Source organism: Mirounga angustirostris, unplaced genomic scaffold (genome assembly GCF_029215605.1).
Source record: "Mirounga angustirostris isolate CCGP_5_RB_7025 unplaced genomic scaffold, mMirAng1.0.hap1 SCAF_3, whole genome shotgun sequence".
In the NCBI taxonomy this organism is placed as follows: domain Eukaryota; kingdom Metazoa; phylum Chordata; class Mammalia; order Carnivora; family Phocidae; genus Mirounga; species Mirounga angustirostris.
This window is the reverse complement of record NW_026991711.1, coordinates 73,334,995-73,405,762: the sequence shown is the minus strand read 5'-3', so window position 1 is coordinate 73,405,762 and position 70,768 is coordinate 73,334,995. Positions and strand designations below refer to the sequence as shown.

The 70,768-nt window shown below is 43.5% G+C and overlaps 2 protein-coding genes, 2 non-coding genes and 1 pseudogene across 8 annotated transcripts; all 5 read left to right on the top strand.

The window, feature by feature from the left end:
- The first annotated feature begins 14,552 nt into the window (after positions 1-14,552).
- Positions 14,553-15,279, top strand: LOC123839186 (protein FAM162A-like; annotated as a pseudogene).
- A 15,968-nt stretch (positions 15,280-31,247) lies between these two features.
- On the top strand, positions 31,248-36,550 carry RPL21 (ribosomal protein L21). Of its 3 annotated transcripts, none has more exons than XM_045869231.3 (6): positions 31,248-31,393; positions 34,040-34,118; positions 34,382-34,443; positions 35,001-35,113; positions 36,032-36,182; positions 36,348-36,550. In XM_045869231.3, the coding sequence occupies exons 2-6, from the start codon at positions 34,052-34,054 to the stop codon at positions 36,435-36,437; spliced, it is 483 nt and encodes a 160-aa protein (XP_045725187.1). In that variant the 5' UTR covers positions 31,248-31,393; positions 34,040-34,051; the 3' UTR covers positions 36,438-36,550. The 3 variants fall into 3 exon arrangements, with proteins under 3 accessions (XP_045725187.1, XP_045725188.1, XP_064442344.1); XM_045869232.3 differs by lacking the exon at positions 31,248-31,393 and adding an exon at positions 31,414-31,645; XM_064586274.1 differs by lacking the exon at positions 31,248-31,393 and adding an exon at positions 31,414-31,659.
- On the top strand, positions 34,818-34,888 carry LOC123840082 (small nucleolar RNA SNORD102). The gene has a single exon (XR_006789895.1). It is a non-coding gene; the product is annotated as a small nucleolar RNA SNORD102 (small nucleolar RNA).
- Positions 35,181-35,307, top strand: LOC123840098 (small nucleolar RNA SNORA27). The gene has a single exon (XR_006789909.1). It is a non-coding gene; the product is annotated as a small nucleolar RNA SNORA27 (small nucleolar RNA).
- Positions 36,551-39,696: 3,146 nt separating the features above from the next.
- RASL11A (RAS like family 11 member A) lies at positions 39,697-47,241 on the top strand. Of its 3 annotated transcripts, none has more exons than XM_064586272.1 (5): positions 39,697-40,755; positions 41,585-44,933; positions 45,347-45,403; positions 45,510-45,589; positions 46,519-47,241. In XM_064586272.1, the coding sequence occupies exons 2-5, from the start codon at positions 44,810-44,812 to the stop codon at positions 46,984-46,986; spliced, it is 729 nt and encodes a 242-aa protein (XP_064442342.1). In that variant the 5' UTR covers positions 39,697-40,755; positions 41,585-44,809; the 3' UTR covers positions 46,987-47,241. The 3 variants fall into 3 exon arrangements, with proteins under 3 accessions (XP_064442342.1, XP_045723474.1, XP_064442343.1); XM_064586273.1 differs by lacking the exon at positions 39,697-40,755 and having other exon boundaries at positions 44,158-44,933; positions 46,519-46,539; positions 46,645-47,241; XM_045867518.2 differs by having other exon boundaries at positions 39,697-44,933.
- Positions 47,242-70,768: the final 23,527 nt, after the last annotated feature.

The following is a 70,768-nucleotide window of genomic DNA, read 5'->3' as shown; positions in this document are numbered from 1 at the left end:
CTGGGGCACCAAATCGCTTTCCTCCCCCTTTCCCTTTCTCTTCTGCAAACCCCACTCCCCAGGGGGTGACTACTTTCCCTTTTGAGCTTCCTGGTGGCCCCTCGGTACAGGATGACACACAGGCACCTGCAGGCCTGCCTGCCTCTCTTCCCCTCCCCCTCCTTCCGGTCAAATCTGCGGTTGCTCTTCCATTTTCATTCTCTTCTAGAACTCTGGTGAAGTCTTTTGTGCTCTGGATTCAGGTTTGTTGCAAAAACAAGTAATGTGACTGAATCCATAGAAAAGGGAAAGTACCCTATGTCATTCAGCCCGTGTCATGGTTAAATAGAAGATTTTTCTGAATCCTATGTATAGCTCAGATCCTGTCGAGTTTTAGTTAGCTTCCTGTTTGGCTCATGATTTCCTTATAGAGCATTTGTTTTCCCCAATGGAAGTTTCTCATTTCCTTCTCTCTCTCTCTCTCTCTCTCTCTGTGTGTGTGTTTATATGTGGTTGTTGAAATGTCTTTGCTTTATCGTTAAGTACTTGCAGGTTCTTCAATATTCAGCATGTGCAACGAAATCTATTTTGTTCTTCAAGTTCTCCTTCGTGGAGCCTTTTCACTTCCGGCATTAATTTGAACTGACAGCTTCCCAGGCCTGTTGCCCAAATGACTCCCTGCAGTTTCTTTTCAATGATTTCCTGAGCTACTTCCCCTGATTCTCAGCTTCTCGGCTCTCTCTTCTTGGATTCCTTCTCAGCTTGAGAGGAGTACATCCTCAATGAATTTTGTTCTTCAGAAAGGGTATATGTAGAGATAACTTTTGTGGGTGCTTACCATTTTTATTTTATCCTCACCTTACTTGTTTGACCGGATATAGGATTCTTGGTGGAAATAATTTTTCCTTAAAAATTCTGAGTCATTGTTTTACTGTCTTTTTTTTTTAAGATTTTATTTATTTATTTGATGGAGAGAGATAGGGGGAGAGAGAGAGAAAGCACAAGCAGGGGGAGCGGCACAGGCAGAGGGAGAAGCAGGCTCCCCACTGAGCAGGGAGCCCAACTCAGGACTCGATCCCAGGACCCCAGGATCATGACCTGAGCCGAAGGCAGACGCTTAACCGACTGAGCCACCCAGGCGCCCTTTTGGTTTCACTGCCTTCTAGCAGGTGACGTTGCTTTAGATATACCCGGGGCCAATGTATTCCTCGTATTCCTCATTTCCACCTGAGAAACTTGTTTTCTTTCCTTTCTGCAAAACATTAGTATTTTTCTTTCCCCGGAACACATCTAAATGTTGATACAGACCGCCCTCCACCCTTACCAGAATGGGAGGTGGGCAAGAAGTTTCTTTCCATCCAGACACATGGATGTCTTCAGTTTCAGGGAATTCTGTACTGCTATTTCTTTATAAATACTTGCTCTTCATCCACTGGTCTCTCTGCCTGGACTCCTCACGGATAGATATTAGATCCATGTTTCTTAGCCTTCCCTCATTGTTGCTCCGTACTTTGGAACCCCTCTCTGTCCATCTCTTCCAGATCACTATTTGACCGTTTGCTTCGTTCAATTCTTTTATTTGGAGTTTTCATTTTAGTAATCATGCTTTTAATTTTTGAGAGTTTTTCACTTTCTGAGTGTTCTTTTTCATGGCCATCTGCTTCTATTCTTTTCTTCAATAGATAGTATGTCTTTTGGAGCTTAGATTAGAAAGTGTTTTCAAGTTCTATTTCTTGCCATTATCTGTCTCCCACTCTCTGAAACGATGTGTTCTGTTTGCGCAAATTGGTCTTTCACAGCGTGAGTTTTTTCTAAATGCCTCATGATTTTGGTTGACATGGATGATGGATGATGGGCTATATTGACTTTCCTGGGTGACTCACCTGAGCTGCCTTTGCAAATGGGCGGGCCTGTTTAGCCAAAGGGCTTTTCCTTCACCCCACTCCCAACCTCCACCCCCATCAGCATGAGAGGCAAGCAGGAAGACTCTGGGTAAATGGGTGTGTCCTCCCCACAGGCAGGCTTCTCAGACTCTCCAGAATAAGGAAGAATCCCCTCTGAGAGTGGTGTCTCCTGCCTGTGGCTTTTTGTAGGGGCCCTGTGTCTCTTAGCACCTGCTCTGCCTCAGTCCACAGCTCCTCCCCTTCCCTCATTTTCATAGCTTTTACTCTGTTGGAGGAGGGGTGCACAGGGCTGTACCTGGGGCAAATGGTGCTGCTCCAGATATTTAATGGAGGGGAGGGACTGACTGACTGAGCCATTCTGTAGATGGTCCTTTGATCCATCACCTCTTCTCTCCCAACCTGCTGACTCCACGTCTTGGAATTTCTCCAGAGTTCTGCCAGGAAAAATAGCCCCTATTGCCACGGTGGCCTGGGATTGCCGTTTTATTCTGCTATGACCCCATGTACTTTCTATCCTCTATAAACTTTTCAAAATGTCTTGTCCACGGATGGTGCTTTCTTATTTTCAAGGCTCCCATGGTCATTCCACTGTTTTTCTATATCCTTTTCCATTTCGGTGGGACCTGCTCAGCTCTGGGGTTACAACTGGGAAAAAGACAGACACAGGCCCTTCTCATGTGGAGTTGATGTTCTTGAGCAGTGAAGAAGCAATTACAGTTGAACAGACAACTCTGGTATTCTCACAGTAAGTGTTGCGGGAGGGATTCCCTAATCAGATTTATGGGTAAGAAAAGGCCTGGAGGGGGAAAGGTTGTCTCAGCTGAGAGTTGACGAATAAACAGGTATGATGGCAAGGGAATCAGCATCTATAAACAGCTTCTGCTGGAGATGCTTATGCACCATATCTCCCTAATTCTCTCAGTAATCCGGTGAGATAGGCATTATCAATACCAGTTTAGAAGTAAGGAAATTGAGGATCCGAGAGGTTGAGTAACTTGCCCAAATCACGCAGCTGGTAAGTGGTAATGCTGGGATTTTAATCAATTGGGGCATCTCTACAATCTACACGTGTTTCTGCATTAGGTGCCAATTTCTCTTTTTTTTCCTTCAAATTTAAAAAACTGTGGTAAAATACACATAACATGAAATTCACCATCTTAACCATTCTTTTTTTTTTTTTTTAAGATTTTATTCATTCATTTGTCAGAGAGAGAGAGAGAGACAAAGAGAGCACAAGCAGTGGGAGAGGGAGAAGCAGGCTCCCTGCTGAGCAACAAGCCCGATGTGGGACTCGATCCCAGGACCCTGGGACCATGACCTGAGCTGAAGGCAGATGCTTAACCGACTGAGGCCCCCAGGCATCCCCATTTTAACCATTCTTAAATGTACAGCTCGGTGGCATTAAGGATGTTCACACTCTGGTGCGGGTACTACAACCATTCATCTGCAGAACCCTTCCCATCTTGCAAAACTGAAACTCTCTATCCATCACACAACAACCCCGCACTGCCCCTCCTTCCAAACCTGACAACCACCCTTCTAACTTCTGCCTCTAGGAGTCTGACTACTCTAGGGACCTCATAGCATTGGAATTGTGCAGTATTTGTCTTTTTGTGACTGGCTTATTTCACCCAGCATAATACCCTCAAGGTTCATCCACAGAGGCCAATATCTTTTTCATACCCTGTACTGCCTGATAATCTCTACAAGGAAGAATGTGTCCCGGCCTGAGCTGCAAAGGGGAGGATGAGGTTGTGATAAAACTTGATATTATTAAGAAAACTACTGAAACTATGATGAATCAGCAGAGAACCCTAGACTTTGCCCAACCTCGAATCCTGCAGTAACTAGTGTATACAATCTGTCTCCATTGTATATTAAATAGTCAGAGAGTACATCATGTGCTGGCAGCATAACTTTAATCAACGTGATCCAGAGAGCTTCCTGCTCAATGACGTGACTCTTAAATTCTATGTCTGAGAAAGGAACCCTCCTTTAACATTGGATTAGGGTCCATTTATTCATTCATTCATATACGAAGGTACCAGTATGGTGGCCCCATACCAGGGCACTGTACTGTATCATGTACCAGCATGGTGGGTGGTGGCCATCTGCCACTCCAGACGCCATCTCCACCTTCTCCTCTCTGCCTGTGTCCTCCAGGCTGACCCGTGGGTTGGCTTTCAGGGGGATTCGGCTAATTGGAGGCACTAGCAGGAGACTGGAGAGTGGTTGGCATATTTATTATCCTGGCTTCCTCTCAGCAGGGTTGCTGTGGGTTGGCTGCTCCAAAGGCAACACTTTCTGGCACCTGGTATGCAGCTAATGACCTAGAAAATGCTTTCACTACTCCCCTTCTCTATCAGCAAAAATAATTAAAAGTGGTGGGCCTTCCTGTGTCAGGGACAGCGCTGTAGCTTAACGGTCTTGCCTCAGGGCTAAATCAAATCCTGCTGTCATAATATAATCTGGAGGGACTTGTTTGTCTTGATATCCTACAGAACATCACACCGGTCCATTACACTGATGGCATTACACGAATTGGATCCAGGGAGCAGGAGGTGGGAAGCACCTTAGACACACCGGTAAGACACATGGGGTGCCAAGGAGTTGGGAGATAACCCCCCAGAAGCGCAGGGGCTGCTATATCAATGGGGTCTGTGGGGGTCCAGCGGTGTGGAGCATGTTGGGGTACCTCCTTCTACAAGTGAGGCACAGTTGTTGCGCCTTGCCCCAAATGCCTAGGAGATACAACACTTCACGGCTTTCCTTGGGTTTTAGAGGCAACTTAAACCATAGTTTGATGTGCCGCTCTGACCTAATTATTGGGGCCTGAAACAAGTCCAGGCTGCATTACAAGCAGTCTGACCGGCAGACCCAATAGAGAGGAAGAATCTGTGGCCAACAGAGATGCTATAAGGAGCCCCTGTCCAGACCCACTAAGGCCCAAGTAAAATCAACTGCTGACTATTTTCACTTGAAAAGCAGCTCCTGGACTGCCTGAGATTCCCAACAGAGACTGAACATCTAACCCTGGGTCACAAATGACTATGTGACTTGAACTGGCCATCATGACCTGGGTGTGCTCAGTGGGATTCATTGTGAAGAGTACATGATATATATGAGAGCAATCTCTGGCAGACCTGGAAACCACAAACTTCAGGATCAGGTGGTTTAGGCTCCCGTGGTGCCTCTTCCCACTGCCTCACTGCCCCTCTCTCATCACACACTGATGGCTTTAAGAGGAGCTCCCCATAGCCACTCACAGAGGAAGAAAAAGTGGAGGCCAAATTTATTAATGGATGTACATGGTATGATGGACCCAGACTGAAGTTATAAGCCCCCCAACTATAGCCCCACTCAGGGATGGCTTCTAGAAAAAAGTGAAGGTAATCCACCCCAGTGGGCAGAGCTTCAGCTACTACAGCTGGTTTACTTTGTATGGAAGGGAAGGTGGCCTGAGGAATGACCATCTGATTCATGGGCAGTGGCTAACAGGGGCACCAGGTTGTTAGGGACCTGGAAAAAACAAATTGCACGTTTGGTGATATGGCTGGGGCAAAGGTATGTGGATGGACTTCCGGAATGTGCATGGAACGTATAAATATGTATCTCCCATGTAAATGCCCACCAGAGCATCTACTGTGGAGGAGGTGCTCAGTAATTGTATTAGTCATCTCAGGCCACCATAATAAAATTCCACAGACTGGGTGGCTTAGACAACAGACATTTACTTTTTCACGGTTGTGAAAGTTTTAAGTCCAAGATCAAGTTGCCATCTGGGTTGGTTGCTGGTGAGACTTTTCTTCCTGTAGAAGGGCTTCCTTCTCTCTGTGTCCTCACATGGCTTTTTCTTCTGTGCATGCAAGTAGAAAGAGCTCTCGGATGTCTCCTGTTTTTTGATGTTTCTTTGTTTCTTTATTTCTATATTTCTGTATTTCTTTATAACTTCCCCCCAGCTTTATTAAAATATAATTGACATAGAATCTTCCTCTTCCTATAAGGACAACAGTCCTACTGGTTCAGGGCCCCACTCTTATGGCTTCATTTAACCTTCTTTCCTCCTTATGACTATATCTCCAAATACAGAAACACTGAGGGTTAGGGTTTCAACATATGAAAAAAATGATAAGACAATGGGGGAAATGTGATCAGTAACTGGATATTGATGGTATTAAAGGGTTGTTGTTCATTTCTTAAAGTGTCATAATGGTATTTAGGTTATGTCCTCTAGAGATGCACATTGAAATATTTATAGATGAATGAGCTAATGATTGGATTTGCTTCAGCATAATTTAGAAGAGGAGGAAGTGGGTGCTGGCATGAATGAAAGGGGATTAGCCATGAGTTGGTAATTATTGATGCTGGGTCAATAGTACAAGATGGTTCATTATACTAGACAATTTTATACATGTTTGAAGTTTTCTATAATAACATTTTTTTCTTAATCTTTAGCAATCTGTATACTAATATAAAGCATTGAGGCTTAAAGTGGGATTGAAAGGAAAGTCATCCTGGGATGGAGGTAAGAATGTTGGAGCAGTTGGACAGGACGATTGTTACTTCACACTTTTGCTCATGGTTGGATTGGAGATACTGACTTTTCCCACTGGGAAGTGGACAGGATGATTGTTACTTTGCACTTTTGCTCATGGTTAGATTGGAGATACTGACTTTTCCCACTGGGAGGTAGAATGTAAATTATTTCTTTATTTTTTAAAAGTGAGACATAGGGGTGCCTGGGTGGCTCAGTCAGTTAAGCGCCCAACTCTTGATTTCGGCTCAGTTCATGATCTCAAGATAGTGAGATTGAGCCCTGTGTTGGGCTCCGCACTCAGCGTGGAGTCTGATTGAGATTTTCTCCTCTGCCCTCACCCCCGCTCTCTCTCTCTCTCTCCCAAATAAATAAAATCTTTTAAAAAATGATAAAATTGTGATATAATTGACATATAACATTATATTATTCTTAGGTTTACAACATAAGGATTTGATATAGGTATATATTGCAAAATGATTGCCACAAGAAATCTAGTTAATGCTATCACCACACGTAGTTAAAATTTTGTGTGTGTGTGATGAACACTTTTAAGATTTACTCTTTAGGAACTTTTAAATACACAATACAGTACTGTTAACTATAGTCACCATGCTGTACATTACATCCTAGGACTTACTTACTTTATAACTCGAAGATTGTACCTTTTGACCCCCTACACTCATTTCTCCCATCCCCTACCCGCTTCCTCTGGCAACCACCAATCTCCTCTTAGTGAGTTTTGTTTTGTTTTTATTTTTTTAGATTCTACATATAAATGAGGTCATATACTATTTATCGTTCTGTTTGGCTTATTTCACTTAGCATAATGCCCCTTCCATCCATGTTGTCACAAATGGCAGGATTTTCTTGTGTTTCGGCTGAATTTTATACATATTTTTTCTTTATCCACTCATCCATCGATGGACACTTAGGTTGTTTCCATGTCTTGGCTATTGTAAATAATGTTGCAATGATCATAGGGGTGCACATATTTTTCAAGTTAGTGTTTCATTTCCTTCAAATAAATACCCAGAAGTGAAATTGCTGCATCATATGGTAGTTCTACTTTTTTTTTTTTTTTGAGGAACCTCCATACTGTTTTCCACAGTGGCTGCACCAATTTATATCTCCACCAACAGTGCATGAGGGTTCCCTTTTCTCCACATCCTTGTCAATACTTGTTATTTCTTGTCTTTTTGATACTAGCTATTCTAAGTGGTGTAAGGTGATATTTCATTGTGGGTTTTTTTTTTTAAGATTTTATTTATTTATTTGACAGAGAGACACAGCCAGAGAGGGAACACAAGCAGGGGGAGCAGGAGAGGGAGAAGCAGGCTTCCCGCCGAGCAGGGAGCCTGATGCAGGGCTCGATCCCAGGACCTGGGATCGTGACCTGAGCTGAAGGTAGACGCTTAACGACTGAGCCACCCAGGTGCCCCTTTCACTGCGGTTTGGATTGCGTTTCTCTGATGAGTGATGTTGAGCCTTTTTCATGTACATGTTTATTCGATTATTTCTTTATGATCAGAGTTACCAAAATGGTAATTTGAGCTGCTTCCGGATTCAAGCGGGAACAAGAGTCTTAAAAAGAAAGACCTTTCCCCAATCTCCTGATCGAAGATGTGGCAAAATGGCATGCAGGAAGGAAAGCAATTCTGACCACCCAGAGCTTCTCAAACTTTATGTTACACATCACCTGGGGACTTGGTCAAACTGTAGATTCTGATTCAATATGTCTAGATCAGGGCCAAGATTCTAAATTCTAACCACATCCCAGGTGATGTTGTCTTTGGACCCCACTTGCAGCACAGGCCATGGCTCTGGTTCACAAGGCTGTTACGTTTAGAATTACCTGGGGCTTTTAAGAAATACTAATGGCTAAGTCCTTCTAGAGATTCTGATTCAATTTAACTAGAGCTTGGGTATTATTTTTTAAAAGTCTCCCATATATTCTTAACAATTCCTTAGAGGAATATTTTTAGGACCAAGTGACATAGTCTATTATTTCCAATGCACTAATGATGCATTTTGAATCAACCATTCATTCAATCATCCATTCATTTATTCAATTTCCAACTTTAATGATTGAATGTTCTATTTTAGAAAAATTATGTCTATGAATTCTTCACTTTGAATAGTTTTTAGCATCTTCTAGAAATATCTACGTTCTTTTTGCTGGATTTTCACTGGCTTACTTACTACATAATGAAGTCAAACTCTGAATAGCATCCTTCCCACAAATTTCACACTAAGCTGCTGCTTTTGGAACTAGACAATAGCACAGGAGAACCAAATGAAATAGTCTAGACAAGGAAGAAGAAACATCTATTTTCAGTTTATATTTTATTGGAGGTGACTTGCCAGTTGGATGATATTTAAAATCATCCAGAATAAAAAAAGAATGGGTAGTTGTAGGAACATCTTCTTTGTTCATTCTTTTTTTTTTTTTAAGTTTTTTTAAATTTATTTAACTGATAGAGAGAAAGAGAGAGACACAGCGAGAGAGGGAACACAAGCAGGGGGAGCGGGAGAGGGAGAAGCAGGCTTCCCGCCGAGCAGGGAGCCCGATGCCGGGCTCGATCCCAGGACCCTGGGATCATGACCTGAGCTGAAGGCAGACGCCTAACCGACTGAGCCACCCAGGTTCCCCCTTCTTTGTTCATTCTTAAGCACTTCCCTGAGGTATTACACAGAAGGAACCTTCTAGGTGACTTCAGCACTGGGGCAGAGATGCAGACCTCTGCATCCATCCAATGCTTTCAGAAAGGAAGGTAGAAATACAACATTTTACTCTTGCCATGAATGTCCTTATGGATGTCTCCCTATGCACACGTGCAAAAGTCATGTGTACTGCTGGAACTGCTGGATTACAGGGTATGTGAGTGTTCAACTACCAAGATATTACCAAGTTCTGTCCAAAGTGGGTGTGTACATTTATCATCCCATCAGCAGTGTGTAAGAGCTTCTATTCGTCTTTGAGACCTGTGATTATACGACTTCTTAACTTTTAGCTCCTTTAGTGGGTTTTATGCGCTATATCATTACAGTCTGGATTTGTGTTTCCTTCATTACTAAAGAAGTTGAGCAATTTTTCATGTTTATTCACCTTTTGTGTTTCTTCTTCCTATGAAATCTCTGTTGCAGTTTTTCCATTGGTTGTCTTGTTCTGTTTGGATTAATCCGAATACTACCTTCATCAGGTACAGGTGTTGCAAATATCTTCTCCCAGTTTGTAGACAGTTTTTGCCCTTCCTTGTTGGTGTCTGTTGATGAACAGAAGTTCTTATTTTTAATAAGGGCAGAGGTGTTGATCTTTCTGATTAGAGCTTTTTATGTCTTAAGTATTTTTCCTTACACAAAGATAAAAAAAAAGATAGTCTTCTATTTCTAGAAGACTTTATACATTTAAATGTTTAATCCTTCTGGAATTAAGTATCAAAAGCCCACTCTTAAGGGCTGATTCACATGTGGAAAAGATATCCACAAATTCCTCCCAGGAAAACTTGCCTGGTGTCTGCTCTGTGGCTTCTGAGATCCTCCCCTTACACATATTTTGAGCCTCACTTCCTTCAGGCCCAAAACAGTAACCAACAGGGGGACCCTTACAATCATAGTTACATCAGCTTGACCTGGTAGAGTGAATTAGTTCCTCAGTTCTCAATCCCAACAGATCTGATGAGGGCAATAAAATACTGCTGAACATAAACCCTAAGGGCTAAATAAAATGCCCCCAAAAGGTGTACTTTTAGGCCTCCATGTTATATGACTCCAGTTTTGATAACCGTTAAAAGGACTTTCTATGAAAACTAACTGCATAATATAATATATAAAAACATCAAATAACATAAAACAGCCAATTAATGATACTGAACTTAAAAACAGCAACTAGAAGCCAACTCTTCTGTCAAATCCACATCTTAATGGCAGGAACTCAACCAAAGGAGGGATGCAAGAAGCCAGCACTGACACATTATGCTATTTCCAACATAACTGAGCACTTCATAGACAGCAATTGGGAAAAAAGTAAGGCACTTTGCATTCTGAAATAAAAATAACAGGGCCATCCTAACTGGCTTGGGCCACCAAGCTATTAAAATATTGAATATCCTATAAACCTGGTTTCTAAACAAAAGCAACTCTGCTCCTGATTTTGCTATGTTGCTATCTGAGAATATGTCTTGGTCTTTATGACTATAATCATGTAAGGAAGTTGTCTATTGCCAACATTAGCACACTAATATAAACTTGCAAACCTTCGTAATTTTGTGGTTTATTTGATCAAATACTTACCAGGTTCTCTATTTGGGGAGGGAATCCTTCTGAAATCTGACTTCTTTGTCTTCTTTGCAAGTACTTTCCCTTTTAAAATCTGTCTCTGAGCCCTCCTTTGTTGTTCAGTCGGATGCTTCATTTGCTTATTGGTCATCTTTCTTGCTTGGTACTTCCAGCTTTCAATGTGATGACGTTTTCTTTGTTCACAGCTCACCCACACACCTCATGTTTTGACTGGGAGTATTTTCATTGGCATTTTACACAGATTCATCCTGGATACTGTCCACAAATGAGTTCTTGGTTTCCTCCTAAAGCAGCAATTCATGGTTATGTCCTCTCAGAAACATGTAAGAGGAAACAAAACCGCACTTGTAATGCTCTTTGGTTTGTTCTGTCTCAACCTAAGCAAAACCTCACTGTTAGAATTAAGTCAGTCATGGGCGCCTGGGTGGCTCAGTCATTAAGTGTCTGCCTTCGGCTCAGGGCATGGTCCCAGGGTCCTGGAATCAAGCCCCACATTGGGCCCCCTGCTCGGTGGGAAGCCTGCTTCTCCCTCTCACGCCCCCTGCTTGTGTTCCCTCTCTCGCTGTGTCTCTCTCTGTCAAATAAATAAATAAGATCTTAAAAAAAAAAAGAATTAAATTAATGACTTATTTTAGCAATTTTTTTTAATCTGAAAGCTTCCTTATCAGTAGGAAAAAAACCAGTATTTTCAACCTTATAAAAACCTGTAATGATGAAAGTTCTTGGGCATATATGAGTCAGCAGTTTTCTCCCATTTGTTTTTTATTTTGGGCAGAGTTTACATGTCTTCTTAGGGTGACTATGGCCAAACTGCAATATTTGTGGCTCCCTTGGGACAGATCTTCACATTCTCACCCTTGCCTGGGGTCCTAGGACACAAGGTTGATGCAAAGGCCCGGAGGTAGACATATTTGTAAATGTGTAGAGGTGGAAACCATCAGAGGCATCACAAAATGAGTTGGCTTTTAGGTCAAACCTGGAACATGTCCACCTTCTGCAAGTTATTCTATTCTATAGAGAATAGAAAAACAACAGGAAGAATCAAGGAAACCAAAAGCTAGTTCTCTGAAAACAGTTACACAAAATTGACAAATTTTAAAACCAGAAGATCAAGAAAAAATGAGAGCAGGCTCAGATTACTAAATTCAGAAATGAAAATGGAAACATAACTGCTGACACTGCCGAAATAAAAAAGGATTATAAAATACTATGAACAGCCACTCTGGGAAACAGTATGGAGGTTCCTCAAAAAGTTAAAAATAGTGCTACCCTAGGACTCAGGAATTGAACTACTTGGTATTTATCCATGGGATACCAACATAGTGATTCAAAGGGGCACATGCACCACAATGTTCACAGCAGCAAGGTCCACAATAGCTGAACTATGGAAAGAGCCCAGATGTCCATCAACAGACGGATGGATAAAGAAGATGTGGCATATATGTCTACAAAGGAATATTACTTAATCATCATAAAGAATGAAATCTTGCCATTTGCAACAATGTGGATGGAACTAGAGGGTATTATGCTAAGCAAAATAAGTCAGTCAGAGAAAAACAAACCATATGACTTCACTCATATGTGGAATTTAAGAAACAAAACAAATGAACATAGGAGAAGGGAAGGAAAAGTAAAATGAAAATTGAGAGGGAGGCAAACCATAAGGGATGCTGAACTCTAGGAAGCAAACTGAGGGTTGCTGGAGGGGCAGTGGGTGGGAGGAAGGGATGACTGGGTGACGGGCATTAAGGAGGGCACTTGATGTAATGAGTATTGGGTGTTATATGCAACTGATGAATCACTAAATTCTACCTTTGAAACTAATAAAAAAAATACTATGAACAATCAGACTCCAGCAAAGTAGAGAACCTAGATGAAACCACCAAAACTGACTCAAGAAGAAATAGAAAATCTTAACAAATTTATAACAAGTGAAAAGATCTGATCAGCATTTAAGAGGTTTCCCAAAAAGAAAAGGCCAGGAACAGATGGCTTGCTTCACTGGCAAATTCTACCAAATATTTAAAGAAGAATTAACACCAATCCTTCTCAAAGTATTCCAAAAAAATAGTACAGAACATAACACTTGCTTATCCTTTTTATCAGGTAGCATTGCCCTAATACTAAAGCCACACAGGGATATCACAAGAAAAAAAAAACTACAGACCAGGACCCCTTATGAATATAGATATAAAAACTCAACAAACTACTAGAAAACAGAATCCAAACAGAGTCCTGGATTTCATTCATCCCAGGATTGCAAGAGTGTTTCAACTTTTAAAAATCAATCTATAAAATACAGCACCTAAATAGAATAAAGGGGAAAAAAAACTTAATGATTATTTCAATTGACAAAGAAAAAGTATTCAACACTCTTCAGCATATGTTCATGATAAAAGCACTTATGAAAGTAGGAATAGAAGACAACTTTCTCATCACAATAAAGGGCATTTTTGAAAACCCTCAGCTAACATTACACACAATGGTGAAAGTCTGAAAAGACTCCCCCTATGATCAGGAGCAAGACAAAATTGCCCACTTTCCCCATCTTCTACTCAACATTGCACTAGAAGTCCTAGCCAGAGAAATGGGGGAAGAAAAGGAAATAAAGGCATCCAAATGGGAAAGGAGCAAGTAAAACTATTCATAGATGACATGATCTTTTATATAGTATCTCATAAAGAATCCACACAAAAACATTTAGAGCTAATGAATGACTTCAACAAAGTTACAGAATTCCATATCAAAATACAAAAAGAAAAAAATACTTAGAAATAAATTTAATCAAGGGGGTTCAAGACTTGCATGCTACAAAACTACAAAACACTCTTGAAAGAAATAAAAGCAGACCTAAATAAATAGAAAGCCACCTTGTGTTCATGGATTGGAAGATTTGATATTGTTAATATGGCAATAATTCCCAAAGGGATCTACAAATGCAGTATAATCCTTATCAAAATTCCAACTGCCTTTTTTTTTCCAGAAACAGACAAGTTGATCCTAAAATCTTTAGGAAATTTCAAGGGATGCTACATAACCAAAACAATCATAAAAAATAAGATCAAAGTTGAAAGACTCAGATTTTCCTACTTCAAAACTTAATGCAAAGCCACAGTGATTGAAACAGTGTGGTATTGGTGTAAGGATAAACATATAGATCAATGGAATAGAACTGAGCATCCAAAAATAAACCCATACATCTTTGTCAACTGACTTTAGACATGAATGCCAAGATCATGTAGTAGGAAAAAAAATCTCTCTTCAACAAACAGTGCTTGGACAGTTAGATAGCTACATGTAAAAAAATGAAATTGGACTCTTACCTTACACCATATGCAAAAATTATCACAGGGGCGCCTGGGTGGCTCAGTTGTTAAGCATCTGCCTTCAGCTCAGGTCATGATCCCAGGGTACTGGGATCGAGCCAAGCATCAGGCTCCCTGCTCGGTGGGAAGCCTGCTTCTCCCTCTCCCACTCCCCCTGCTTGTGTTCCCTCTCTCTCTGTGTCTCTCTCTGTCAAATAAATAAATAAAATCTTTAAAAAAAATTATCACAAAATGCATTGAAATCCTCAGTGTAAGAGCTAAAACTATACAACTCTTAGAAAACATAAAGGCAGATCTTTGTGACCTTGGATTTGGCAATGGTTTCTTAGATATAAAAAAAAAAAAGCACAAGCAACAAAAGAAAAAATAGATAAATTGGACTGCATCAAAATTAAACTTCTGTACATCTAAAAATAAGAAAATGAAAAGACAGGTGGTGTTTGGTGACATTGAACATGCCCGCACTGTCACCACCCATGAGGCACTGGCAGGTCGGCAGAGTAGGCGGCCATGGGGAGTCTGTACGGCCTGCACAGGCCGGTGGGAAGTTATTTTAGGTTATATGAAAGAGATGTTTGCTCATCTCTAAGACTTACCAGAAATCTTGATTTGAAGACAATAAATGGATTTTGCACCAAACCACAAGAAAGTCTAAAAGCTCCACCCTACACTTACAGCCGCAGAGTGCCATTACACAAACCTACACATTGGGAGAGGAAGATCCTGATATGGTGAGGTCGCTTCAAAAAGGAAGATGAGATCCCAGAGACTCTCTTGCTCGAGATGCTTGATGCTGCAACAACAAGATCTGGGGGAAGATCAGCTATGTAATGATGGCCCTGACAGTGGCAGGATGCATCTCGATGGTTATTGAGGGCAAGAAGGCTGTCAGAAGAAACGAGTCTTGGGGTGCCTGGGTGGCTCAGTCATTAAGCGTCTGCCTTCGGCTCAGGTCATGATCCCAGGGTCCTGGGATCGAGCCCCACATCGGGCTCCCTGCTCAGCGGGAAGCCTGCTTCTCCCTCTCCCACTCCCCCTGCTTCTGTTCCCTCTCTCTCTGTGTCTCTCTCTGTCAAATAAATAAACAAAATCTTAAAAAAAAAAAAAAAAAAAAGAAAGAAAGAAAAGAAACGAGTATTTAACAAGCCTGAACTTGGATAAGAAAGCTCGCCTAAGAGAGGAAGGAGCTATGAAGGCCAAAAGAGTAGCAGAGGTATCCATTTTGGCTGGATTTTGAAAATGCAGGAATAATGTGGCAGCAGTTAGCCAGTATTTAAAAGCATATGGAATGGGGATCCATTTCAGAAAAGCATGCTTTGCACAAACTTATAATTTCCCCATTTCTGCTGTAGGGGTACATATAAATTTCCTTAAAGAAAAAAAAAAGTTGAAAGGACAACCCATGGGTGGAATGGGAGAAAATATTTGCAAATCATATATATCCAGAGTATATGAACACTTACCACACAACAACAAAAAGACTAACAACCCAAATTGAAAATACACAAAAGACTTGAATAGATATTTCTCCAACTAAGATATATCAGTGGCCGATAAACACATGGGAAGATCCTCCATATCATCAGTCATCAGGGAAATGTAAACCAAAACCACAATGAGATACCATTTTATACCTTTAGCATGGATATACCAAGAAAAAAAATGGCAAATGATTGTTGGTAAGGATATAAAAATACATTGCTGGTGAGAGCGTAAAATGATGCAGCTGCTGTGGAAAACAGTTTGGTGGTTCCCCAAAAAGTTAAGCAAAGAATTAACAAATGTTCCAGCAGTTCCACTCTTATGTGGCATTCCAAAAGAGCTGAAAACAGGAACTTGAACAGATCCTAGCATGCCAGTGTGAATTGCCACAATACTCACAAGAGCCAAAAGGTGGGAGCAACCCAGATGTCCATCTGCTAATGAATGGATAAACAAAAATGGTATATCCATACAATGGGATATTATTCAGCCATAAAAAGAATTGAAATCCTTGCATATGTAGCAGCAGGCATAGACCTTGAAAACATCATGCTAAGTGAAATAAGCCAGACACAAAAGGACAAATACTGTCTGATCCTTTTGTACCAGGTCCCTGAAGGAGTTAAATTCACAGAGACAGAGAGCAGAGTGGTGGATGTCAGGGGCTGGGGAGAGGGAGGAGATGGGGAATCATTGTTCAATGGGGACAGAGTTTCAGTTTTGCAGGATGACAACGTTCTGGAGATGGATGATGGTGATGATTGCACAACAATGTAAATGTAGGGTGCCTGGGTGGCTTAGATGGTTAAGTGTCTGCCTTCGGCTCAGGTCATGATCCCGGGATCCTGGGATCAAGTCCCACACTGGGCTCCCTGCTCCTTGGGGAGCCTGCTTCCCCCTCTGCCTCCCTCTCTCTCTCTGTCTCTCATGAATAAATAAATAAAATCTTTAAAAAAACAAACAATGTAAATGTACTTAATGCTACTGAACTCTGCTCCTACAAATGGTTAAAATGGTAAATTTTATGTTGTGCATATTTCACCACAATAAAAATATACCTTAGAATCTTCTTGAAAAATGGGCGCCTGGGTGTCTCAGTTGGTTAAGCAACTGCCTTCAGCTCAGGTCATGATCCCAGAGTCCTGGGATCGAGTTCCGCATCGGGCTCCCTGCTCTGTGGGGAGCCTGCTTCTCCCTCTCCCACTCCCCCTGCTTGTGTTCCCTCTCTCGCTGTGTCTCTCTCTGTCAAATAAATAAAATCTTTAAAAAAAAAGAATCTTCTTGAAAAATACTTCAAAAAATATTTCAAGAATGGCAATGCTGTTAGACTGAATATAACAATATTAGTTATAAATAATATATAATAATAATATAATAATAACATAAAGTATTTATATTTAGAGAGTAACAACTTTTAAGAATACAATATTTATTTAAATGTAGGATTCAGCTGCATTTCGTGATTCACGGTGTTGCATCACTGTGCCTACTTCCAGTATCACCACTGTCTACTTCCAGAGCACTGCATCACCCCAAAAGGAAACCCTGTACTCATTAAGTGGCCCCTGAAAATCCTTTTTATGCTTTCTGTCTCTATGGATTTAGCTATTCTGGACATTTCATATGAATGGAATCATACAATGTTGGGCCTTTCGGGTCTGTCTTCTTTCACTTAGCGTAAAGTTTCTGAAGTTCGTTCATGATGGAGCATGGATCAGTACTTCATTTCTTTTTGTGCGTTAAGGAGGGTACTTACTTTTTTTATTTACCTTATTGTCAGACACGTTATTTTGATAATTTAAAAAAATGGTTTCAATAGTCTATGATATCTCCACCTACTGACTCGTCTTTCCCTCACGAGCTGCTTATTTCTTTTTTGAGATCCACTTTGGAATCTGATTGTCTATTTTTCTCTTTTTAATGAAAAATTTTCAAATATACAGAAGGACTAGAATAAGGGCGCCTGGGTGGCTCAGTTGGTTAAGCGACTGCCTTCGGCTCAGGTCATGATCCTGGAGTCCCTGGATCGAGTCCCGCATCGGGCTCCCTGCTCAGCGGGGAGTCTGCTTCTCCCTCTGACCCTCCTCCCTCTCATGTTCTCTGTCTCTCATTCTCTCTCTCACAAATAAATAAAATCTAAAAAAAAAAAAAAGAAGGACTAGAATAATGAACACCTATATTCATTGCCTCGTTTTAATATTAACATCTTGCCATTTGTTTCATCTGTTTTTTACTTGAGTATTTGAAAGTAAATGAGGCATAACATTTGTCAGCATTTGGATGATGTCCCAGGGTGTCTAAAGTTTCTCATGTTTCCTTATGTTCTCAGGGAACTCTCCTGACCTTCTTTTCTCCCTTTATGTCGCATAAAATGTCCAACATGAGTCCCTCATTCATCACTTACTCCTAGTCTCTCATGCTTATTACTCCCAGTAATCCCAGAGTAGATTCATATGTGATTGCTTACTGGGATTGCTTCCTTCTTCTGAGAACACTCCACCTTCATTCCACCCAGATTGGTCTCTCAGGAGCCACAGTTATCATACAACTTCACACACATAGCCCTCCTCCTCCCATCACAGTTGATGGGTCTAGGAGTCTTGTGGCCTAAGGAGTGCTTTCCCGCTGCTCTTGGACTTAGGGCCCAGAGAGTTGAGGTGGTTTCTCTGCAGGTGGCCAAGTTGGCCAGCTGAGAAGCTCAGGAGCTCTCAGTGATCATGTCTCTGTTCTGTGTGGAAAGATGGTTTGCCATGAGAGAGAACAAGGAGGCTTACGCTCAGAACACGTGGAGCAAACATCCCCCATTGTTATGAAATTGACTTTTTTGTCTAAGCTAATTTAAATTGGGATTTGGGCGCTTGCAGCCAAAAGAGCACATATGTAAGTGTGATTTGGCCTAGGGGGTATCAATAAGGAGAATCTGGCAAAACCTTCAGGCTACCCCCAGGTAAAAGTTACAAAGACCACGCTAAACAATCCATCTGACCCCAAATTCAAAAGACTTGAAGAGAAGCTATAATTCTGTGGATGTTTCCAGGTCTTTCTACAGATATAAATACATCAACCTATAAGACTTTAAAAAAAGGAAAGAAAAGTGGGCAGGGAGTTGACTGACCTATGTTGAGCTTAGGATTTCAGATTGTTACTTTTGCATATTACACATTCATCCAAAAATCAAACATTTTTATTTTTTATCTACTTTTTGTAGAAAGTGCCTAAGGATTGGGGAGCATGGGTGGTGCAGTTGGTTGAGCGTCTGACTCTTGATAGCAGCTCAGGTCATGATCTCAGGGTCATGGTCTCGGGGTGAGGTCAGGCCCCACATTGAGCCCCATGTCGAGTGCTGCGTGGAGCCCCACATGGGGCTCTGTGCTCAGCAGGGAGTCTACTTGAGATTCTCTCTCTCCCTCTCCCTCTGCCCCTTCCCCACCATGCTCTCTCACTCTGGCTCTAAAATAAATAAATAAATCTTTTAAAAAAAAAGTGCCTAAGGAAGTATAGTGTGCTTGATATTAATCAGGAAAATATATTTCCTTTAATTTGTGGTTCTGTATTTCAGTCTAAACATGATCAAATCCACATCCACATCCACACAAGAAATAGAAATATGTACACATTTTACAAACTATTAAATATACCAACACAAAAAACAAATAGCAAGCTGGAAAAATATTACTAAGCTGAAAAATTCAACATTTGTTATCTATATAGCAAATTCTTCTCAAATATCAACCTAGCCATAGAAATGTGTAGGTCCATTTCCTAAGCCATGTATTACTGAAAATAATTTATTCACAGTTTTGTAGCCTCTGATAAAATGTATACTTCTCATGGGTATGGATATAATCATATAAATTAGGTAATAATTCAAAATGTGAGTACACGTGTCCCAAAACTGTTCTCTCACCTCCTCCTCCAGCTTGATGTCACCTCCTCTAGCAAGTCTTCCCTGATGTCCCAGATAAGGATCATGCACTATTGATGTTCTCATAGTCTCAGCTGGTCATTCATGGCACATATAAAGATTATTGTGAAATAATCTCCTAATTACTAGTTTAGTATTGGTTTCCCTGGAGAATATGTAATTTCCCTAAAGACACTGACTTTTCCCCCTCTCAGGAATGGGTCTCAGTACCAAACAGGCACGTAATGAAATGCTTGGTAAAAGATTAATGAATAAATATGTCACACCACAGAGAATTTTATAAAGAAGGGACTCCACAATTTTTGTAAGTTGTCTTATTTCTGGTTTGTACAGAGGGTGAGAATGGAGAAGGGGGTGCATACTACTGAGGAAGGCATGAGTGAATGGAAGGTTCTGGCATTTGAGGGTTTCTTTCTTTCCCAGTTTCCAGTCAAATGTCAGTTAGAGCAAGGTTTACTTTTTTGTTACATACATAGTAATTTCCCATTTTGGTATCCTGTGTTTCAAAATCTTTTTAACGATGTATGGTGACAGATGTTAACTAGACTTTTTTTTGCGATCATTTCACAATATATACAAATACTGAATCATTATGTCCTACACCTGAAACTCACATAATGTTACAATTCAATTATACCGCAATATTTTTAAAAAAGAATTTAAGCTGTAAGTCTCGCTATAAGCACTGCTTTCATGGTATCTCATACATTTTGTTATATTTCATTTTCATTCATTTCAAAGTATCTTCTAATTTCTATTATGATTTCTTCTTTGACCAATTGGTAACGTATAGTGTGTCATTTAATTTCCACATGATTATGATTTCCAGAATTTTCCTTGTGTTCCCCTGTGGACTGAGAACATACTATGTATGATTTCAATTAAATTTTTGAAACTTGTTTTATGGTCTAGTATATGGTCTATCCTGGATAATATTACATGTGCACTTGAGAAGATGTCTATTTTGCTTTTATTATTCAAATATTCTATAGATGTCAGTTAGGTCTAGTTGATTGATAGTATTAAGTGTTCTAAATGCTTGCTAATTTTATCTGGTTGTTCTACCCATTACTGAGATGGGGTAATGAAGTCTCTGACTATTATTTTTTGAATTGTCTGTTTCTCCTTTCAGTTATCTTCTGTTCAATCAAACACCCCTAACCCAAGGTTGCTTAAACATGTCTGACACTCTTTGTCCACAGGATCTTTGCACTTGCTATTCTCTTTGCTTGACATGCTCTTCTTTCAGATACCTGCATGACTATCTTCCTCATTTTCTTCAGATCTTTGCTCAAATACCCTTCTCAGTGAGGTCTTCTCTAATCACTCTATTTTGAATCATAATACATAACATTTCCTCTTTTCTGCTTGATTTTTTTTTCTCCATCGCACTTGTCTCCATCTGTCATAATGTATATATTGTAACATAATACTGTAAATAGTGTACTCTTCATTATCTTTCTCCCACTAGAATGTAAACTTCAAGAGCACAGGGATTTTTCCATTTTATTCCCCTATATCTCTAACCCTAGGTCAATGCTGCCACATAATAGGTGCTCAATGAATGTATGCTCCATGAATGAATGAACAAATGCCCTGAGCATGGCTTGAGTCAGCTGGGCAGCAGACTAAGCTGGATTCATTGTCAATTTCAAGTGCATCCTAGGTATCAAATCATTCTATTATAAGACCCTGCAACTGTAAATAATCATTTTCTTAAAATTCCATTCATGTTATTAAAATTATCCATATTAACACTGATTCAGTTGGGACAGCTTGTTGCTCCCTTCTATTTCCATCTGTTTCCAAATATTTTTTGAGCCTTTACTATACTGTATGCTAAGCCCTGGATACAAAGGGGTAAGCCTAAAGTGACAAAGTCCTTGCCTTTATGAAGCTTACATTATAGTTTTCTGAAATTCACTGTGCAAAAGTCAGCACACCCCTCTCCTCAGTTTCAGTATCTTCCCCTAGATCAACTACAATTAAGTAGAATTCTAGCAAATGATTTAAATTGAATCTTATCAATTTTGTGCACATAAATCAGCTTTCAAATACCACCGAAACCTAGCTTTAAGCACTACAGATACCTGAAAACTAGTTCGAATAGGTGGCAATGGAATTGTATCCATAACATTTGAAAGCTGAGTGCAAATTAGCAGCATTAAACTGAGTCTGAAAAAGGTTCTTCACGTAATTTTATGTTTCAGCTACAAATCCCAGTGCTAAAACCTTTAAAAGCATTTGTATCAATTATTTTGCAGAAATACTTTGATGTCATTGTGGTTCATTATAATGGTTAAAGTTATTGTCAGTCCCACCCCCAACAAAGCCTTTTTCCATAATTCCTGGCATAAATGAAACCTTAGCCAGAGTAATTTTTCTAATGGCTAAAAATGTTTTAGTCTTTTGTCAGCAAGTTCGGTAGTTAAAATATTTCAACCGCAGAGTCTTCTTATTCCATCAGAGAACAGCCAAGTACCTGAGTAATAGCTCAGAGATTGAGACAGGACACTATGCTGGTCAGCAGAAAAATTTGAATCTATCATAGGACAGAAACCTAATTGCTCACCTATTTCATTTGACATCCAGAAAGACTGTTTTGAGAAAACTTTTGTGGGTTTCTTTTTAAAGTGTTTCCGGGATTAATTTTAATAAGCACAACCAAGTGCTAGTTCCCTATCTGATTTTCCCACAAAATTTGACCTGTTTGACTAATAAGCAGTTACACTGGCAACCTAAGGACATGACAGAGTAATAGTGAAGCAAAATCAGCTTAATTACAGGATACATTAAGAATTGAAGACCGTCAGCTCAAGGCAAGTCAGCAAAATTGTACTGTGGCTTATTCAGAATTCACAAAGCAAAATGGAAATAACCCCCTGTGTTCATGTTCCTGAATAACTCTGCAGAAGCAAGATTACTATGGGTACCTGCCTATTTTGACCTGGGACTCACCCTAATTGTATAATAGTCAAAGTTCGCTACAAATGGAGATGACTTCCAGAACTTACAGTGACATCCCTGGCTCTCCTCAGGGGGTCAAAGCACACCTGGCAGTAGCAGAAGTAGGGGACTAGGACAGTGTTTTTAAACTTTTTGGTCTCAGAACCCCTTTACCTCTTAAAAATGAATGAGGACAAATTGGAACTTTTTGTTTATATGAATTTTTGTCTATCGATATTTACCATATTAGAAATTAAAATGAATCATGTCTAGGAATATTAATTTATTTAAAAAGAATAGAAACCCCAGGGGGCGCCTGGGTGGCTCAGATGGTTAAGCGTCTGCCTTCGGCTCAGGTCATGATCCCAGGGTCCTGGGATCGAGCCCCACATCGGGCTCCTGGCTCAGTGGGGAGTCCGCTTCTCCCTCTCCCTCTGCTTCTCCCACTGCTCATGCTCTCTCTCTATATATATCTCTGTGTCTCAAATGAATAAATAAAATCTTTAAAAAATAAAAAAAATAAATAAAAAGAATAGAAACCTCATACATGATAACATCTTCTTATGACAAATAACCATATTTTCCAAAGTAAATTTTTTTCATTGCATTTCTTTTTTGCTGCACCATTTGGTGAGAAATGTGGCGTTGTGTTACCTTTTTGTGATATCCTTAAGGTCTAGCTCCATCGAAAATGGCTGGACACTCCTGTTTGCTTCTGCATTGAATCTGTTGCCATACGCCATTTGGTTGAAGGACATGAAGAAAATCCAGTCTCACAGAGGTATCCTATAAAAGGGAGGAGTATTTTCATAACTTTTACAGGTAACTGTGGCTAATCCTACCTGATGCTACACCAACACTCAACAAGTGGCAGCTTTTTTAAAAGAGTAGTTGCAGTGTGAAATCTGAAATGCTATCGGTGACATTTTCACACTGGGACATTAACATCTATGGGTCTGTCTTACGCTTCAAATGATCTTTTCCCATTCCTTGCTTTGTAACATTATGTATCAGTCATCTGAAAGTATGGCTCACTCAGGCAGATAATCCAAATGTTGACACATTTAATTATACAAAACAAAGTATTTGTTCGTATCGCCAGTGATCTAATCAGAAAACTGAGTTGTAGGAAACTGTCAGGCTCACGGTGGTGGATGCAAGTTTCCTAAAATTATAATTTCTCCGCAAAAGCTCAAATTCTCATTGGCACCATGGTCAGTTGTTTCCCCTGAAGCAGCAGTAGTCCGGTCAAGTGCATTTATCGGAAAATGTCAGCCAAATACGCAACTCCGCCTAGCCGTAATTTGTCTGTTGCTCTTGCAAGTAAAAATAGTGTTCAGTGGGAAGGAGTGGTGGTTAGTTCGGCTTTCAACTCAAACAGCAGAGCAGGTGCTTTTCCTCCAGACAATTACTGTGCTGGTCATATAGCATTAGTGTCTTTTGCATGGTTCCCATTTTATGACAATTTATTAAAAAGAGGTGTACTGGGCGCCTGGGTGGCTCAGTTGGTTGAGCGACTGCCTTCGGCTCAGGTCGTGATCCTGGAGTCCCGGGATCGAGTCCCGCATCGGGCTCCCTGCTCGGCGGGGAGTCTGCTTCTCCCTCTGACCCTCCCCCCTCTCATGTGCTCTCTCTCATTCTCTCTCTCTCAAATAAATAAATAAAATCTTTAAAAAAAAAAAGAGGTGTACTCAGGGATGGAGATCAAATAAAATTAATGATTTTTACTGCCCTGGTCAGGCATATTATTAAGTGAACTGGCTTTTTTTTTTTTTTTTTGACCCTAAGAGTGCATGGTGGTGAAAAGTACAATAGTGACCAGTGCCACAGCCTTGATTCATGGTAAAGCTCTAGGCTGTTCTTCCCATTATTGCTTTTGCATCATCAGAGAAATGTCAGTGCAGTATAAAAAGCAAATAATGTCTCAACACTATTATGAAAGTAATTTTGACCTCACACATGCCTTGCAAAGGTCTCAGAAACACCCAGGGGTCTACAGACCCAGACTCTGAGAACACTTGGACTATGAGAAGCTATAAAGGAGAGCAAGGGAGATGAGATGCTTTGTACCTACCAGGGCTATACAAAATGGAAAAGATGTTCTACATTTATTACCTCATGTGGGATTATAAATACAAGCTCCTCCTAAACAAGTATCTGTGCTTCCACTTTAAGGACAAAGAAACAGACTTTAGGAAGTGATAGAATATAGAACCTAGTCTGTCTGACTCCAAAACTCATGTCCCCACCCCACCCCCTCATAGTGGAACAAGATATCTTCTTTCTAGCTTTGATTTAGGGACCCTCTTGCAAAGTACCCACCCCTCCTCCATGATAAGCCATGTCCCCACACTATCTTCTAGCCTGTTTCCATGTCTGGGCTGGCCTCTGACTCCGCCAGTGAAACTACTTCTCTTTCTACAAGTTATCTAAGCCACAGGTGACAAGAATATGGCATAAGAGGGCGCCTGGGTGGCTCGGTTAAGCGACTGCCTTCGGCTCAGGTCATGATCCTGGAGTCCCGGGATCGAGTCCTGCATCGGGCTCCCTGCTCAGCAGGGAGCCTGCTTCTCCCTCTGACCCTCCCCCCTCTCATGCTCTCTCTCTATCTCATTCTCTCTCTCAAATAAATAAGTAAAATCTTTAAAAAAAAAAAAAGAATATGGCATAAGAGGACTTTTTCTCCAATGAGCCTCCATTGGACATTAATAATCTTTACTTTTCAGTAAGCCTGGAATTGGCCTCAGAAACGTCTCAACTAGGTCCAGGTAGCCATAATCAATCAATAAGTCAATCAGAGCTAACAACGGATATGAAATTTGTCAGCCTTCATCTCTAAATTATTATGAAGCATGCGTGTGGGAACAGAGCATGAACCTCCTCCTTCGTTACAAATACAAAATGTAAGTTTGCCAGAAGAGATGTGGCAGTTCCAAGTGATGAAATTACCTAGAAAAACAAACATAATCATTCAGAGTAAAGATTGTTGACCCCAACTGATCAGTCTCCCTGAATTTACTACAAGTTCAACAGTCCACTAGATGTTTCCTACCACAGAACTCTACACCGTATCTGTTTCCACTTTTCCAAATTGTGCTTTACAGTCTAAACATAATTGGGCTTCCATAAATCACTGCAATGGCTTCCCCAACCCTCACTGCAACACTTTTTCTGTCTGAACACTTCTGATACTTGACTGGGTTCTTCCTCATGTTGCACTGGTCTTAACATCTAAGATAGTTGAAGGTATTTTAGAAGCTGGAAGAAAAAGCAGGATTTGGGAACAGAAAAATCTGGATGCAGACAATGAGGACACTGTTTAGAGGGCTGAGATTCAATCTGAACGTCCACTCACATGGTCACAAACCTGTTTATGCTTCACTATTTTCAGGCAGAAAATCAAATTGTGGAAGAGTGCAATCTTTGCCTCTTTGATTAAAAAACAGATTTTACCTTACTCATTACCCTGCCCCCAGCTTCTCAGGATCTCAAATGAAAATTTTAATGGAAAAAAGACTATTTTATGTAATTATTCTTCACTATATGTTTTTCAATTATTCATAGTATTTCAGTCCCCATTACTTATCATTACAATGACATTTCCCTGGAGAAAAGAATTCTCATTATATACTTTCTACACTAGAAATTCCTAATCATTTCTCATTTGAAATTGTTCTCCTACCAGTCTACCAAGACAAAGGGCAAATCAAAAGGAGTTGATGGATACTCATACAGAGTTCCCCACTAGAGCCTCACACATAGAGGATAGATCCAGGTTTCCTCCTAGCTTGGAAAATGTGTCCTGCTGGAGTTAAACTGCCAATGTCCTCTGAAAACCAAAATAAAACAAAACATATACCTTATCAAAATCCCTTCACAGGAGAAAATGTGAAAATAGAAATAGAGATGTGACTTTAGCTTAATAACCAAAAGTTATGGGTTTTGTTTAGTACTTTATTCAAGCCTGGTACTAAGTATTAATTTCTCTCATTTTAATAAGTCACATTCTTATTCATTTGTTGACCTTATTTTCTAAAGCTATTGGATGACTTTCATTTCTCTGAGTTTTTAAAATTGTTATTCATCTCTGTGCTTTTACAGAAGTTAAAATACCCTCTGCCTAAAATACTCTTACTACTTGTTCTATGGTCAAAGCTTTACTCTCTCATCAAGTCCAGCCTCTCTGGGAAGCTTCCTTTTTGTCCAGGGGTTCGTCTCTCATCTGCTCCCTTCCTCTAATGTAGGTGCAAGGTATCATCCATGGAATGCCCATACTGTTCATGTTCAGTGTCCTCTATTATACCGCTTAGAATATTGGAATGTACTCACTTTTTTCTTCCACCAAACTCTTTGTGGAGTCCTTGAGGGTGAGGGTCATGTTTTATTCATGTTTATAGTCTCATCACTCAGTGTAGTAACCTGATATAATCTAGATGCTAATAAATATTAAATGAATTTTGAGTTTTCCTTCTTTCCACATTTAATTTACTTCACTTTTTTTTTTTTAAGTTTCAATGCTTTTCTTTTTCTCTTTACACTAATGATCTCAAAGTGGAGACAAATTGCCTATAAGAGAGTCAGGAAACCACTATGGTTTTCCGATGCGTATGACAGAGCTAGTGAAACAAACCTATTTTAAAAGCCTGTAGTAAAAATAAATGCCTCACTCTCTTTAGAAGAAAATGCTAATAAAATGGGGGGGGTTCACGTTGAAAATCCATTTGGCAATTTTTTATGCAGTTAGACACACACCTACCTTATGGTCAAGCAATGTTCAATCCAGGTATTTTCCCAAAAGAAATTAAAACATATTCACAAAACGTTTATGACAGTTTTATTCACAGTATCAAAAAATTTCAAACAACCCAATTTCTATCAAGAGAAGAATGTATAAATAATTTGCAGTATATTCGCATAGTGGAATACTATTCAGTATTAAAAAAGGAATTGAGGGGCACCTACGTGGGTCAGTCGTTAAGCGTCTGCCTTCGGCTCAGGTCATGATCCCAGGGTCCTGGGATCGAGTCCCGCATCGGGCTCCCTGCTCCGTGGGAAGCCTGCTTCTCCTTCTCCCACTCCCTCTGCTTGTGTTCCCTCTCTTGCTGCGTTTCACTGTCTCTCTCTCTCTCTGTCAATTAAATAAATAAAAAATCTTAAAAAAAGAAAAGAAAATGGACAGAGCAGAAGCAAGAGAGAAAAAAGTGACCTTAACGGGTCCTTTGCTAGTTCGGGCGAGAGATTTTAGTAGCGGTGGTAGAGATGGGAAGAGGCAGGCCATCTGGGACAAAATTTGCTGATGGACTGGATATGGTGGGGGGAAAGGAAAACTTAAAAATGAAACCAAGGCTTCTGATTTATGTTATTTACTGACATGGGAAATATTGGACTGAAAACCGGTTTGGGGGTGGAAATAATAAGTTTTATTGTGGACACATTAACTTTGAGATACCGAAGGTATCCAAGAATAGATGTTACCCTGAATAGTTTTGAGAAGAGTCCCGAATTTAAAAAATAAATCTGGCAGTAAGCAGGATAGAGATGAAATTTGAAGTTATAGGTATACATAGAATTCCCCAAGAAGAGAATGGAGAAAGAGAAGAGCAGGGGAACTAATTCCAAGTCCTGAGGTACTCTATTATTTTAGAGGACAGGAAAAATAAAGAAAACCAGCAAAATGGGCTGTGGAGTGGTCAGAAAGGATACTGTTTCAAGAAGGGAATGGCCAAAGCTTCTGAGAGGTGAAGAAAGACATGAACAGAGAATATCTTTTGGATTTGGTAACATGGAAGCAGCTTTAGTGGCATGAGTAGGGCAGAAGTCAGATTAAACTGAAAGCAGAATGGGAGATAAGAGATAGTAACGTTCATGTATTAGGTTAAACCATATGACCTTGCTGACATCGGACAGTTTTTGATGTACAAAAACAGTAATTTCAAATGATTCTTTTTTTAAAAAGCTTGATGGAAGAAAGTATGGAGCAGTATAGGAGGAAAAGATGCAGTCAAGCAGGGCCAGGAAGGTGGAAGGAGAGGGTTGTGGGTTTTGGGTGGAAAGACCAAAACATGTTTGTACACTGATAAAAACAAAGCAATTTATCAGCTAAAGAAAGGTGAAGAAAAGGGATAGAAGATTTGGTTATCGAAGAAAAAATGTGAGATAACCTTTACAGAGATTAGGTGTGTAAACTAACTCTGGAACTGCATGGGGCTCTTAGGCACCACTTGAGAATTGTTGATCTTGAATGTATGGCAGGGGCTAAAAGCTCAAATGCTGGCAGGGGCAAGACAAGTAAACAACTGAAGCAGGCTCAGTGGACATGAAACTCAAGAATATATATCCAGTCTAAATGGGGTGGCCACTAGATTGCTACCACCCAAACTGTCAATCCTACGTTGCCACATCCTCTGATTTTTCAAAGAGGAGCCAGAAATCTTGATTTTTTACATGACATATCATAATTTTAAAAATTCTCTACATGTTGAAGAAAACAGAGGTTGCATTTATCCAAGGTTGTACATTTGTTAGGAGAGTGATATGGAAGACTGACTTGAGTTAGTTGAGATGGAGTGACTGTAATGATGAACTACTAAAAATTAAGTTGGATAAAAAAGAATATAGAAGCTAAAGGGAATTAGTGGTTACAGTTAAGGTGGAGGAGTCAATGTATTAGGGGCACCTGGGTGGCTCAGTCATTAAGCATCTGCCTTCGGCTCAGGTCATGATCCCAGGGTCCTGGGATGAAGCCCCACATTGGGCTCTCTGCTCAGCGGAAAGCCTGCTTTTCCCTCTCCCACTCCCCCTGCTTGTGTTCCCTCTCTCGCTGTGTCTCTCTCTGTCAAATAAATAAATAAAATCTTAAAAAAAAAAAAAAAAGGAGTCAATGTATTAAAGGAATCGATGAAGACTGGCTCCTGATTCCTCAAGTTCTTGAGCAAGTGAGCTCAAGGCTAAAGATTACAGTCACAGAATGTATAAAAATCAAAACTTTGGAGCCTATGCAGCTTTTAGAAATTACAAATTCCAGATGCATCGGAGAGTAAGTCAAATAAACGCAAAAAATCAATGGGATAACGTTATTTAAATTCAAGCAGGTTGGGTGCCTGGGTGGCTCAGTTGGTTAAGCGACTGCCTTCGGCTCAGGTCATGATCCTGGAGTCCCGGGATCAAGTCCCATATCGGGCTCCCTGCTCAGCAGGGGGTCTGCTTCTCCCTCTGCCCTCTTCCCTCTCGTGCTCTCTGTCTCTCATTCTCTCTCTCTCAAATAAATAAATAAAATCTTTAAAAAAAAATTCAAACAGGTTAAGATTTTTGTTGTTTAGCTGACTTTTAGAAAATACATCATAAAAATAATACAATGAGAAAAGCATCAGACAAATTCCAGTATTGGGACATTCTACGAAATAGCTGACCAGTACTCCTCAAACTGTCAAGTTCATCAAAAACAAGGACAGTCTGAGAAAGTGCCACAGCATAAGGAGACATGATAATTACATATAATGTGGTATCCGGGATGGAATGCTAACAGAAAAAGAATATTAGGTAAAATTAAGGAAGTCTGAATAAACAATGGATTTTAGTTATCAATAATGTACAAAATTGGTCCACTAATTGTAACAAATACATCATACCAATGTCAAATGTTAATAGGGGAAACTGGGTACCAGGTATACAGAAATTCTTTGTACTATTTTCTCAAAAAATTTTTTAAATAAATCTAACACTACTCTAAAAAACATGCTATTAAAATAATACATATCAGGGGCGCCTGGGTGGCTCAGTCGGTTAAGCATCTGCCTTCGGCTCAGGTCTTGATCCCAGGGTCCTGGGGTCGACCCCACACCGGGCTCCTGGCTCAGCGAGGAGCCTGCTTCTCCCTCTCCCATTCTCCCTGCTTGTGTTCCCTCTCTCAGTGTCTCTTTCTGTCAAATAAATAAATAAAATCTTTAAAAAATAATAATAATAATACATATCAAAAAGTGTAACAAATGAAACAATGGCTACCTATATTTTCAGTAATAGTCAAGATAGTAAAAACCTCTTATACTACTTCATGGTTCCTTCCCTACTGGACATGAAATAGATTTCTAAATTCGATTTTTTTCCCTTTTATTTCTTGACTTCTTCCATTACGTATGCATATGTAGCTAAGCAACATACGATAGTGTTTTACATGTTTTCAGATTCTATGTAGATCGTCATACTATGCGTTCCACAACCTCCTCTTTTTGTCTCATATTTCTGGGTCTAGTATTGATTTACTGGCATATTCCATCATATGAGCGTCCCATTAATGAATGTACTCTCTTCGGTGGATGTCGCTAATTTTTTGCTTTTATGTCCTGATTTACATGTCAACGTTCCTACAAGATATATACTTAGGAGCAAAATACTAGGGTACAGTATTTGAAACTTTGCAGTTTTACTTTATTTTGTCAAATTGCTTTCAAAATGCATGTTTAACACGCACACGCCAACAAGAGTGTGGCATATCTTGACTCATAGAGCAAAAAAACCTCTTGAAAGACATACAAACTGGATAATACGTTTGCCTCATTACAGTTTGTCTTCTGCGCCCACGTAATCATTTCTGCAAACATAGAGCTGTTACGAGCCCCACAAAAGGCTTAGACGCCGTTACACCAACCGCTCCGCGGCGCCCGGAGACGCCGACACACGCGCGCTTCCGGCGTAAGCTCGACGCAAAGGCAACGCCCCACGCTTGGGTCACCGGCGCCGTGATTGACGCCCCTGAAGGCCCCTTTCCGGGCTGTCCGGAAAGATCCAAGTGTCAGCTTGTGTTGGTCTATTGCCTCTTTTTCACAAGAAAGAAAAATATTCTGCCAGGCTCCCCTTGTTCTCTGAGAAGATCCCCTTCCCCAGAAGAGTTGCTTTCGGCTGGCATTTCTTTCAGGCAGTGCTGTGGGCAGCCCGTAGGCCCTTGTAAGGCGAGCGCTGCGGCTCCGCCTCCTTCCTTTCGGCCGGAACCGCCATCTTTCAGGTAGGGCTGGCATGTGGCTCCTGGAGCCGCATGTCTCACGGACACGACTTCTGAACTTGTGACCACAGCGGCAGTGCACTGAGGTCCTTGAGAGGCCGTCTAGCTTGTCCTGGGCCCACTGACCTGGGTGGTGGAGTTATGGTCGTCCCAGACCAGGAGCGGCGTGCGCCGGGCCGGGGGCTGAGAACCAGACGGCAAGGCCGCGGCCCTGCGTGGGGAGAGACTCGAGAAAAGCGAAGCCGAGTCCCTGGGGTGAGGCAGTTCGGGTCAGTCTGGGAAAGAATTTGTTTTTCCTGTGTCCCCACGGCTTCAGCCTCGGTATTCTGGGCCTTCGGACAGGTTTTGTGCGGCCGCGTGGCCCAGTGCCTTTCGAACTCTTCAGTGTGGCGGTTTTGCCACTAATGTAAAGCCTAAACCTGTGATGCTGTGGGATAGGAGCTTAGGGGTAGTAGGACTGGGTTTACGGGTTTAAAGGCATGTGCTTTAACTTCCGGTAAGGCCTAGTTGTGTGTGAAAACCTGGGTTTGCGGTCCGAGAACAGTGGATGCCTTGCGTGATAGGACCGGTAGACCGCTCGGCTTTAGTGCGTGAAATCAATCCGGTTGTTTTAAATTGGGGCCCCAAATCGCGTTTGGACAAATGGAAAGTGCTTTCCGGTTGCCACAAGTATTGTTTTGTTAACGCTGGGGCAGCATGTGAATAGTTAGGTGTCTCATTTGGAATCTTAGGGGGAAAGTCATTGAATTACCACTTAATCTTACTTTTCTTTTTTTCGTCTTTTTTTTTCTTTCGTCTTTTCATCTAGTTTGTAAATGTTAGCTACCAGAGTTGAGCAAACTGTAGGTTGCGTTTTATAGTGGGTCCTGTTTGGTACTCTTAAATAATCTAAAGCATCACTGTTTCTACTTATTATTATTTTTTAATATTTTGTTTATTTGAGAGGGAAAATGAGATAGAGAGCGAGCATGAGAGGGGGGAGGGTCAGAGGGAGAAGCAGACTCCCCGTTGAGCAGGGAGCCCGATGCGGGACTGGAGCCCGATGCGGGACTCGATCCCGGAACTCCGGGATCATGACCTGAGCCGAAGGCAGTCGCTTAACCAACTGAGCCACCCAGGCGCCCTATTTTTTTAAAGCGTGTGTTGGTTCGTGATGTAAGATAGATTTCTTCCTGGGGAGAATGGATCTGGTGGAAAGACAACGGACACTGGAGTCAAATTACTTTCCATTACTGAATCTGCCACTTAGTGACTCCATAAAGTGATTTGGACCTGCAGACTGTTGTTTATGAACTTGACACTTGGGTATGAGTTGACACAAATGTAGAGAATTTGAGAATTAAAGCAGAATATCTGGCACTTAATAGATGCTTAGTTGCCTTTTTAAAAAGTAACGGATGCATTTGTTGTAACAATGATGTGGTTTTGGTGGGTTAGGTGAAACATTGTGTCTCCATACCTCCCAGGTTAATGAATAAGGTACTCTGGAGTCACTTTTCTTTAAGAAGTGTTAATAAGAGGGCACCGGGGTGGCTCAGTCGGGCTCAGGTCATGATCCCAGGGTTCTGGGATCGAGCCCCGCGTGGGGCTCCCTGCTCCGTGGGGCGTCTGCTCCTCCCCCTGCTTGTGTGCTCTCTTTCATTCTCTCTCAAATAAATCGTAAAATAAGAAAAAAAGGAATGTTAATAAGAGACTGATTTATGTTACAGTCCCATCAGGTTAAGCCTGACTTAGCATATCTGCCTTGTGGTAGGAGTAATTCTTAGCAATGATAGTTCTGCCCTCGAATGACCTGAAGCAATAAAAACCATTGTTTTAACCTTTTGGGAAACAGTGAAATACTTCATTTGAAATGCCTATCTGTGAATTCTTAGATAATGATAAATTGATTACCACTTACTAAGCCATAGGCTAGAACTTGCTGAATGCTTTGTAGACATTACCTCAGTTAATTGTAAGAGTATTAACCCCATTTCGCAGATGATGATCAGAATTTAAATATAAATTTCTCAGGAAGCAAGTGGCAGAACCTAAGTCAGATTAGGTCAGTAGTTATAAAGCCTGTGTTTTTCAAAACCCTTCAACTCTACATACGTTTATTAGTAAATGATGGAGTAATCAGAAGTATGAAGTGATTTGGAAATTCGTGGCAGATGCTGTGTAAGATACACTGTCACAAAAAATAACACCAATAAGAGAAGGGGTTTAATCACCATGTAAAAATGCAGGGCTGAGTTGTCTTGTTCTCCAACAACAAATAAATTACCACCAAGTTAGTTAATCCCAGTGCCTTTGGCATTCTGGGCTGGGTTCTACTACAGACAAGCGTGGTTTTAGAAGTTTTGTTGTGTTTTTATGTTCTAACAGGGAAAGTACTGGTGTGGGTTTAAAATAAAATCCTGCTACTTAGTAGCTTTAATGTTAACAACACTTAGGCAGTTTCGGCAAAAATCTTATATGCCAAAATGATGGGTTTTTACCGTTTATGAGAAATATCAATTGGTGAATCATCTTCTTACATTTCTTAATTCTGTAGCTCCTGTAGTGCAAGCGTTTGACATTTACAGGGTTGTTTGATTGGTTTTTGTTTAAAAAGAAAAATGTCAATTTTGCATTTGCATTTAACTGTTTTATACTTTCTGTTTTCAGTAATTCGCCAAAATGACCAACACAAAGGGAAAGAGGAGAGGTACTCGCTATATGTTCTCTAGACCTTTCAGAAAACATGGTAAGTAGATTTACCCTCTAGAGAGCAAACATAGCATACCTTCATACAATGCATTCTTACTAAATGGCATTAATTAACCAACATCTTCCTAACTTGTTTTTGTAATAAAAGCATAAATTTCATATAGTAGTCTTTTATAAATAAGATTTAAAAATAAAACTGTCAAAAATAGAGTATGTTGAAAGCTAATAAGCTTGCATGTTTCTTTTATACTCTAGACTTTTTAATCTTGATACTGACTATACTCATTTTTTTGGGTGCAGGAGTTGTTCCTTTGGCCACATACATGCGAATCTATAAAAAAGGTGATATTGTGGACATCAAGGTAAATTCTACAATTGGGTAAATAACCTACAGAATATTAGAAGGTAGAAAAGTTTAATTTGGAATTCAGATACTAGTGTATGTTGAATCTGTTGGCTTTTTATTCTCCTGAATAGGGAAAAATCTTTGGTCTGAATAAGAGCTGGTAAGTGTAGAATGGCTATTTAACTCAGAAACCAGAGTTTTTAAAGTGCTATTCCTGAGTCTAAGAATTTTCTCGTTACTTGTTAACAGGTTGTGAATTTGTGGAGGTAGAAAGGAATAATACCTTAGTGCAAAATTTAATTGTTGATGGTGTTAGAGATTGTTACTTTTGTAAAAACAAGTGACAGTTTTGTTTTGTGACCAATATTTAAATGTATCCTGGTACTCTGGAGCTTAATGATGATTGTCTTTTTGATTGCTTAAAGCAATGTGAAAAACACATTTCACCGGCTCTGAAAGCTCTTGAGTTGCTATTTAAAAGAAAATTTTAGAGTATCATAGTTACTTTAATAAGAGTCAGGATGTAAAAGGAAGGGGAAATGCTGGCATAACTTTCATCTCCTTTCTTAACAGGGAATGGGCACTGTTCAAAAAGGAATGCCCCACAAATGTTACCATGGCAAAACTGGAAGAGTCTACAATGTTACTCAGCATGCTGTTGGCATTGTTGTAAACAAACAAGTTAAGTAAGTAACGTCGGGGTTCTTTTTAGTCAGGGTTCTTTCTAGCCGATCAGTATTCCTTCATACCCCATACCCCCTTTTCACTTTGCCAATTGGACTTATGTCTTTATTGGTCATTCAAGTGGGGCAAAGGAAATATCCTTTTAAAACTCAAGCAAACTGGGTGTTTGCCTTGTATCCTGTCAGAGGAAACAAATTGAACTAGACTTAATGGAAAGTTTTATTAGGATTTGGTGTTAAGCAGTTCTAGTTTTCAGAGTATAAAAAAGAATAGTAAGTAGTAAATTGAGTTAGTGATTTGGTTTTGGTTATATAGTATTTCAAGGTCTGTCACCTCATCAAAAGAAAGCTTAGAAGTGGAGATGTTTGGGGGCATATGGGTAGTGCAGTTGGTGAAGCATCTCTTGATTTTGGCTTGGGTTGTGGGCTCTCGAGCCCCACGTCAGGCTCCATGCTCAGCATGGAGTCTGCTTAAGACTCCCTCTCCTTCTACCCCCCCAAAATAAATAAATCTTTTATTTATTTTTAGAGAGAGAACATGAGCAGTGGGGAGGGGCAAAGGGAGAGGAGAGAGAGAGAGAATCTCCAACAGACACCCTGCTGAGTGCAGATCCCAACACAGGGCTCAATCCCATGGCCCTAGGATTGTGACCTGAGCCAAAACCGAAGAGTGGAAGGCTCAACTGACTGAGCCACCTAAGCACCCCAGTGAATAAATCTTAAAAAAAAAAAAAGTGGAGATGTTTGCTTCAAGGCCTCTTACAGTACAATTAATGATTGTAAATTAGCCATGGCCTTGCTGAGTAATGTTATCTGTTGGTAAAAGGTTTGTGGTTTGTTTAATAAATGAAACTGCCAAATAAAATTGGACTTTGTTAACATTTTTGCTGAAGCATTTATAGTAATGTTGATTCTCCCCAGGGGCAAGATTCTTGCCAAGAGAATTAATGTACGCATTGAGCATATTAAACATTCAAAGAGCCGAGACAGCTTCCTGAAGCGTGTGAAGGAAAATGACCAGAAAAAGAAGGAAGCCAAAGAGAAAGGTACTTGGGTTCAACTGAAGCGCCAGGTGAGTGCTTGACAGATGATTTCTTGGTATTGATCTTGGGAATTTTAAAACTTGCTCAGTGGTAATTTTCTTTTATATGAAAGTTAATGAATTTGAGTATGTTATTTCTTTGTTCTTGAGAACACTTTGAAATTGATTACTGTTCTTGCTTTTTTTTTTTAATAGCCTGCCCCACCCAGAGAAGCACACTTTGTGAGAACTAATGGAAAGGAGCCCGAACTGCTGGAACCCATTCCCTATGAATTCATGGCATGATAAATGTAAAGAAAATAAAAGACCTCAAGACTGTAGAAACATTTCTCTCAATTGAGTAGAAGTGTGGTGTCCTTTCCCCCAAAAAAATATTTAAAGCAAACTTTGTGTCCTAATTCATTGGGTGATGTCTTTATTCAAACTTAGTGGCTTTTTTCTTGCTGGAAGATCTGAGGTAGTTTATTGTAGAACAGTATACTCAGTTGGTTAGGAAACTGCCAGATACTATAAAAATATTTATAGTTGGAAAATAGTCCCTCCAAATCCCTAAGAAAAAAGAATTTTAAAAGAATATGTGAAAGGTTACCTGTCACATTGCATTTAAGCTCAGTGAAAGTTGAGTTCTTGTAATTGTATCCTGTCTTAAATAGCTGTGTTTTAAGGATAAAGAACTTGCCTTTGAGGCTACTATTTAAAAACAGATGGTTTAAAGCACTCTGTCTGGTTCCTACCAAAAAATTGTTTTCCCTGTCATTTCCTTTTACGGTTTGTTTGGTTTTTTTTTTGAATATTTTATTTAGGGCGCCTGGGTGGCTCAGTTGGTTGAGCGACTGCCTTCGGCTCGGGTCATGATCCTGGAGTCCCGGGATCGAGTCCCGCATCGGGCTCCCTGCTCAGCAGGGAGTCTGCTTCTCCCTCTGACCCTCCCCCCCTCATGTGCTCTCTCTCAAATAAATAAAATCTTTAAAAAAAAAAATAAAAAATAAATATTTTATTTATTTATTTATTTGACAGAGAGAGAGAGAGTGAGAGCACAAGCCAGGAGACAGGGAGAAGCAGGTTCCTCGCTGAGTGGGGAGCCTGACGTGGGACTCGATCCCAGGATCCTGGGATCATGACCTGAGCCAAAGGCAGCCGCTTAACCAACTGAGCCACTCAGGTGCCCCACCTTTTACGGTTTTCTTGTATGGTGCTCTAGCTCTTAGGAAAAATGTATTTCTTGGAATTGCTCTTTCTTGCCCCAGTTCCTTTGTACTTCTCTTTGCCTGAAATACCTACACTTTAAGTTGGTGAATTCCTGATTGTCCTTTTTTCACCTTGAGTGTCATAGGTGAACCTTCCCTGATAAAAGTATTTCAAGGAGAGAAATGAAAGTGCTTGGAATCAGAGAAGAGAAATTATTTCTGGTTTGGGATGATAAAGTCCCTTACACCTGTTCTCACTACAGGTGATTTGCTTTCTTACAGTGTTTATAATTTTTAAAAATTTAATCTTCCTGGGGCACCTGGGTGGCTCAGTCGTTGGGTGTCTGCCTTCGGCTCAGGTCATGATCTTGGGGTCCTGGGATCGAGCCCCGCATCAGGCTCCCTGCTCTGCAGGAAGCCTGCTTCTCCCTCTCCCACTCCCCCTGCTTGTGTTCCCTCTCGCTGTGTCTGTCTCTGTCAAATAAATAAAATCTTTTAAAAAAAAATTAGGGCGCCTGGGTGGCTCAGTTGGTTAAGCGACTGCCTTCGGCTCAGGTCATGATCCTGGAGTCCTGCATCGGCCTCCCTGCTCAGCAGGGGGTCTGCTTCTCCCTCTGACCGACCCCCCTCTCATGTGCTCGCTCGCTCTCATTCTCTCTCTCAAATAAGTAAAATCTTTAAAAAAAAAAAAAAAATCTCCAGTAGACCTGAGGTGAAAGACTGTTAGTAAACTCTGCCATCCTAGATCCTAGCACATAGTAAACATTTCATAAATGTTCTTTGAATTGAGGAAAGCACTCCCCCCCCCAACTTTTTTTTTTTTTTTTTTTTTAAAGACTATTCATAGAGCACAAGCTGGGAGGAGAGGGAGAAGCAGGCTACCTGCAGAGCCCAATGCTGGGATTATGACCTGAACTAACAACAGCCACTTAACCAACTGAGCCACCCAGGCACCCTGAGCAGACATTTTCTAGTTTCTGTGTGTTTAATCTTGTTTTCCTGTGGACTTCACCAAACTAGAATGTTTTGGATTTTAGAGGGCTCATAACAATTTTGTTCATGAGTAATTGGGATTATTAAGTTTCCCGTATAATGTGGAAAGATTGGGGAACCTCAGACTTTGTTCATTTTCTGGCAGTTTATATTAACCTTACTTTCTGTTGCCCCTAGATTAGACCAAATGATTCCCAAAGGGCCTTTATGCACATAGGGCCTATGACTCTATATTCCCATGACCACCAGATGACATAATTGTGACAAAAGACATGGCAGAGGATCAGCTCTCAGTTTAGGGGGGCTGGTGAAGGTGAATATTGAGAAAAGGAAGGGCTGCAAATAGAACTGGTTTAGGGGAGTTTTTAGGGCAGATCATCAGAAAATGTGAACTGTAACATCTGATGTACAGTGGCAGTTTTCTAATCGCTATAATGGCAATAGTGGTAACATGAATGTACATAAAACATTTTTGGTTTTGGGGGTTCCTGGGGGGCTCAATCCAACTTGGTTTTGGCTTAGGCCTCAGCGGTGAGGTCAGGCTCCACTGTGGGCTCCAGTGGTTCTCAAGTATGGTTCCCCACCTGACAACATTTTTGGGGAACTTGCTAAAAATGTGGGCCCACTAAATCAAATTCTGGGTGTGAGCCCAGCACTCTACAACCTCTCTGGGTGACTGAGATGCTTGCTCAAGTTTGAGAACCACTGATCTGTCTTTAGTCATCTCTAATATACTTGAGACTCAAAGTTCAGAACTCGTTTTCTGAACCTTTATTTCCAACTCCCTCTTGGGCAGTTCCATCTGGATGTCCTGCAAATTCACAGATTAGTTTGAAGAGGTTTTATTGGAGAAATAAATTGCATCGAACTCCCCTAGCTTTGAGTAATGTGTATGTGCTGATAAATATGTGCCCGCCTTAAAATGCAGGTCCTTTTAAATGAGTTAATTGTTGTAGATGGTGAAATTATAAATGAATCTCTTAAAATTTCCCCTTCCTACACTTTGTGAGGATGAAGAAAAATGTTCTAACTTTAAAACTTTTTGCCCTATTAAATTAGAGCCATTACCATAAATGAAGGTGCATGGCTCCTTTAACTTTTGATTCTGTCTTTTCTGATCTAGCCAGGTACCTTCTGAGGACTTCTGTTTTGTTCAATTGAGCCTAATCCCAAGAGTTGAATAAAATAAATCACACTCTCAATGTTGGGGCAGGAAAAACCCCATAGTTTCATATCTCTAGTGTATTCTCACTGTGTATTTCATATCTCTAGTGTCAACATTTTCTCTGTACTATGGTGGGAAAATGGAAAACAATTTTTGCTAAAATGGAGCGTTAACAGTTGCTAAGATATAAAAGTAGGTTTACTTCTTGAGCACAAGAGAAAACAGATTTGGAATACAAGTGTTTATCCCATCCCCACTTAAAAACAATTGGTATTGTTCATACAAGAGCTTTCCCAGAATCTGTTAGACAAGTTACTTGGTTATAATAGTGGTGAGGCAGCCTCTGCAGCTCGTATTGCTGAGGCGGAAAGTTTGTATAGAGGAGTGAATAGCGGCCCAGGGTTTCTGTATTGTGATTGTTTTCCAACTGCAAACGTGTATGGTGAGGATTAATTGACAGGCTAGCTCATAAAGCCCCAAATGGAAAAAGCATAGAGAAAATGCTCTGATACTTCCTTGCAAGATTGGAATTTATGAAAATCATTTGATTTGGAAAAGAAATGCAGTAAGGTACTCTATTCTCCAAAATGAGGTGATGGCTTAGCTCAAGTGAGGATGTGATAACTTCTTGCACCTGAGCAAGAAGGTTCAGAATAATTGCTTATGGGAGATGAGTAAGTAAATAGTTCTAAGATTCTTGAGAGCAGAGATGATATTTTGTTCTTCATATATATATGCTCCTAGCACTGACCCTGTTACATATAGTCAGGGTTACCCTCCTTAAGAAGAGTTCAGTGGCTTTCCATAGCCTCCAGATAAATTCCTGAGCATGGCATGCATTGCCATCCACAGTCTGGTCCCCAACTTTTTGGGCTATCGACCACATCCTTCTAATGTTTGAGACTACTCGTAGCTCCCCAGACTTGCATTATACTTATACTTTCATGATTTTGCTCATGCCATTCCTTCAACTTGACATGCCATCTCCCACCCTCTGTGTTTCTGCCTACCAAATATTACTCATGCTCAGAGACCGGGCAATTTCTTCCTGTAGCTTTCACTGATTACCACCGCCCCCTCCCCCATTCAGATTTAATTCTCCCCATTGCATCTCTATTGGAGTTGGCACCCTGACCTGCTTTGTCATTCCTTTTACATGAACAAGTGTTTTCATCCTGCTCTCTACCTTGATGGAAAATGCCAAGATTAGAAATCAGAGGGGCTGGGGGTGTCTCCTACTGAATGGCTCAATGACCGGGTAAGTTATAAACTTGTCTGAACCTCAATTTAGGAGATATTTAACCCATTTTACAGGTTTAGTTAAGATTAAAGAAGAAATAGAATTTTTTGGTAAACTCAAATTTATGAAGGATAATTTCACTATGGGGATGTCTGTGAAGGCAGGCAGGAGTGTCTTATACTTTGTCATCCCCTCAGTAGATGATTGGTAATAGAAAGTTAACTGTTCTTTGTATTCTGTACCAGCACTTAATGGAGTCTTGCAGCGAGTAGATTTTCAATAATTTTGACTGTTGAAATAAAGCAGGGAGCTGGTAGCAAAGCACAGTTTTTATTCCAGTGAAATTACCTAAAGGTAGTCTGCGAGTCTCCAGTGAGCTCATTGTTCCAAGAATTTAGGATACACAGGAAGAGCTGATATTAGGAGGTGATGGATGGTGGAGGGAGAGAGATTCTTGAACTAGAGGACGACCCTTGGCAGCTTTATCTCGGCTAGAAATCAAGCTGATATGGCTGGTAAAGGGTTAATAAATTCCCAAGGCTGATATTTGCGAATTACCAAATTCTGCCCTTCATAGTTATTTCAAACACCCACAGGATCTGTGTACCCATATCTGTGCCTACGCATTTCCATTGTCATTTTAAAACCACTTCAGTATGCCTGTGTTATATTGGTTGCAGTACAATTTTACATAACTCTGGACGCAAAGAAATCCAAAATGAGATAGAACACAAGCAGCAACAATTTAGGCAATGCTATTTATAATGTTCAGTAACAGTTCGTCAGTAACAGTTCGGTAACATATTGTCTGTATTAAAAGGTCATGGATTATCTTGTCTATTTGCAGATGCAAAGAGTTTCCAAGGAGAATGGAATAACATTTTGAGCTCTCTGAGCTAAGGTGCAATGTGAATGCAAAATGGAAGATAATTATCAGTGGACAGAGAACAGTCTTAGGAATCTTACTTATTGGGTGACCTTAAACTAAAATGATCTTATTCCTGACAGGGAATTAAGATGGGGAATGAGGTGTAGAGGTGAGTCCAAGATACAGCCAAGAAAGTGCTCTTTTCCCTTCACAGTTCTGCATTTCAATCCCAGGAAAGTGAAAGGTGCAGAGTCCATTGATTCCTGCTCAACAGAGACCCCCTCTTTTATTTCTTGACTTAATGGGGGAGCAAGGTGTCCACTAGCTCCTGGGGAGGAGCTAGGGTTGTTCTAAGGTAGTGGCAATCCCAGTCTTCTTTGCTAGATACTTGGATAAACTCTCAGCTTCTCAGTTCTGGAGATGAGAGGTAAGAGAAAGTCTGCTGGGTTCTGAGAATTATTTTATTTCATAATAAAAAGACAATAGAATCCCACGCTTCCTTCCTGCTTTGGTGAGGACTTGGTGTTTGGTGAAACGGGCCATTTTGTGTTCAAAGAGAGCCAAAGAGCATCTGGGACACAATGACTTGGACCCCTATCACTGAACAGCTGAAGGATCCTTGGAACCAATGGTTTCAGAGTGGTTCTGTAAATAGTAACTCTTTATGGTGCTTTCTCCTGTCAAGGAATGAGGTGGCCTGCTTTAAATCTTTCCAGTTAAACTGAAGTTTAACAGAAGGGGATTGCCTTGTAAGCTGCCAAAAGTCAGTGCAACTGAGATACAGCAGTTATCTCAGGACATTTCCTGGAACACTTTCTCTCGAGAGTAGGTTGCTCTCAAAACCAAGCTATTGGGATAATGGTTACACATATGACTTCTGTCTTTTCCATTTCACACAGTGAAGACAGCATTCATTCATTTATTCATTCAGAAAGTCAGCCAGTGAGCAAAGGACCTTCAAAGTCCCAGGTACCACTATGTGCTGATGCTAAAGACACAAGCTAGAGTCTCTGCCCGCCTGGAGACAGTCATGAAACAAATTTTACAGAGAGTAACAGTTGAGATCAGTGCTGCCAAGGGTGTCCTAAGAGGGAGGAACTGGGAGATAGGAGTGGGGGTGGCAGTGCTGATCAAAGAAAGCTTCCAAGGGAAGAGCAAGTAAACAAGTCATCATCTATTCCTAGTCTACAGCAGGAGTCCTGAAGAATTCAACTGAGAGGTAAGGAGAGCAGTGGGGATGGAGAGGGGGAGACACCCAGGGGTGTAGGCAGTAGAAATGGTGGAACTTGGAAGTGAGAGTGGTTGGAGTCAAGGATGGCTCACACGTTGCTGGTTTGGAATTCTGGGTAGATGGAGGGAACATGCATTAGTGTAGTTGGTTGCTAAAAATGGATTTCATCCTCTATCCCTCTCTGCATCTCACTCAGCCCTTTCTTTTTTATTTCTTTGAAATATCTTTTTCAGAGAGAAAGAGAGTGCATGAGCCGGGGGAGGGGGAAGACAGAGGGGGAGTAGAAGCAGACTCCCCACTGTGGGGCTCAATCTCCCAACCTAGAGATCTTGACCTGAGCAGAAACCAAGGGCCAGATGCTTAACCCGACTGAGCCACCCTTTCAAATGTGACTTCGGCTCCCTCCACTTAGGCATGGAGTGTATCCTTTCCCCTCTCCTTGAATCTGGGCTGGAATTGTGACTTGCTTTGGCCAACAGAATGCAGCAGAGGTTATGGGTTCCACCCTGGAGTAGGGCTCAAGAGGCCTTTTCCACTTCCACTTACTCTCTCTGAAACCTGCTCAACCACCACCATGAAAGCAAGCCCTAGCCATCCTGGGGGGGGGGGGGGGGGGCGGGGACGGACTCAGGTGAGTCCGTCACTGCCCCTCCCCCATCACAGTTGACTGCCTGTCACCCTCTGCCAGCTCTCTGCTGATACATGACAGGGCCCAGCCTAGATCAGCTGAGTCTGGCCTAGATTAGGATAACCACTCCACTGACCTACAGACATGAGCAACTATGGGAGATTGTTGTTTTAAGCCATTAAGTTTCGTGCAGTTTGTCGTGCAGCAAAAGCTAACTAATACGACTGAGACAGAGAAGGGGTAAGGAAGGGGCCCTCCAATAGGCAATTGGACATATGAGGCTGGTACACAGGAGGCCAGAAGCATGAAGTTCTAACCTGTAAGGATCAAATCCCAAGGCCTTACTATGGTCCGTCTCCCCAAACTCAAGACCAGGACATTTTTCTCTTTTGTGTCCCCTTCCACTCTCTCATCCTTAACGTACACTTCATTTTACGCTTAAAAGTAAGTACTTGAATAATAAAAGCAAATGCATGACTCAAGTGCATAAGACAGTATTAATGATGGAGAATTAGTCCGGAGCCAAAGCTCCCAGGGGATGGAACGTGTATTGACTGTTCACTAAGGAGTGGATTCAGCCAAGGCCAGCAGCGAGGGTCTGGGCTTGGAGGCTGAGCTGCAAACAATTACTGCCCCCAAGGGGCCTTCACATTTGTGGAGCAAGGTCACAGTGACTGCAGGTCCCTTATAACGGCTACTAATTCAGGGATTCCGGGCTTTACCCTCCTCCTTTGTCCTTAGTAATGTCACCCCTCAGCACCTTTTGAAAATAAAAAGGGCAATATACCCAACAGGAATTTACCCCTCCCATTGTTGCAGAAACATCCGACTGATTGCACTTTTTCCTGTTTCTTTCCTCCCCCAGCTCAGAACTGATCGCAGGTTCGCCCACTGGTCTAGTGACCCGGGCTCGCCTCTGCGGGGTGGAGGGGCCCCCAGGGCGGCGCAGGCACAGCCCCACGAGAGGCCTCCCACCGCTCGCGGGACCGTGGCCGTCCTGCAGGGGCCGGGGGCGGCAGCGGCGCGGGGCCCGGGCGGAGCGCGTCAGGCGGCGAGGCGGTGCGCACGCCCCCGGCGCCCGGTCCCTCCCCCCGGGCTCTCCAGCGCCCCGGTCCCTCCCGGCCGCCGCGGGAAGGGGCGGGAGGGGGAGGAGCCGGAGGCGGCCGCCGCGCCCCCGCCGCGCGCGCCCAGCCCTTTAAAACCGCCGGCGCTGACAGCTCGGCCGGCCGCCGCGGTCCCCGCGCACCTGTGTCCGCACGCTCTCTGTGCTCGCGAGCCGCTCCGCTGCGCCCGAGGCCAGGCGTGCGCTCTCGGAGGCGGGACCCGCTCGGCCCGCGCGCTCTCCATGCGGCCGCCCACCATGTCTGGGCACTGTCTGCTCGCGCCCATCCCCGAGTCCTCCTCCGACTACCTCCTGCCCAAGGACATCAAGCTGGCCGTGCTGGGCGCCGGCCGCGTGGGCAAGAGCGGTGAGTGCCCAGGGGCCCGCTCGGGGACGACGGGGCCTCGGGGAAGAGCCGGAGCTCTGGGCGGAGGGGAGGAGGATAGAGCGCCAGAAGAACCTGCAAGTTTCCGCGCCAGCCCCGGCTCTCCCCCGCCAGCTCGCTTTCCCAGCGGCTTCCTCGGGGCGGCTACTCCTGGGCTCCCGCCTGGCTTGGCCCCTGCTGGAGGGGGGGGGGGGGGCCGCTGGTGCGGCAGGTAGACACCTGCAGTCAAACCCGCGAGAGCCCGCGACGGCCGCACCCTTGGCTTTGCAGAGCCTTCCAACCTGGGCCGTACCCGGGGTTCTGCGGCCCAGCGCCCTCTCCTTTTCCACGGGAGCGTCCCGGTTTGACTGTTTTGTCCTAGTCCTTTCACTGATTTTGCTGTTTTTCCTTTTCAGCAATGATTGTGCGCTTCCTGACCAAGAGATTTATTGGCGATTATGAACCGAATACAGGTTAGAATAATTTCGTGCTCTCTGCTTTTGTGGCTGCATGCTCCGATTTTCTTTTTTGCTGATATGTGTGTAGGAATTTAAAAGCAAAGTCTCCTTCATCCTTCAGGCAAGTTGTATTCACGGCTCGTCTACGTAGAGGGAGACCAGCTCTCCTTGCAGATCCAGGACACCCCGGGGGGCATCCAGGTAAGGACGGCCCGAAGCGAACGGCTCACCACCGCGCACACACCCAGGGGGCTCCTCAGCGGGAGCAAGATGTGTGAACACACCTGTTCTGCATTTAGATGAAGGCGTGGGCTGTCCCCAGGCGGGCTGTTAGAAACGCTCCTGGTGGGGACGGGGTGAGTGGATGGTTCGAGAGGCAGCTTCCTCCAGTCCAGCTCCTCCAAAGGGGAGAGAGAGTTAACCTCTGTTTGCAGCCCTGGGAGAGGCATCACTACTTGCAGGGATGGGGCTCACCACTTCTTTCAGAGCTCGGCCATGGAACCATTAACAGGGGTGGGTTTCTGGAGAGGGTCTTCTCCCCTAGCAAGGACAGCGAGAGTGCTTCTGGGTTTCTAACTGTTCCCTCAAGTCGGTTAATTGCAACCAGATAACCCCTTGGCAAGCAGTCGGGAATTTAACTTGATTAACAAGTTATTAATTGCTCTCCCTTGGAGGGAGGAAAGGTCTTGTGGAAGACCAGAAAGAAGGACTTTGTTTCTGTAACATTCTCAAAAAGGATATGCTAAAAATATTTTTATGGGCTTGGGAAAAGATATTTATCTTGGCTTATTTTCAAAGTTTTGTTTATTCTCAGTTCCCTGAAGGTTGCGCCATTCTTCTTTGAAAGTTCTTATTGAAGTCATTCTTCAGTCAGCCAGGGCTCACCACAGAATACCTGCCAAGCAGGGGGTTTCAGGATAATTGCATTGGTGACAGCCAATAAAATAACCCAGGCAGGGAGCTTGCTCTTCCCGCGTCCAAAGCCTCCTTCTGCAGAAGCTAGGTAGCATCTGAAAACTGTATTTATGATTTCTCTTTTGAATGCTTTTTGCAAGGGTTACTCTGATGTTATTTTGAGTCCTCTCCCACTGAGGGTTTCCTTGATCCAGACTCGTTCTGATCTTTCTCAGGTCCAAGACAGCCTGACCCAGGTAGGTGATTCCCTGGCCAAGTGCGTGCAGTGGGCAGAGGGCTTTCTGCTGGTCTACTCCATCACAGACTATGACAGCTACCAGTCCATCCGCCCCCTTTACCAGCACATCCGGAAGGTCCACCCTGACTCCAAGGCCCCTGTCATCATCGTGGGCAACAAGGGGGACCTTCTGCATGCCCGGCAGGTGCAAACGCATGATGGTATTCAGCTGGCCAACGAGCTGGGCAGCCTATTCCTTGAAATTTCCACCAGTGAAAACTACGAGGACGTCTGTGACGTGTTTCAGCACCTCTGTAAAGAAGTGGGCAAGCTGCACAGCCTCGGTGGGGAGAGGAGGAGAGCCTCCATCATTCCCCGGCCGCGCTCGCCCAACATGCAAGACCTCAAGAGGCGCTTCAAGCAGGCTCTGTCTTCCAAAGTCAAAGCCCCCTCTGCACTGGGGTAAACCCATCTCACACAGACTCGGCTCCTTTTTATTGTGCGTTGTGCAGCTGAAAAAGACAGGGGACCTCCCTTTTTAATTACACATTCGAAGTTTATTTTTATACAAACTGTTGGTTTTCAAGTGTATGTGTATTTCTGAAAATTCAGTGATTGCCTAGAAGTTGGAGAGGTTTTTTTTTTTTAAATAAAATATATATATATATTTTTTACTGTAACTGCTAGCCACTTTTCCATTAAAGGCAAAATGGCAACATTGCTTCTTGTTTTTTAAATGTCTTTTTATAGAAATCATACTTGCACCAGCGCCCAGAACGGCTCCATGCTTGCCCTCAGCCTGAACTCCTATTGGTGTCTTGCGGTAGGGGAGCCGACGTAGAGGGAATCTGTTGTGGGAGAAAGCAAAGAATGCGGAGGAGAAAATATTTGAGCAACTGCAGGATGTCTTTAATTAGGGCACTTTGCCACAGGCATGAAATTGATACCACGTGATTTTCAAGGAAAGGGGTTCAGAGTACGCTGGTGCTAACAAATCGCAAACATGAATAGCAGTTTTATTTATTGGTGCAAATGGAAATCTACTCTCTCTACCTGTATTAGAAAATAAAAATTCCTTATGTCAGTAAGTGCATCCTACCTACAGTTGCTTAAAAATTCTCCTTCCTGGGGCGCCTGGGTGGTTCAGTCAGTTAAGCATCAGACTCTTCATATCGGCTCAGGTCATGATTTCAGAGTCATGGGATTGAGCCCTGCATTGGGCCTTGTGTTGGGCTCAGTGCTGGGCATGGAGCCTGCTTAAGATTCTCCATCTCCCGGGGCGCCTGGGTGGCTCAGTTGGTTAAGCGACTGCCTTCGGCTCAGGTCATGATCCTGGAGTCCCGGGATCGAGTCCCGCATCGGGCTCCCTGCTCGGCGGGGAGCCTGCTTCTCCCTCTGACCCTCCCCCCTCTCATGTGCTCTCTCTCATTCTCTCTCTCTCAAATAAATAAATAAAATCTTTAAAAAAAAAAAAAAAAGATTCTCCATCTCCCTCTTCTCCTCCCCCTCCCTCTTTCTAAAAAAAAAAAATCTCCTTCCTGCTCTGTCTTCTTGACCCTCACATCCAACAGGGCACTTGATCTGTCAGCTCTCTCTCCTATTTTTCTCTGAAGCATCACTCTGCCATAATCCATACAGCTCTGGCCTAGACAGGCAGGCAAGTGTAGGTGAGATTGGTTTCTTGTCTTCTGGACTGACACCCCTCTGATTCTTTCTTTACACCGGAACAACCTGGCGTGCAGTGGGCCAAGGGCTTTCTGCTGGTCTACTCCATTACAGACTATGACAGCTACCAGTCCATCCGCCCCCTTTACCAGCACATCCGGAATTCCAACTCTAATCACTTATTTTCATGATTGAAAAATCTCAGCTGTGTTCCCCTTAGCTACTGGATAAAATACAAATGAGGCATGACATCAAGGTTATTTCCCACCTCTCCAGCCTTCTCATCCCCTCCCACAAACACACTCACACACATTTACACGCCCCCTCACACAGTGGGGCTGAAAGCCCATTCAACGGAACGGTCTGCTGCTCTCAATATATACCAGGCTCTTTCATGCCTTCCTGCCTTAGCAGGAGCTATTTCCTGTGCCTGGAATATTTTTCCTCTTCTCCTCTAAAAGATCACTAACTCATTTTTCTTTCTTTCTTTTTTTTTTTTTAAGATTTTATTTATTTATTTGACACAGAGAGACACAGCGAGAGAGGGAACACAAGCAGGGGGAGCGGGAGCGGGAGAAGCAGGCCTCCCACCAAGTAGGGAGCCTGATGCTTGGCTCGATCCCAGGACCCCAGGATCATGACCTGAGCCAAAGGCAGATGCTTAGCGACTGAGCCACCCAGGCGCCCCGATCACTAACTCATTTTTCCAGACCCAAGTCATGTGCTCTATTAAGCTCCTGGGCTGCCCTCTTCGAGTCTTTCTCCATGTCTACAGCATTTGTGGGATACCCGACCATGTCATGTAGCTAGTTGTCACCCCCATTGGAAGGAGCACTGCTTGTGGGCTGTAACTGCACTTCCTAACTTTGTATCCCAGGCTTTGGGCCTAGTGCTTGCACCTAGTGTGGTAGGTTTTCAGTAAATATTTGATGAATAATATGATGGGCTGAATGCATTATTTTTTGGTGCCAAGGGACAGTAATGGGAGATTGCATGAGACAACTTGTCACGTCTGCAGAACAAGGACAGGAGATGTTCTGAGTAGTTAAAGTACTTTATCAGCAGTGACAAAGAGGAAATGACACATACCCAGCTTCTGGCCGCTGCGGACCATTACCCTGCCTTCCAAGGACACCTGTGTCCATGTCTATGCTGATAACACCATTCTTCCCTATAGTTGAGGGGTGTCTACCTATGCAAAATGGCATGAAGGATTGCAAAAATGAGATAATTCATGTCTAAAGCAGTGTCCAAATAATTAAGGAAGAATACGATTTTGAATTCCATTATCTTTGAAAAAGCACCTAATTCTTCTTGCTCATTTGCATACCCTCAGAACAAAAGCAGTTCTTTCTATCCTCAGCCATTCCTGCTTCTGCCATACATCTTAACTTTGTAGGCGAGGACATGAAAGCAACAGGTTGACCTAATCATCATGGGAAAAGTCATCATGGAAAAGCTAAAAAGAACAATACAAGAGATGTCCCAAGGCAGCCTGTGATGAAGTTCCAAGTGAGTGACCAGTAAGGACAGGAAGTACCCTTGACCTCTCCAGGGGAGAGCACAGTGTGGACCAGAGGGGTCAAAAGATGAGTCACAGGCAGTTCCAAAGGAGTAGCAGCCCCTTGGGGTGCAGGCTGGCTGGAGGGCCATGCAGAAAGCACTCCACATGGTATTTTTCCTGTCCTCAGCATCACAAATCACTGACCTCTGGGGCCTCCAAGCTTCCTTTATTTCTGGTCCCCAGACCCGACCCGGCATATGACCTGGATCTCTGGTCTCAGAAGGCTCAGTGCCTGCTCCCCAGGCCTCCTGCTGATGCGGGTGAGGTGCGTGGGGTGCATCTGAAAGGAACCCTGGGATAGTAGCCCTGGAGATGGAGGGGGAGCCTGGAGTTATCAGGAGGCAGGTAGGGTGGGAAGTTGTCAGCTGTGTGTATAGGAAAGAGGGTCCGAGGATTTGGGCTTGACTGGGTGCTGAGGAGGCCCTTAGCGGAAGCCGAGCTCTGAGCCAGCTTCCTCTTCCCACAGGAGTGGGGAGGGCAGAGCCATCAGAGCCCTGGGTGTCACTGTAGTGCTGGCGGGTCACAGCTTCTGGAACATTGGGCAGAAAGTTGGAAAGGTGGGCAGGTGGGTGGGAGTACCCTCACACCTTTATCACAGTTTTGCCTTACCTCTGAGGTGTCATCCTCAGTGTCATCCTCTCCATCCTCATGGCCCCTCCTCACTCCGTGCCCCCTCCCCTGCCCCCGCCTCTATTTCTGTGCCCACCCCCCCACCCCACCCCCCGTCTCTACGGCTGCCACTCATCCTCCTTCTGGTCGAGGCTCCATTCTATTCTGCTCTGAAACTGCGGCATGATTTCATTAACGTGCCCATTGGTGTGGTCCCGGGGAAATGGATGAAATCCAAACGGCTAAATTGTACATCCTGCGTACATTCTGTGCCTCACATGCCCCTCACGAAAAGCAAACTCGAAAAATGGGAAAATAAATCTATTATAGCATAAGAAAATAAATTTGTTTTGCTTGTGTCAAGGCGAAGGTCACAACGGAAGTTCTAAAGTTTATTAATATCTCTTTGGAGGAATGGATTAAAATACATAGCTGTGGAAGGCGGCAGTGAACAATAGAGCAAATGGAAAAGACAAGATGACTGTTTAGTCATGAACTTAGGACTCGAATAGCTTTTTTGTTCCGTGTACGTGTTATAATTTCTACTTCTCACTATGCAAAGTTACCGATCCAAATTTACAATGCGATGATAATTTGTATGATTAATAACTTATTCTTACCATTTGATCTGTCTCCAAAAGGTGGGGTATTTTTAAGGACTTTGTTAAAATGAGTATTGAGCTACTTTGACACTCAATAAGAAGGTCGTGATATATAAACAAACTCAAACACCATGAAGTTAGCTGGGGCTCTAGGAAAAATGACCACCCAGGCGTCCCACCCCCATGTACTTCTGCATCAGGAGAGAATGAGCTCCTCAAGGGTTGGACAGGTCCTCAAACATCTTCGGCTCCACAGCACCTGTTAGAGTGTCCGCTACAAAACAGGATCCCCAAAAACATTTGCTAAGGTGAACCATTAGAAAACTTAAGGAGTCCCTCCAATTGCTTTTTTTTTTTTTTTAAGATTTTATTTATTTATTTGAGAGGGAGAGAGAGAGCAAGTGAGAGCGCAAGAGCAGGGGGAGGGAGGAGCAGACTCCCCACTGAGCAAGGAGCCCGACGCGGGGCGCGGGGCTCGATCCCAGGACGCTGGGATCATGACCTGAGCCGAAGGCAGTCGCTTAACCAACTGAGCCACCCAGGCGCCCCTCCAGTTACTTTTATATGGCTGTGAGTGCAGGGGTGTGTGTCTATGTGCTGAGTTCCCTTTGTCCAACTGTCAGAGTTGGCCCTTTCGCATTCTCCACAGCAGGCCTGCTTGAACAAATAAGTATTATTGCTTTGGGTATTCTTTACATCTCTATTAAGACCACCAAGACAGTCATTTGCATGATTTCAAATCATATTTATTGAGAACCTGCTTCCTACAAAGCTCTGTGCTGAATGTTGTGATCAAGACAGCACTCTCTTTCCAGAAACTCAGTCCCGTGGGAGTCCTAGGAGCTCAACCTTGAGGGTGGGATTCTGTGGGATGAAAGGCAAAATACGATTCTGACCCAAATCTGAGGGTGTTGACAAAATCAGTGGAGGGGAGAGATCACAGAGCTGAGCAGGGAGTGAGGCAAACACTCCTCACGGGGTGAGAGTACCCTTCCAAAGAAAATGACATTTCTTACTTTACAAACTGGAAAGCATTGGGGTTTTTTTGAGCATTATTTGCTCAGCTGAGGATGAACGAGTTAAAATTCTAAAATATTTGCTGCCATTTTTTTTATTGGCATTCTTTATTTAAACTAGAAGAACATTGTTAACAGCAAGGCTTACTGACATAAACAGATTTTGCCTGGAAATACTAACATGTATTTATGACTGTGGAGAAACAGGGAAATTTCAGGAGCTCCTGCTGATGAGACAGTTATTAATCAGCTTTATGAAGGCAGCAGACTTAGATTAGGTTCAAATCCCACTTTACCTGGGGCAAAGGGCAGTCGAGGTTTCCGTGTCTCTGAAAATGGACGTAATACTACCCATCAGGCAGAATTGTTGGCAAAGCTGACACACAGAAGGTGTTCAGTAAGTTGTAGTTGTTTTAAAGGTAACTTGGTACATTATGAAGTTGTTTCTGGAAAAGAGTGCTTTTCGAACTTGCTTGTATACCCTAAAAAGTATAGTAGTTGCTTTGCAAGATATGACTTTCTCCATGTCACATATGGAAAAAGAAAGTTTTCTGGGGAGCAGTTATTCCCTCACAATTACTGATCCTTTACTTTGTGCCGGGCACTTTTATTTTCTCGATAATACCTTTGAGGTAAAGCTATTATCACTCCCATCTTTCAGACAAGGAAACTGAGGCTCTGAGAGGTCATGCAATGGCCAAAAATCACAGAAGCCAGAAACCGGGAGGTCTGGCTCCAGGAAGGGGAGAGGGCTCCCTTCAGCTCAGGGCTGTTTCCCCTGGCCAGACGTGTGCCTGCCAATGTCTTTTGGAGAACTTGTTAAAAACAAAGATTCTGGGGCACAGTCCCAGGGATTCTGTTGCTCTGTGTTTGAGCTGTGGAGGAGGAGTCTGCATTTTAAAGAGCTCCCTGAGTGGTCCTGAGGCCGGATGTCTCATGTTTGGAGCTTTCAGCAAGATCACAGTCCTGGCTCCCCCCATGCTTCCTGTTTATCCAGAGGAACGTCAGACTTGGAGTGGGGAGGGTGGGAGTGCCACACCGGAGGGGTGGGAGCCCCTGCATCTGGCCCGGGGGCTGGGGTGGGCTACTCTCACTGAGCTGCACCCAGGAGTCTTCAGTACCACCTGGTAGAGTGCAGTCGTCTTTGGGGGGGTCTCTCCCTGAGTCACCCTTTGAAAGCCACGTGGTTTGGGGGTCAGTGTGCACTAAGTCAGCGGGCTAGGGACACCCTCTCCCTGGCTATGCTCTCTTCTCTGACCCACCCAGAGGAGCAGCCTCCACAGCAGCCCCCAGAAATTCAGGCTTTTTATTTTCTCCTGGAACGCCTGGCGGAGGAGGAGGAGGCGGACGGCTGAATGTCAGCATCCCTGGGGGCTGTGGGAGCCATGGTGTACTACAGGGAGGGAAGGTGCCAGAAGCAGAAGTTGCCAATGCACATCTGGGAGCTAAAGATCTCTCCCCCACTCCAACTCAGTGTGATCCAGGGCATCTCCAGGAATTGCGTGCTGTGTGTGTTTCTGTGTGTGTGTGTGTGTGTGTGAGAGAGAGAGAGAGAGAGAGAGAGAGAGAGGTGGGCTGGGAAGAGGGAGGGAATAAGTTCGAGGTTTATAGAGAAAGGTCAATGAATTTCTCCAGGGCGGGGAAATACAAGGATGCTGCTGCAGCATTTGAGGGGCCGTTCCTGGGCGCCGTGTGCTGGCTTCATCATTTGTCACATAATAAGAAAACTAACACAACAAATAGCTACCATAATTACTGAATATGCACTATTGTTCCACGTACTCCTGTGTATTATTCAGGGCTCTCCAGAGAAATATAGTCAACAGAAAAAAATATATATATATAAAGAGATTTGTTATAAGGAATTGGTTCACATGATTATGGAGGCTGAGAAGTCCCAAGAGGGGCAGTCAGCAAGCTGGAGGCCCAGGAGAGCAGATGGGGGACTTCCGGTCTGAAAGCTGACAGGCTCAAGATCCAAGAAGAGCCAGTGTTATAGTCTGACTCCAAAGGCAGGAGAAGATCCCAGCTCAAGGCGGGCAGGCTGGGCGAGCTCCTTTGAAATTGAGGGAGGGTCACCCCTTCTATCCTATGCAGGCCCTCCTCAGATTGGATGGGGCCCCTGCATATCAGAGGGGCACTCTGCTCGACTTGCTTCACTGGTTCCAATGTTGATCTCATGAAGGAACACCCTCACAGGCACACCCAGAATAACATCTGGCCAAATATCTGGGTATCGCATGGCTCGGTCAAGTTGAATGTCAACATAACCATCATGCACAGTGAGAGTCTCAGGTGTATTATCTCATTTAATCCTCCCAAACTGCTCCAGTAGCTTATTGTTACCATCACCATTGAATGGGACAGGAAAATGAGGCCCTGAGAGGTTCATTAACTTCCTCATCATCTCTCGACTGGTAAGGGGCAGAGTGGAGATTTCAGTCCACATCTCTCTGATTGGAAAGCCACCAGACTGTGCATGCCAATTGTCAGAGGTCATCTGCAAGCTGCTACCATTCTCCTAATCAACCATTTTGGCCTTGAAAAGTACGTGGTGTATCGGTCAAAGCTATCATTTGCAAGCAATGGGAAAGGCTCTGTCTGGTTAATAAAAAAGGATTTTATTAAAAGGCTATTGAAGGGGCACCTGGGGGGGCTCATCTGGTTAAACATCTGCCTTGAGCCCAGGTCATGATCCCGGGGTCCTGGGATCGAGTCCAGCATCGGGCTCCCTGCTCCTCAGGGAGTCTGCTTCTCCCTCTGCCCCTCCCCCCTGCTCGTGCACTCGCTCTCTCTCTCTCTTGCTCTCTTTCAAATAAATAGTTAAATCTTTAGGGGAAAAAAGCTATTGAGGGAGCACCTGGGTGGCTCAGTCCATTAAGCAGCTGCCTTCGACTCAGGTCATGATCTCAGGGTCCTGAGATTGAGTCCCGCCTCGGCTTCCTGCTCAGCAGGGTGTCTGCTTCTCCTTCTCCCTGCTCATGCTCTCTCTCGCTATCTCTCTCTCAAATAAATACATAAAATCTTAAAAAAAAAAAAAAAAGGCTATTGAGAAGCTTACAGCATCACCGGGCGAGCGGGAGAACCACATCTGGGGCTGCGCAGCTACAGGGGAGGCTGTGGGACTAAGTGTCTGGCATTTTCAGCATCTGTTGTGGTGGATGGTCCCTGCCTCCCACCCAGCCCCGTAGGGTGCAGGCTCTCCCCAGATGCTGGAAAGGGGTTTGGAGACTGAGCAGGAAGAGAAGGTGGCAAAGACTGCTGCACACATCTAATGATGATTGGATGATGGGAAGGGATGCCTGTCCTCCACTGTAGACGTGACATTGGCAAAGGCCAGCTCTAAGGCACGTCCCGGGGACTTCCTAAATACTAGACCCTGAGAATACATACAAATCTGACACTGGGGAAACTGAGGTTCTCAGACATTAAGTAAACACCCAAATTCTATTAGCAAAGAGAGTTAGTATGAAGGGAAGAATTGTGTTCCTCCAAAAAAACATATGCTGGACTCCTGGTACCTCAGAATGTGACCTTATTCGGAAATAGGGTCTCTGTAGAGATAACCATGTTAAAATGAGGTTATTAGGATGAACCCTAAATCAGTATGACTGATGTCCTTACAAAAAGGGGAAATTTGGTGCCTGGCTGGCTCAGTCGGTGGAGCGTGCAACTCTTGATCTCGGGGTTGTGAGTTCAAGCCCCACATTGGGTATAGAGTTTACTTTAAAAAAGTAGTTAATAATAAAATAAAATTTAAAAAAAAGAAATGTTAAAAAAAATAGTTAAAAAGTGGGGGGATATTTGGACACAGAGACAGACATGCACAGAGAGAAGGTGACAAGAAGAGACACAGGGAGAAGGCCATGTGAAGATGAAGGCAGAGATTGGGATGATGCACCACATGCCAAGAACTGCCAGAAGCTGGAGAGAGGCCAGGGACAGAGCCTTCCTTAGAATCTGATGGGTCTGGCTCCACCAACAACTTGACCTGCTCCTTCTAGCCTCCAGAAGCAGGAGACAGTCCATTTCTGTGGTTTAAGCTGCCTGGCTGGGGCGCTTGGCTATGGCAGCCCGAGCTGCCTAGTCCAGGTAACAAATGGCTGGGCCTGCATTTGAGTCTGAACCTAAAGCTAGAGCTCTACCCACTGCACACCTTGCTCCAGGCATGGCAGCCCAGAGCAGAGGAAACGTGACTCTCTATTCCATTCTTGAACTCTGTATCAGGTTGTGGGCTTAGCTGACATGAAATCTAAATGGCCTAGCGAGAGAGAATTTGCTTCCCCACCTATGCAGTTCAAGCTGGTGTAGGGCTCTGCTCTGAGGTTCCATCAGGGGCCCAGGCTCCCCCGTCTCTGTCACTCTGCCTTTTCTGGTGTCACCCTTGATCCGAGGTCTAAGATGGCTCACAGCCATTCCGAAGCCAGAGAGCACAAAGGCGCTGGGAAGCGCTAGACAAGAGGAGGCTCCTTCCCTTTAAGATGGAGACCCGAAAGTTGAGTCCTTCCCCTCTGCCCACCTTCCATCCTGTGACTGAGAGATGCCATCTTCCGCTGGGCAGCTTGCTCCCTGCTAAAAATTCGACTGCCATTTATTATTAAGGGACAAGAGAATGGATATTGGAGACAACTAGTGGTCACGGCCGCAACATCCGTCTCAAGACAGATTCATTGTCAGGGTTTTCACAGGTTAGTAGAGGACAAGGAAGAAAAGAGTTTCCTTCACGTCTGGCTGAAGAAGGAAGGGGAAGTCTGTCCCGGAATGGCTCTGCCCAGTGTCCTCTCAATGGCTTGTCTGCTCCCGGTACCCGAGGAGCCTGGAGACTCTGGGGTCCCCACCTCGGCTTCTCCCAGGCCACCCCCACACATCACAGCAAGGTCCTCTGCCTTGGAGGGATGGGGTCAGACTGAAGAACAGTCTGATGGTCAAGGACATCCTTATTTATGGACTTGAGGAGCTTGGAATGGAGGAAACGAAATGAGTGGTGACTCATGGGCTTTGGTTCTCCAGCTGCAGATGGGAAAGGATTGGGGGTGTAAGCAGCCAAAGCTGGACTTCCCATCTAGGCCAGCTCTGTGGCCTCTGGTCCCCTCAGGGCTGCCCACGAGGTAAAAGCACCCCTGGGTGGAGAACGCCTCTGAAAACCAACAAAGTTTGGTCTGCTTGGGTTTGTTCAAGCCCCTGAACGAAGAAAGATAGACTAGACAGTGGCTTGTGCACGTCCTCGCGGAGCCTGGGTGACTCATTGCCCCACCCTGGCCCTCAAGCTCCTTGGTTATAAATCGAGAGGTCTGGATTTCGTTAGTGGTCCAAAAGTTCCAGCGTGTGGTGGATTCACCTAGGGGTGCGTGCTGAAAATGCAGTCTCCTGGGCCCACTCCCAGACACCCTGCTACAGCAGTTCCGGGTGGAAATCGCCCAAGAAAAATACCTAAAACCTATTGAGTACTTGGCACCTGCTGAACACTGTTCTAAAGAGGTTTTCATGGATTAACTAATTTTATCCCGCCACGATCCTGTGACATGTACTATTATTAGCACATTGGCACTAATTAGTATTATTAGTACATTATTAATAGCGTGAACTATTACATGCACAGATGTGCAAATGGAGGCAGACAGCGGATGAGAGTCTTTTCTCAGTTCTCGCAGTTGGAAGAGACAGAGCTGTGATCCAGGCGCAGCTGACCTTGGCTGTGGGTCCAGGGCTCTCCGCAACTGCTTTCCCAAGAGGCTGTCATGAGCCACAACCCACCCATTCTGCTGGCTGCTTAAATAAAGTCTCCCTGTTGGGACTCGCACTTTCATAAAGAAGATAAGATAGACACGCACCTCACACAGTACAGGGCAGACTCAGGCAGAAGCAACCGGAAAGGGATGAGCCATGTGCTCGCTGGAGGGCCAGTGAGGGGGTTCCCGTCTTTCTGATGGGAGGGATTCAAATAAGCATCAGAGAGAAGGAGGCATTTGGAGTGGAAGCTTGTCCATATGTAGAATCTAAAAAAAAGGAAAAAACCCCAAATGAACAAACAAACGGAAAGCAGAATCAGACCCATAAATACAGAGAACACACAGATGGTTGCCAGAGGGAAGGAGGGATGGGCAAAATGAGTGAAGGGGAGTTATGGAATGAATAAGTCACGGGGATGAAAGGCACAGCACAAGGAATATAGTCAATGATGTTGTAATAGCGCTGTAGGGTGACAGATGGGAGCTCCGCTTGTGAGCGGAGAATTGTCCAATCACGATGTTGTGCACCTGAATATAATGTCCCATTTTATGTCAACTGTACTAAATAAATAAATAAATAAATAAATAAATAAATAAATAAATAAATAAATGGGAAAGTAGGGGCTTGTCAAAGGTGGAGGGAGGCGAGCACCCCCAGCCTGAGGGAGGGGCCTGAGCACCGAGTTCCAGGTGCTGATATGACCTGCTTTCTCCAAGAAGTGGGCCCTTTGGTTTGGTTGGTGGGCGGAGCCCATGCAAGAGGGGAGCTGGGGAGGTGAGGTGAGCCTGTGAGTGGGACTGTGAAGAGCTCGATGCCCTTCGAGGTCAGGAAGGTGGAGGCTTCGTCCTGCAGGCTGGAGGGAGCTGCGAGGGGACCCAGGAGACCAGGAGGCTGCACCATCTCAACTGTCCCTAATAACGTGGCAGCAGCAGGGGGGAGGGGGCAAGAGGTGGTGGGCACTGAGGGGATGGCTCAAAAGCAGAGTCCACAGGAAAGAGGTGGCCTGGAGGTTTAGAGTGAGGGAGATAGAGGTGTCACGGGTGACCCAGCCTTTTTAGCATGGGGCAACTGGAGAAAAAGAGACATTCTTTACCAATGAGGGCACCCCCAAGAGGGCTGGGTAGAGCAGGCAGTTGAGTTGAGGAGCTATGAAGATGCCCTCCATTCAGAAGATAATGCAGGACCAGTGAGAGGAGTGGCCTTGGGAGGCGTGCGTCCCTGTGGAGTGGGCACTTCCACACCCCAGAGTGCGGGGCGCGGGGGGTGGGGGGGGCAGGTCTTGCTTACTTAAATGACCCAGCTGCACTGAAGAGTTAGGACAGGCTGCCTGGGATCCCCATCAGTCCTCTCAAACTCCCCACAGAAGGACCATTCTGCGGGCTACAGACCCCTCTCTTCATTGTCCCGCCCCCCAGCATACTTCAGGACGCTAACATGTCCACCGGTGATTCTATTCTAGGGGTGCTTGGGGCGGGGCTGTCTTACAATAGGAACTAACTCCCATCTAAGAGGCCAATCCAAGTGTAAGCTTCTCTTGGCTCCCACCCATCTGTGCTTTGAAAGGAAGTGTCTGCATGAACATGTATACCATCCTGTGAATGGTACACAGACAAGATCATTCAACTGGTGAGAGATTTAGATGCTCAAAGACAGGCAGTGGAGTCACTTTTCCCATACTGCCATGCAAATCTGAATGCCCGCTAGAACGGTCGGAAGCCAGGTACTGTCCATTCCAACTGGCAGAATACTTGGCTGTTTATAGTTGGAGCAGCTGGTATTGTCACCATTTCCTTCCTCTCTGCACCTTTTCCTGGAAGCAAGAAGGACCTGCCTGCCTCCCGTTCTCCCACCCCTTGGTCTCTGCAGGTTGACTACAAGCCTGTGGGAAGTGAAGGGCAGATGGTGAGGTGGAGTACCCTCTCTCAGGCACAATCAGGTCTTACCTACCCATCTAGACTGGCAGCCCAAGCTTCCCTGACACAATCCTCCCTCAGTTCCTATGAGACCTTATCTACTCATTGAACCTAAACATGATTTGTCTTTCCCGTTCCCTGGCGTCAATGCACGTGTTCCTTCCACCTGGAATCCCTTCTGCTCCTCCAGATCTTAGCCTGTTTGCAAGGGCAAACTCAAATGTCACTTCCTCCACGGACCCTCCTCAGACCTCTTTGCCCCTCCACCCTGAGCACCAAGCACATAGTAGATGCTTGATCAATACGCATTGAGTGATCAAGTGAAGGAAAGAACAAAATGTTCATTGCCTCTGTTGCTTGGAGACACTGATTTGAAGATTAGAGCACAAGTGGTCTTGGGGGATAACCAGTCCATTGGATGCTGATGGTTGTCAGGGGTTGGGCTAAATTAACTTTACATGTTCTTATTCTATCTGTGCCAGGAAGCTGGAGACAGATGTGCTGGACGAGGCGGCTTGGCCCTGATCCTTCTGTTTTATGCAGACAAGGATGCCATCTTGCTGACACTGAGTTTGTTCAGGAACTAGAAATCTGATGTTCGTAAATATTCCTTTGAATGGAAGCATCAAATATAGAGATTGTTTGTATGAATTCTTCCTTAAGAGTGTTGAAAGCCTGGGCGCCTGGGTGGCTCAGTTGGTTAAGCGACTGCCTTCGGCTCAGGTCATGATCCTGGAGTCCCGGGATTGAGTCCCGCATCGGGCTCCCTGCTCGGCAGGGAGTCTGCTTCTCCCTCTGACCCTCTTCCCTCTCATGCTCTCTGTCTCTCATTCTCTCTGTCTCAAATAAATAAATAAAAAATCTTAAAAAAAAAAAAGAGTGTTGAAAGCCTAAGTATCACATGACTGTGGCAAAGGGCAAAACCAAGCTTCTCAGATGCAGTAAGACCCCACCTTACATGGTCATCGTCACTGGCAGCCATGCACACCTGCTCCCACCCCCAAGTTCCCACCACATTGATTTGGATGGCTCAGAGAAGCTGCACTGTGTTATGCCCAGGATTGAGCTACATTTCTGTAGCTATAGATAATTGTATAAGGCACTTACAGTGGGGTAGTCATGTTCTTCAGAAATGATGCCTTCTAGAGGTGCCTGGGTGGATCAGTCATTAAGCGTCTGCCTTCAGCTCGGGTCATGATCTTGGGGTCCTGGGATTGAGCCCCGCATCGGGCTCCCTGCTCGGCAGGAAGCCTGCTTCTCCCTCTCCCACTCCCCCTGCTTGTGTTCCTTCTCTCGCTGTGTCTCTCTCTGTCAAATAAATAAATAAAAGCTTAAAAAAAAAAAGAAAGAAAGAAAGAAAGAAATGGTGCCTTCTAGGGGCACCCAGCTGGCTCAGTCAGTTAAGCATCTGCCCCAGGCTCAGGTCATGATCCTGGGCCCCTGGATCATACATAGGACTCCCTGCTCAGTGGGGAGCCTGCTTCTCCTTCTCCCACTGCCCCTCCCCCTGCTCATACATGTGTGCACATGCTCCTTCTCTCTCTCTCTCTCAAGTAAATCAATAAAATCTTAAAAAAAAAAATGATGCCTTCTGTTATGGACTGAATTGTGTCCCCTCCAGATTCATATGTTGAAGTCTTAACTCCCAGAATATGACTGTATTTAAAGATAGGGCCTTTAAAGAGGTATTTAAGTTAAATGAGGTCACGTGAGTGGATTCTAATCCAATCTGACTGGTTTCCTTGTAAGAAGAGGAAATTTGGACAGAAACATACACAGAGGAAGAGCCATGTGAGGACATAGGGAGAAAATGGCCATATAAAAGTCAAAGGGAGAGGCCTCAAAAGACACTAACCCGGCCAATCCTTTGATCTCAGACTTCCAGCCTCCAGAACTACGAGAAAATAGATTTCTGTTATTTAAGTCCCTCAGTCCATGGTGCTTTGTTATGGCAGCCCAAGCAAACTCATGCCCCCTCTAATAGGTCTATGATGGAGAGCCACATACATGCTGATCTTCTCAATAAGACAACATGCAATCATTCCATCATCCTCTGCCTGAAGATCAGAATTGGGAAGACCTCATATGTGTGAAAACGTCTTATTAGCTGTGAAGGTTTATATAAACCTGGTTTCTATACCTGTAGATATCAGGAAATAATACCCTTCTTTGTAACACCCTATGCTTGTCCTAGAGGGTGAGGCTCAACGTGGGTGCTGGGTAAATTCTAGTTGGCCAACTGAAAAGTGATAACAGTGGGTGGAATGTTCACCACTAATGTTCTGTACTGCATTGGGCACTTGGGGTTGTGTAGGACAATCCACCTCCTTCTTGGGTGTGGCCAACTGACACAGTCCTTCGCTGGAGTCTTAGACTGGAGTCTGTCTCCATAGGAGCAGTGAAGAGAATTCCACCTTCGTTCATGTCATAGCTCCAGCAGAGCAGTGAGGATGGCTGACGTTCAGTCACTGCATTTCTGTGGACAAAGCACTCAGCCTGGCTAAACTCTGTGTCCTCACCCACAAAATGAGGATGTTGGATTAGATGACCTCCACAATTTCTTCCAGCACTAGAATTTATGATTCTTTCCTTGTATCAATTAGCATGCATTTGGCTAGAAACTTGATTCCAGCTGCCTTTGGCCATAGAAACACTCATCATCTCACATAATTCCAAGCTCAGAGGGTCCTGCCATTTCTTCATTCTGTCCTCAGTATCAACTTCATTTCAGGGCTGGTTCTTTTCTTGGTGGCAAGATGATGACAGCCGAAGGCTATTGGGGCTTCGTGTCAATCAAGAAAGAGCGAACATCTTTCCTATACCATGGAATATGTTTTTGCTCAGTCTGATTAGGCCAATGGAGGACACATACCAATCTCTGATCCATGTGAAAGGTCAAGGGGCACCTGTGCTGATGGACTTGACTGAGTGGGACATTGTGAAGGTGGGTGAGCTCACACCACTTGCTCTTAGCGTCAATGCACGTGTTCCTTCTACCTGGAATCCCTTCTGCTCCTCCAGATATTAGTCTGTTTTCAAGGGCAAACTCAAATGTCACTTCCCCCACGGACCCTCCTCAGACCTCTTTGCCCCTCCACCCTGAGCACCAAGCACATAGTAGATGCTTAATCAATACGCATTGAGTGAGTAAGTGAAGGAACTATACCCTGAGGTATAGTCTCCTGGAGCCATTAATCGGAGTCCATCCAGGCTGAAGACCATGGGCTTCAGCTCCCCTGGCTCCAACACAACCTTGAGGTGTCATCTTGTAGAGAAGGCCTGGCTGGGCCACCTTTCTGACTTTCTCTCCTGCCATTCTCCTCTCCATGCAGCTCCATGTCCGTGTCCTCCTTGCCTTTCCTGGCACATGCCAGACAAACTCTCACCTCAGGGCCTTTGCCTTAGCTGTTCCCGTGACCCGAGTGTTCTTCCTGGCATCTCTGGTTAACTCTCAAAAGTCACCTTCTCAGTGAGACCCTGAGTACTCTATTTACCAGTGTAACCTTCTTCCCTGACATTCCTTCTACCCCTACTTCTGTCTTATTCTTTTTTCATTGCATCTTTGCCTTCTAACAGGCTATATAATTCACTCACTGATTATGCTTGTTGCTTATTGTCTGTTTGCCCTGTAGAATCTTTCCCAGGGCACCTGAGTGGCTCAGTCGGTTAAAGCGTCCGACTCTTGCTCTCAGCTCAGCTCTTGATCTCACGGTTGTGAGTTCAGGCCTTGTGTTGGGCTTCATGCTGGGCATGGAGCCTACTTAAAAAAAAAAAGTTTCTCTATTCATTGACATATTCCTAACACATCAGCCAACCTAGAGCAATTATTGAGGAAATATTCGGTGAAAGAATGAAGGGATGTAGAGGAGGACATGGTGTCTACACTCTTTCCTTACGGGAAGGGTGCATATATTCAGCCCAAAGGACTGTGTTTTGAAAGAAAGGAGCTGTATATAACATTTTGCCATTAAACTTTTAATAATGGTCATGTGGTTTTCTTATATTTTTTTTATTCTTGTGTTAATCCCCATACATTACATCATTAGTTTTAGATGAAGTGTTCCATGATTCATTGTGCATAACACCCAGTGCTCCATGCAGAATGTGCCCTCCTCAATACCCACCACCAGGCTAACCCATCCTCCCATCCCCCTCCCCTCTAGAACCCTCAGTTTGTTTTTCAGAGTCCATCGTCTCTCATGGTTCGTCTACCCCTCCGATTTCCCCCGCTTCATTCTTCCCCTCCCGCTACCTTCTTCTTTTTTTTTTTCTTAACATATATTGCATTATTTGTTTCAGAGGTACATCTTATATGTTTTTATATTTGCTTTTTTTCATTATGTTATGTTAATCACCATACATCACATCATTAGTTTTTGATGTAGTGTTCCATGATTCATTGTTTGCATATAACACCCAGTGCTCCATGCAGTACCTTTACTCAGCTGAAAATGACCAATGCATTACTCCCTAGCTCCTAGATTCTTAGCTGATTAAATGCTCTCTGCCATCCATAGTCTTGACTAGCTTGTTTTGTCATCCTAACGTGCGTACTTCCCTGGGCGTGCGGTGGGGGAGCCTCCAGACTGATGGAGCTGGGCTCTGGGTCATTAACCCTCTGCCCTCATGGGTGATCTCTAGAAGCAGAAGGAGTTTCATATCAGTAATTGTCCTTTGCAAAGGTGTAGCTTTCTAGGACTTCCAAATATTTTCCATGGATACCACCTCATTCAGTCAACAAATGAGCTCTGTGAATTAGGCAGAATGAAGCCTGCCTAGTTTTCAGTTTTAGGAGGAAACTCAGCAAGATTACTTGCTTTGCCCAAGGTTGCATAAGTAGGACATGGTAGCACAGGGACCAGAGCATCCTTTGAATTACCACTCCTCTACTATGTCCAAGCCACCATGCTGCCTTGCTCAAACACCAAAAACTTTGTGCCATTAACTTTTTTGTCAAGAGTATTAAATTGGCTTACCTGGTGACATAATATGATAATTATATATGGTATACACATATGTGGTATAGAACTAGGCACTCTTCGAAGTGGTACTTCGGATTGGAGTGGATTCACACCTCACACCCTTACGAGCTAAGTTCCGTTACTATCACCCCATTTTACAGATGAGAAGACTGAGGTAGAGAGAAGTTAAATAACTTGCCCAAGGTTGCATGGTAAGAGGCAGACTCAGAATTCAAACCTAGACTGTCAGGCTCCAGACTACTCCCTTAGCTGCCAAGTGATACCACTTCTTATGATTAGCTTTTGTCTGTGGTCAGGTACTTATGCAGACCAGGAAGGTCACTACTTACCACCCAGCTCTACTTGGAGGGGAAAGAGCATCGCAGGGCATTGGCGGAAGGAACGAGTGCTCTCTCTCTAGAATCAGACTCCTGGGCTGCTGTCCCTTCTGGTAGGGTTGTGGCTTAGTGTCCCCAGCAGTGGCCAGATGGTCAGCAACAGTGGGGGGGGGTGACCTGAGTTTCCTGTTTCCTCTTGCTCCCTGAGCAGTCTGGTTCTGTGCTGAGAACAGAATCTTCCAATGCTGCTGAGAGGTTCAGTTGACAAGGATAGTGATTCAGGCTGATTTTCTTGAGGTTTAGAACAGGCTGAGTGCATCCTAATGGTTCTGCCTACTCCTTTTTGTGTGTCAGAGACAGCTGATCTGTTGAAGAGGTTTTATCAAGCTCACAGAAACAGTTGCGGGTAGTTCCCTGGTTGTTCTCAGCAGATTTGCATTCACTAGATTCATTTGACAATGTCAAATAGTTTAGGGAGAAGAACACACCTGTTTGACTTTGAATTCAAACCAAAGATCTTATTGTAAATCCTGTGAGTAGTATCTTTTTGTATAGTTATAGAATTGGGTTCTTCTTTTCACCTTGGTGGGAGAGCAGTTCCCAAATGTTCAAATGTTTACAATGTTCAAACCACTTTTTGAACAAATTAAATTCACCCAAGGAATAGTCATACCTCTTGAATCAGTACCTTGAGGACTTTGACCCAATACATAATCTTCCCATTGGATTACAAGTTGTCTTTTGCCAAAGGGCATTTCACAGTGCATGTTAGGATTCAATAAAGGGTAGAATGAAATATTGTGTGTGAGTTCCCTGGTGCTTTGAGTCAGGGTGTCACTGTTCCAGAGCAAAACCAAAGTCACAAGGCACCCAGTGATATTAAGGCTTGTGGGCAAAATACCTTCCTCAGCCCCAGATGGATGCCTGTGATAGGAGCCCCTCAAGTAATTTAATTTTGGTAATATAGTCTGATATAGGAAGCATTGTTCTTGAGTTCTTGGCTTTCTTTTTTTAAGTAAACACTTCAGGACTCCTATATCTGAGTGAGTTTTGTCCTTCAAGAGTAGTTCTCAAAAAATAACACATTTTCCCCAAAGATGCTTGAATTCTCTAAAGTGTTTTTAAATTTTTCTTTTATAGTTGCTCTCTGAGCCAGTTTACAAAATGCATGATAAAATCAGTCTTGTTACTTTATATTTATGCCAGATTTACAAATCAAAATGGCATTTTCTTATCTGGGAATAAAATAAAGTTTTATCTTCAGTCATATCTTACACCAAAATAAAAAACAAATGGGTAAAACATTAAGCATTAAAAAAGAAACCATAAAAAGTGTGAAAAGAAATGACAGAAAATTATTTTTTGTTTTTGCTTTTTAAAAATTTTATTTTGTTTAAGTTCAATTAATTAACATATAGTGTATTATTGGTTTCAGAGGTAGAGTTCAGTGGACAGAAAATTGTTTTAATAATCTCAGAATGGGGAACACCAGAACACCAGATGACTTAGTCTTATTTGTGAAGCATAATGTCCCCATTGGGCTACTGAAGGTCTTTCTAAGTATGACATAAAATCATCAGTCAGAGTTCTCTAGAGCAACACAACCAATAGAAGATACACATACATATTATATATACACACATATACATTATAGATATTGTATATATGCACATAATCATGTGTGTGTGTGTATATATATATGTATATATATATATATATATATATATATATATAATGTGTGTGTGTGTGTGTGTGTGAAAGAGAGAAAGAGAATAAGATTTATTTTAAGGAATTGGCTCATGTGATTGTGGGGACCTTTAAGTCCAAGTCCAAAAGCTATAGGGCAAGCCAGCACTCTAGAGATTCCGGTAAGAGTTGGTTTTAACCTTGAGTCAGAAGGCTGGAAACTCAGGGAGAGTTTCCATATTGCAGTCTTGAGGACAATGTTTTCTTTTTTGGGGATCCTCAGTTTTGCTCTTAAGACTTCAACTGATTGGACGAGGCCCACCCACATGATGGAGGGTAATCTACTCTACTCAAAGTCTACTGATTTAAATACTAACCACACCTAAAAATACACTGTCGTTTGCATTTACACAGATTACTCAAAAAACAAAAACAAAACCAATACACTTTCATAGCAACGTCTAGACTAGTGTTTGAGCAAACAACTAGGTACCATAGTCCAGCCAAGTTGATGCATAAAATTTGCCATCACACCATAGAAGATGTAAAAGAAGGGACTAACAAATGTAACCAAAGACAGAAGTGACAGCAACCCTGTGTCACAAGACTTGCAATTCTTGTACCAATTCTGGTACAACCTTGTCTACCCTTCTGAGTGGCTGCTTGAAATGAACCATGAACTTGGAAAATGCCATTCTTTCTAAAGGTGTTTTTTTTTTTTTAAGATTTATTTATTTATGAGAGAGAGAGAGTATGTGCAAGCAGGGGGAGGGGCAGAGGGAGAGGGAGAAGGGAAGCAGACTCCCACGACCCTGAGATCATGACCCCAGCCGAAACCAAGAGTCAGTCACTTAACTGACTGAGCCACCCAGGCGCCCCTTTTCTGAAGGTGTTTTTTAAAGAGGTGTTTTGAAAAGAAATTCTTAGGCTGAGAATGGAACCTGAGTGATTCTTCTGGTGTGAAATGATTGATCTGTTTGGCACCTGGAGCTATTGCTACACCTTGGTCCCTGGGTCTGTTTGTGTTTTTAGAAGTTTTTTGAATGAGAAAACTCTGCTAGTCAGATGTTACTTTGTATTTGATATTAACTTTTCATATCAACTCAAAACTGATATTTTTTATTAAAAGAGGTTTTTTTCTTCTTTTTTAATGACTCCATTTAATTGAATTTAAAAGCTTTCAATGAGAAAAAGTCCTGGTTCCTATGGCTTTCCTTTATAATACTGAAGTACTTGGGAATTTCTATTGGATATTTATTGCTATTATAGTAAAAGGACTTAGAATAGCAAAAACAATAGTGAAGAAAACAAAAGTGATCATTCTGGTTTCAAATCACAAAACTTCTGAAGGATGGTTGGAAAAGTTTTTCTTTATGAGGTTGGTTTGCATAAAACTTCTCTGAGAAGTTTGAAGACTTATTATGGACCTAAGGATACGCATATCTCTTAAAATCCCCAACTTCTCATGAAGAAAGTAGCAGGAAGGAACAGGTGCTGGTTCACACGCAACAGATGGAGGAGAAGTGGGGACATCCAGCTGACTGAGGTCATGCAGAATTCACCATCCTAGGCCTAACATTGAGGCCATCACACTCCATGCTGGTGATACATTTTTTTCCCTAGTTCTGAGTTGCCATCTTATTGATGGTGGACTCCTCAAAAGAGCCTCCAATATAAAGCTGTTACAGGGACACCTGGGTGGCTCAGTCTACTAAGCATCTGCCTTGGGCTCAGGTCATGATCCCAGCGTCCTGGGATGAGGTCCCACATTGGGCTCCTTGCTCAGCGGGGAGCCTGCTTCTCCCTCTGCCTGCTGCTCCCCCGGCTTGCTTTCCCTCTCTGACCAATAAATAAATAAAATCTTTTTAAAAAAGCTGTTACAAGTATTAATCTGGGGGGGGGGGGTAAGTAGCAGAAGTCTTATTTTTTAAAATTGGGTGGGAATTGATTATACCATTACCTTTCTTCTAGAGAGGAACACCAGATGACTTAGTCTTGTTTGTGAAGCATAATGTCCCCATTGGGCTACTGATTTTCACAAAGGAAGAATTACAGTGGCGCTAATCATGACTAGGAAAACTGCAGCATAAACATATAAGATAAAATACTACACAAAATGTGCTCCAAACATAGCAGAAAAGAGAAATGGATTGCAATCAGCGTCAATGCCCTTCCTTGCTAAGTATCGTCTTGTTGCAGTGAGGGCCACGGATTGCGAGGGAAGGGATTGAGCCTGCAACGTTGAAAATCCTGTGGAAGGGCAACGCGCGCAGCGGGCAGATACCGACGTCAGCAGCACAGCCCTGAAATAGGAACCCACGAGCGTGGGTCCGTGTGTGCGCGCGCACATGCGCATAATGTCCCTGCTGCCTCCTGTCCCGACACCTCCCGCTGTCGGACTGCAATGATACCAGTGGACCCTCACCTCCACCCCTCCTCACCCTGTAGGAGAGATGAGCCGGCGGGAGCGAGGGTTGAGGCCAAAATCTGCAGGGCAAACCAGCAGTCTAGAGATTCAGGTACAACCCAGATATCTTCCAGTAGGTGAATGCAGAAAATTAAGAAGGGCCTAAAATTAAACTCTGGTACGTTCAGACAGTAGAATATTATTCAGCAATAAAAAAGAAACGAGTTCTCAAGCCATAAAAAGACATGCAGGAAACTTGTATGCATGTTGCTAAGTGAAAGAGGCCAATCTGGAAAGGCTGCTTGCCATGTGCTTCCAAGCATGTGGCATTCTGGTCAAGGCAAAACTATGGAGGCAGTAAAAAGATCCGTGGTTGCCAGGGATTTCAGGTGAGGGAGGGAAGGATGAACAGGTGTAGTACAGGACGGTTTTAGGGCTGTGAAACTATTCTGTTTGATACTATACTGGTGGATACCTGTTATTATCACTGTCAAAACCTATAGCATGTACAACATAGTGACCCCTAATGTAAATGATGGATCTCAGTTAATAATAATGCCTCAGTATCGGTTCACTGATTGTAACAAATGTACTACATGAATGCGAGATGTTAATTATAGGGGAAACTGTGTGTGTATGTTTGGTGGGGGAGGATAAAAGAGTATGTGGGAACTTCTGTACTTCCCACTCAGCTTTTCGTGGGTATGTAGCCCTTGACCTCAATGCCCCTCATGATCCAGGATGGCTGCCGGAGCACCAGCCATCTAAGTTCCAGGCAGTGGGAAGGAGCTGCAGAGAAAGCTGGGAAATGTAGTCTCTTCTCTGGGTGTATTGATACCTCTGGTGATACCGGAGTTCTGTCACTAAGAGAGAATGGGTATTGGACAGCAACTAGCTGTCTCTACCTAAGGAAGGCGCCACCATTCTGGAGAGCTTAGGGTTTGGCCTTTTGAAGAAGCCCTGCAGCTTTTCAGTGAGTCTGCTTGGGGGACACTGCTGAGTCATCCTCAGCCCAGAGGGATTCCAGAAGGAATCCCTGACTGGTGGGGAGGACTGTTCTACTACGAAAAGGGCTGAGAAGGAATACTGCCTGCTCTGTACGCCTTCAAATGAAGACTCCCTGGCCGGCCCCCTGACATTCCTGTTTCTACCCTCACGTTAAGGGGAGAAGTGGGGCCCAGCAAATAATGACTCATGTAGTAGCATTAATATGTTGGTGAAGCACAGGCCTCCTCTTCTAACGAAGGGAGACCCTTGCCTATGTGCCAGGTGGGGCTCGGGAGCTGGGGCAGCAGGGTACAACCACCTGTTTTCTGCTCAGTGGGAAGCACAAGCTTCTAAGGAGCGATCACATGAACTCCCAGGTTGGGCACCTTCCCTGCAAGGGGATGAATCACAGGTCCCCCAGCGAAGGGTGGGAGTGCACCAGCACAGCTGATGGGGTTTCCATCTGACTACCCTCACTGTGACCTTCTGGGTGCGTCAGATGCTCTGCTAATAGCTTTAATTGATCACCCAGCACCGGAGGGCAGAGAAGCAGGTGGGGCTATGACACTGAAAAGTGTGTGGAAGTCATTGAGACACCAGGTCAGAGTAAACCCATGACGTGGGCATTACATCTTTTCTTCAGCCTGTTAATGGGACTATAACCCTCTATAACTATCCACTACCAGCCTGTCAATGTTGGAGCCAGAAGGACCTCTGAAATACCAGCCACATGGCCCAGGGGGGCATACTTGGGTGGTTTGCCCATGATT

Coding starts and splice junctions, on each gene's coding strand:
- RPL21 (XM_045869231.3), top strand. CDS start 34,052: ATGACCAACACAAAGGGAAAGAGGAGAGGTACTCGCTATATGTTCTCT. Junction 34,444..35,000: donor GTGATATTGTGGACATCAAG/GTAAATTCTACA, acceptor CTTTCTTAACAG/GGAATGGGCACTGTTCAAAA. Junction 35,114..36,031: donor GTTGTAAACAAACAAGTTAA/GTAAGTAACGTC, acceptor GATTCTCCCCAG/GGGCAAGATTCTTGCCAAGA.
- RASL11A (XM_064586272.1), top strand. CDS start 44,810: ATGCGGCCGCCCACCATGTCTGGGCACTGTCTGCTCGCGCCCATCCCC. Junction 45,404..45,509: donor CGATTATGAACCGAATACAG/GTTAGAATAATT, acceptor TTCATCCTTCAG/GCAAGTTGTATTCACGGCTC. Junction 45,590..46,518: donor ACACCCCGGGGGGCATCCAG/GTAAGGACGGCC, acceptor GATCTTTCTCAG/GTCCAAGACAGCCTGACCCA.